The 60,114-nt window shown below is 39.6% G+C and overlaps 3 protein-coding genes across 3 annotated transcripts; 1 reads left to right on the top strand and 2 right to left on the bottom strand.

Moving 5' to 3' along the window:
- Window positions 1–2,065: 2,065 nt before the first annotated feature.
- On the bottom strand, window positions 2,066–8,461 carry LOC137274651 (inhibitor of growth protein 1-like). The gene is made up of 4 exons (XM_067807962.1): window positions 8,175–8,461; window positions 6,344–6,541; window positions 5,638–5,783; window positions 2,066–5,335 (listed from the first exon to the last, which is right to left on the bottom strand). Exons 1-4 carry the CDS (start codon window positions 8,314–8,316, stop codon window positions 5,060–5,062), a joined length of 762 nt encoding a protein of 253 aa, XP_067664063.1. The 5' UTR covers window positions 8,317–8,461; the 3' UTR covers window positions 2,066–5,059.
- Window positions 8,462–8,701: 240 nt separating this feature from the next.
- LOC137274656 (probable cysteine--tRNA ligase, mitochondrial) lies at window positions 8,702–36,976 on the top strand. The gene is made up of 13 exons (XM_067807973.1): window positions 8,702–9,305; window positions 11,157–11,325; window positions 11,751–11,928; window positions 12,591–12,668; window positions 14,398–14,527; window positions 18,490–18,623; window positions 28,795–28,929; window positions 29,586–29,724; window positions 31,024–31,147; window positions 32,271–32,369; window positions 33,286–33,403; window positions 33,676–33,788; window positions 33,917–36,976. The coding sequence occupies exons 1-13, from the start codon at window positions 9,079–9,081 to the stop codon at window positions 33,980–33,982; spliced, it is 1,710 nt and encodes a 569-aa protein (XP_067664074.1). The 5' UTR covers window positions 8,702–9,078; the 3' UTR covers window positions 33,983–36,976.
- A 2,145-nt stretch (window positions 36,977–39,121) lies between these two features.
- Window positions 39,122–59,849, bottom strand: LOC137274652 (cilia- and flagella-associated protein 97-like). The gene is made up of 2 exons (XM_067807963.1): window positions 58,457–59,849; window positions 39,122–44,212 (listed from the first exon to the last, which is right to left on the bottom strand). Exons 1-2 carry the CDS (start codon window positions 59,744–59,746, stop codon window positions 43,886–43,888), a joined length of 1,617 nt encoding a protein of 538 aa, XP_067664064.1. The 5' UTR covers window positions 59,747–59,849; the 3' UTR covers window positions 39,122–43,885.
- Between the last annotated feature and the right edge of the window lie 265 nt (window positions 59,850–60,114).

The following is a 60,114-nucleotide window of genomic DNA, read 5'->3' on the forward strand; positions in this document are numbered from 1 at the left end:
CCATGTTAATATCTTGAGTAGATTTGTGTAAAGAGTTGAAATAATGACACTACCATGCGGGTATTCAGCAATCTATTTAAGTTTGATGGTCTTTCTAAGTGGTTGTTGTAGACTGGAAAGATGCTGACTGTGGATATGCCTTGAACTGTACATTGTGTTTGTGAATGCTTCATCCATGCTTGTATGTTTTAGTGTGAGTGACTGATCTTGTAACTTTGATTTGCTTGATGGAAATATTAATTTACAGCAAATACTCTGCCCTGCTGGGAGACAATGAACCCATGCCTTGCACACAATAGTTAACATGTGACTTAAGAAATGTCATTATACATGCTTTAGAGTTTAACCTGGTTAAGTTCATCTCTGCCGTGAATGAATTGCTGACAATTTCCCTGTATATTATGGATCATCATGTGGAATAATATTGTCCTAAAATGAAAGAATGCAAAACATGTTTGGGAGGGACCATTAATAATTGATGGCTAAGCGTGGGTAGGAATAATGATGATTTTTATGGAGAAACAATGTACAGTGTGAATGACCCCTCTGAAATTTATGTACAAAGTTAGTGGTTCACCCTGCATGTTATTACATGCAGACAAAATTGCAGACCTCGCCCCTAGTACATGTGTGCAAAACTGATGACCCCCACCCCACCACCCATAGTGAAAATAAAAATAATCCTCACTCTCCCTAGCCATAAAATATGAACAGTCCTTTAGTGAAGAGAAAGAAAGTGTTACACTTCTATACAAAAGAAACTGACTCCATTGTATGTGCCTTGGAAATCCAGTAGAACAGACAAGAAAGGTATGACACTTCTTTCTTATAATGTGATGTTCCAGTTCTTGTACTGTTTGGCAAGAAATGGCGTGTCATAATAAAGAAGGTGTCATCCATAAAGTGTCATACCTTGTTTAACATTCATCAGCAGTGAAATTCAAACAGATAAGAACTGACAGTTTGCAAATTGTCTGCAGTACACAGAAGGGGTGGTCTTTCTGATGACCATGTAAAGTCCATGTCTATGTTAATCTTTAGGAACAGCACCAGATGTATCATGAGTAGGTGAATGTTCCCAGCAGGGACAGTGTAGGCGCTGTTTGCGGTGTCATACCACTGCCAACAAGGGTCATTTGTTAATACTTCTACAAGATTTTATTAATGGATGTGAAGAAATTGAAATTAAAATTGTTGTATTTTCTGAGATCAGTGTTTTGTGGTATTTCATAACTATTTCAGTCTTTTGTACATTTCTGCAAGTACACAAAGGAAATGTTGCTGTGGGATAGCAAAGTGTTTGAAGTGTTTGTGATATTGCTGGCATAAAACCATACTCACTCAGTGGTCAGTGAAGAAAGTTATGGCTACAGTGTTCTGGGATGCTAAGGGCATCATTCATGTTTACTACACGGAAAGTCAAAAGACAATCAATGGTGCTTACTACACTGATCTACTCCACAGATTGAGAGCATCTATGAAAGAAAATTCATTCAGAATGCATGACACATAGATCTGTTAAAACATACTTCAGTCTGAGAATGTCAGTCTCAACTGTTTTCATGGCAAATACTCAAGCTCACTCACAATTACCTTGTGAAACACAAGGATAGTTGTGATGAGAACAGCACAAGTGGTATGCATGTATCTTCAAGCACATTCAGAGTTGGTGCATAGGTCAAGGTCAACTTTGATCTTATCCTGGAACATTGTTTTGCCATTCATTTCCAGTTTCCTCTGCACTTTCCCTTGTACATACACAACACAGAGTAATTAATAATATAAGATAATGTCATCACTGACCAACAGACATGGAGGAAGGTTTCTGGGTCTGAAATCTCTTTGGACAGTAATTGTCAGAACACGACAACTTCATGGAGAAGAAAGCCAACACATTTCTGTGATGTTTACTACTTCCACAAGCATGAAAGATTAGCCCCAATACAAGAATACAAATCCATGATCGTGTGGTACTCACACAACAAATGGTTACATCCCCATGAATTGCTGAGACAACAGAGCCACCAATAACCATCTAAGCCCAACAAACAACACAATAGGCCAGTCATATTTAAAATGATTTATTTGTCTGTCTGTTGAGACAATGGCTGAACCACGTCCCACAGACCTCCACTAATGAATGTTGATTGTGTACCCTCCACTGTGACCGAGCTGGAGAGAATAGACTAATAAATAGACGACACACTAACATGGAGAGATGAGTGAATATGAGTGTAATGTACACAATGTACAATGGATGATGCTGCTGGACACACAAAGATGACGCCCTGTCAGCTGGCCGTATCTCGAGTCATTTCTGGCAAAGATGTTTCTGTTGTGGTAATGTTCATCATGTCTGCTTTCCATTTATTTTAACGAAGAAGAAAACCTTACTAGTCACTATTGCTGCTTCCGGAAACACACACTCTTCCTGTATCAGTCATCAGGCAACAAGGAGTAAAAACAATGATTAGACTGTATAGACATGAAACCAGTAAATTGGTGAAAACGCGTGAATGAATGAGTCAGTGAGCGAGCCTAGTCTTACACCGCTGTTGGCAATATTCCAGCTGTATCAAAGTGGGTGACTTCAGGAATGGGCTTCACACATTATAACCATATGGGGAATTGAACCTGTGTCTTCGGTGTGACAGGCTACCCAACTGCACCAATTGTTATTAAGAACACCTCTCTAAAGTGAATGGTTTTATTCAAACATTCATGAAGATCTACACCAGGAGGTGAGGTCTAAGAGGTGATACGAGGAATTATTAAGGTCCACAAGTTGTGAAACCACTCATTGAATCAACTCCACACAGACAGTGAGACAGTGGAATTGCATACTTTCAAAGGCTTTGCATTTGTGTTTCTGTGACAAGTACATGTAATCACAGATCAGAATGGTATTTTCATTTTGTGCAGCAGATGTAAACTGTAAAAAACCAAATCCTACTGCTCATTTAAAATCATCACTTTGTGAAGAAAATATGATTACAGAAAAGGTGTTCACAAAGAGAATCTGCTCATGATTTCTAAACGTCCACTGAAGCCATACTCACAGGTCATGTTACTCTGAACATCAGAGAGAGTTGTGTTCTTAATAAATACAAGAAGAACCTTTAAAGTAAAATGTTCTAACTTTGAGATAAAGAGATTCATTCTCTATTCATTATTTAACATCCTCAGAGCAATAAGAACCTGGCATTATGTAATCATGATTATCTTGGCAATACAATTTGCTCTGTAAACAACAATAGTTTGAGTCACAATCACCAATATGAATATCATTTCATACAAGCACTCTTTCATTGTTGACTTAAGTCAAAACTTCCAACACAATAGAAAATATAAAACATAGCAAACATACAAAATTTCAATGGAAGTACAAAGGCTCATAAAACATAACATGCATCATGACTACTGTGATCAACAAACTCCCCGTGAAGTTAACGGCGGGTCGCGTATGCCGAAACACCCCACAAATACTGGGATAGGAAATCACCTGGAACACTGACAAGCATGAAGAGTGATAAAATATAGCAATACCTCAAACGGTCAGAAATTCTACTTGATCTTCACATGCAATTAATACTGACAAAACTGTTCTGGATAGCAGGCTTTTGCTAATTTCCATCCCCTTAATTGTTAAGTTTATAACATATAGTAATCAAAACCTGCATGACTTCAATGTGATCAAATGCTGATACATACTTCTGTGACAGTGGGTGCCAGGGCACGCTAGCCACCACATTGTTGAGGACAGACATATTCAAGAGACATTTCATTCAATCAAATGATACATGATCAAATGTTAATGTTGATACTCGGCACGGAGATCACCAGCATACACACCAAAACTTCCTTCATCAACAAGACAACAAATACTTTGTGTAATGTAGTATCTATACATGCCATGACATCAACATAGAACATTGGTCAGTTTACATTTACCATGGTTACTCTTTACCTTGCCCCACATCCTACAAATATCACTGTGAGTGAGGAAGTAAGTAATTATTGCTAAAGGCTGCTTCAGACATATTCAGGCAACCATGGTGATGTATCACAATGAATCTGATGTAAGGTGAAATATGGGATAACCTAACTATTGAGAACATTGATGCTTAATTAACATGTCTGAAATATATGGATACTTTGAGTTGTGACAATTCACCAACTCTCATTAAGCATGAATGTAAGAATCTTTCCAGTTCGTGTGCCAGGGCAATTTTGACAACCCTGTGAACTTCAGAATCACATTTCAGCAGATCACCACACTGTGTTTCAGACAGTTTTGATTTGATTTAATACATCCTTCTTTTCACTGCTAAAAATAAACTTGACCGCTCATGAATAATGATTAGATCACTAGACACCTGTACAAGTTATTAGTAACCATGGTAACTTCAACTTCTTCATCAGGTTCACAGGTACTTCCAGTATTTGCTGAGCTGTCACTGCACTCTGCTGTTGAGACTTCCCCAGGGTGACAGTCTGGTGGGCTATCATCTACCATCGATCGGCATGTGCCAACTAATAAATCACTGTTAATAACCGACAACTATTTGATCCATGTTACCTATTTTGCCACATGTGGCAGAACATGTCTCAGTGTTTGACATTTTAAGAATCTCATTCCATGTATGAAAATGAATGAAAATACTTGATTTACTTCATCGTGTGGATGAATGTGTTCAACTTCAATATTTGTCTAACTTGTTTTATGAAATCATACATTTCTAAAGCATATACCCTGGATCTTAATTTCTGAAAATTCTTCGAAATAAAACTTAAACTGTGGGATAAAATCTTTCATATTGGCTTATCTGCTATTTTCTCAAAACATCAGACAATCTGCTTCACAAGGCCAGTCAGCAGTATTGGGTTGTCTGATCAACGTAACTGATTTGATACCAAGTCGATGATCAACTGCACTTTCCACACCATATACTCAACAATAAATGTACAATACAGGTAGTTTTCTTTGCAGAAATGACATGACAACAGGCCCTTGTACAAGACTTGTCTTTTGTGTAGCACCGAGATTGAAGGAAGTCCTCTACTTGTCAGGACGCTTCACTGTAGGTTTGTCTCCCCGACATTTAGGGCAATACCATTTTCCTTTTGGTTTTGTGGTAAGTCCAACACAGTTAAAGTGAAACCACTCAATCACACACTTGTCATTGTCACATCCTATCATCTCACCATAGGAGACTTGGTTGCATAAACAGTAAGTGGGCTCATCAGGGTCAATGGGGGGATCGATGGGGGAGTCTTCTCGCTCTTTCTTCACTTTTCTCTTCTTTTTCTTTTTGGGAACCTTTTCTTTCTCCTCCTGAAAACATCAAGACACAACTCCCAGTGAAACAAAGACTGCAGTGACAAATAGCAAAAGTCTACGAGGATGAGTCACAGGAATAATTGCTTAAAGATTAAGGAAAAGCGCAAAAAAAGTTAAACACAATACTTCAAAGAGTTTGATGTGCCAAATTACACACAAAAGGACAAAATGGCTGTTGTCAAAATATACATTGTGAATATCACCCTAATCATCTTAACTTAGTTGAAACTTATCCTTATTGACCAATACAAGAAATATTGAATCTTATTGCACACAGAAACAACAATAACTCATACCTTGACATCATCTTGACTGACATCATGATTCTTTTGTCGTCGTTGTCTCTTAGCGACTGGCTTTTCAGACCGCTCAGTATCTGCAGCTTTTGTTTCCTTCTTGGGAGGATCTTTTACAGGCTCCGGCTCCTTTGTGGATCCAGGATCTGCAACATCAGAAATTGTTTGCAACCATGTGATGGGTTTGTAACACCACATTAACAATCACTGCACTGATGATGTGGAATACATGAGAGCAGGTGACTAGCTTACTGAACGTAACACTGACATTCAGCTAAAACTCAGTACAATGAATCTCCACTAAAATACAGTACAGTGACTTTGAGCCAACCAGTCTTATGACCTTAATATAGAGAGCTCGGGGGGTAAACCCTCTCAAAAGGCACATCTATCCTCTACACCACAGAGAAGGCAGTGGGTTTGAGAAGCAACAGCAGTGAACCTATACTGATACAGTCACCACAGAACCCTAAACATGTGTTTCCTATTTCTGCCAATCCATATGACGACTTCACAGTTTATATTCAACTCAACAGCCTGTTCTCATATTTGCTTGGTATTTTTTCACCAAGATAAAAACATACTGCCTGTTTATTAAAGGCTCCAAATTTGACAAAGTATTTACCTGTCTCACCAAATACACTATGGTAACTTAGAAACCCAAATCTAGGCCACAGACATGAAGGATTAATGGCATACAACTCACCTAGATTCTCCCTGTCTTGTTCAAGCTGCCTGGCTCTGTTCTCAATGAAGTCAATGATAACAGACAGTAATACAAGTTTCTCATCTCCAATCTCCTGGCATCGAATCAGAGCTCGTTGGATGGCAAAAAATGCCTTCTTCTTCATTGGGCCCTGTTGCTTGTATACTTCTTGCTGATAGTCCATGTCTTGCATAATGTCTACAATGCACAAGTTATAACACATGTAAAAAGACTCTTTAACACTAAAACAATATTAGTTTTTAATGAGACTAGTGATGAACACCATATGTATTTTGGGTTCGTTTCATAATTAACCTACAGCAAACAAAGCCATATGGTGTATCGTCAAAAAATGAAATAAAACCAAATAAAATGTACTTCCGAGGGTGTTTTTTGACAGAAAAGGAAAGAAAAGAAGAATACAATGTCATCAGTGTCCCCCACAACTGTAAAATACTCTTCATGAAAATACTGACTAGTTATGACTATGTCAAATGTTTGGTTTGATGTGCATCAGTAATGTTGATATGGAGTGGTACTGCACATTGTGGGAAACGAATTATTGAAATGTTTTTAATTTCGGTTCTGGAAAAGAGTATCAACACCAATTTCAGTCAAAGTCAAATTTGTTGCTATGGATACACAAAAAAATCTTTTATTCCCTGTTCTTGACTCTGTTGAGCTGAAAGACATTGGGGAGGCGAAGAATGATCTGAAAAGTCATAAGTGACATGTAAAATGTTGAATTAAACATATTTTACATGAGTAATTATTTCATATGTTGTTGTAAATCCAAAAGCACATACCTATGAGGAAATGGGTGTGCACCTTTGATGGTGGCGATATTGTTTTCTATATTATACATATTTTTTAAATAGCCTGGAAAGTATCTTGCCAATCTTGGCAAGCATACAGGAAGACTGGTAATTTGACTCTGTTGCACAACCCTATTTGTGCTACTGTCTGTCTGTACTAGCGGTTTTCCCTGAATTCTTCATTAGCTTAAAAGACAGATGGTCTAGTCATAGTACAAAGTGTCATGGCGAAATCAAGCCCAACACATCAGATGTGAAAATGAGAAGAATCAGGGAAAGAAAAAGAACGTATGTCAGTGAGCTGGTACTTAGGATAACGCTGAACTCCCTTCCTTGGAAAACAATGGTCTCATGATGAAATAACATTTTAACATTAAGTGCTCTTCTCAAGTGTGAGAAAACTGAGTGTATATTCATAATTGATATTACTAATTATAAAATTCTGGTAACAGTTCTGTCTGTAATCCCTGTTTGAAATGTACTTATTTATTAGGATCATTTCTAGGGGTTAGGCTTTAGGTTCAGGACTTACAATTATGTCAGATTCAGGATTATGATAAGGTTTAGGGTAGGCTTCCTATAAAAACGATCTATTTCATTTCATATTTTAGAAAAAGAGTTACGTGTGGAAATCTTTCGAAAATCCTGTTCTGTTTCACTAAAAAGAAGTGATTTTGTTTCTTGTACACTTCCCTTAAAAAATTATTTGCATGTCTCTTAATCGAAAATGACATGTTACAAATCTGTGACATCTTGCAAGCAATGTTGGCGTAACTATAACTAGCAATTCAAAGATATAAAATATCAACTAAATAAAGTCGTACTTGAAAACGGTACACTATAAACATAGACCGGATCTTTTATCATGGGGTACAAATTTAGGCGACACAAACAAACGGTTCACATTTGTCACGTTTGGTTTTCAAACTATCATCATCGATGAGACCTCGGACTTCGGACTCATATTAAATCGGGTTCTGTGTAAATTAAGGAACTGGATGTGAATTAATTCTTACCTCTGCACTGTATATCTAACTCTCGCAGTTGGGAAACACTTCGTTGTAAATCGTTGGGCAGATTCTCCATCGTTTCCAAATAATTTTCGAGATACGTTCCAGAGCATAAGGCCTCTACGGCGGCTTGGTTGAGCATGTTCATACCTGGATAGATGTCACGTGAACTCACCGCAAAACTGAAATAAAAGTTAAAGTCTGGCAGCTTCAGTATGTTGAATCAAATCATAACAGTGTGACATGGAAATTTGACTGGGCCTACGCATCGAGTTTCCCTCCCGCTGGTGAATGAAACCGGTTGAGTGTAAATGATGCGAGCGAAATTAATATGAACGAAAAGAATAACCTCATCATCCTGAAAAATAGTCTCAAATCTGATGAAGAAATTAATGTGTTGAGATACTCGTCTACAAATACAGATGTCAGTGATTTAACATTTTATGAGAATGGGAAATAAAGCCGACTGTCTACCTAATATGTCAATCTCTTTCCGTTTCAGAACCTGTAGTTAAATATTCTATGAAATCGAGGACTTGCTTCCGGGAACTCGTTCGACCTTGACAGTGACACAGCTTGTGATGACAAACTTAAACACGTGTTTACTCAAATATCGGTGGTGGTATTGGCCTGTTGTTTTTTCACCTTGTTGGTAAAACTCAGATGACAACGATCGGACATGATTAAAATCAAGTTAATGTTGAAATGATATCTAAACATATACGGCATTGTTATTTGGGACCCCTACCCCCGCCACCCTCACTTCGTACAGCCAGATTTGAGGTCACAAATGATCATGAATATTCAAACAACTTATCGGAAACGTTGAAGTGTCCAGAGAGCTTGTTCATCCAAGTGAAAGATGCAGTAAATCATAAGTTGGGAATGCTGTTATGACATTTGGATCGAAATGGCGGCTAAATTGATTCCCAGATTTTCGCGAGCATGGCATCAGTACTTCAGTCATTTGCCATTTGCAAACGGAAATTGTGCATTCTTAAGCAGTGGCATTTCAACGTCCCAGCGTTATACAAACTGGGAGAAGCCACAGGGTTATGACACTGGAATTAAAGTGTGGAACACTTTAACAAAGACTAAGGAGCCGTTAATTCTGAGGAATGACAGAATGGGAACATGGTAATAACAGTAAAGCAGATATTATTCAGCTTGATTATAAAGTAGATTCAGATGACTTCCTTACTTAGAGGCATTTCTAAAAGTTGGAGAGTTAAATGTAGGCAGTACATCAGTAACCAAAACAACAAGACGATAACGGAGAAAAACAGTGATGTGATGACAAGGGATTACAAACAATTAAGGTTGATTGATAAGTGGAAATGGTTAAAAAGAGAGTAAGTAAACCTGCTATGTATTATTTGGAAGCCAAAGTGTGCCTCACCTATAAAATATTTGTCTATATTTTTCACTGCAAGTTATTATCAGAATTTAGAAATTGTAGTATGAGTCAAAATAATCGTCTACAAGATGTTTATATGAAATACACCTGAATGGTTTGGTGATGCATAATGGTATGGAAAAGTAAACAATTTCTCTTACACATCCTGTTATGTTTTTGTTGAGACTAGTGCTGTGCACCTCCTCAAATAAGACTTGCTGAGACAAGATGAGAAAGTCGATCAAGTAAAAATACACAATTCCTGCATCCTATGAATGCCTGGAAGTAAAACTGACTCAAAATCAGTTTTAAGTTGCCATTTTTCTCTTTGATAATAGATAAAGTGTCCTTAATCCTTAATGGATATTGACGCGCAAACAATTAAGGTTTGGCATGTCATCTCATCATTCACCAGTGTAAATCTTCTGAGTGGTGTGTGATAATAGGGATAATCACTAGAACAGGTTGAGTATTGTTATTATTGTTGTTTTTGTCCCACTTGATGACTCAGAATTGACAACTTTACGGATAACAACTTTAGTATGAGAGTTGGACATTTTGGTACAGATTCTTGTACTGTTGTGAGTTATATCTTTAATGTAAAGGATAGTAACTAAGTTGCTACAATGAACAGTTTGAGATATAAGTGCAAGGTAATGATTATTGAAACCTTCAGTTATATATGTCAGTCCCTGGATTGCCTGACCCAGGTCAGAATTAATCTACAGTAACCAGGGCTTGTCTTATGAGGCGACCAACATGATCAGGTGCTTTGGCTCACTGACTTGGTTGACACGTCATTGAATGTCACTTTGCATACATCAATGCTCATGCTGTTAATCAGTGGATTGTCTGGTTTGGACTAGCTTATTTACAGCGCCATTTAGCAGGAATATTGCTGAGTGTCTTGTGAAGATAAACTCACTCACATGATGACTTGAATGCTTACAGATAACCATTGACAAGCCTGAATATTGCTCATTGTGGTGTTAAACAAACAAACTTAGAAATATTGAGACTTGTTACCTTGCATGTTTACATGTGATACACCATATTTTGACAGTCCTGAAATTGAGAATCATGCATGTCATGAAGGAGGTTTGTTATTTTTGTGTCTGACATGATGCTTTGTAAAATTCCTGCCAATACAACAACCTGTAAATAGCCTAAACAAACCACTGATAAATATTCTGAGCAACATCGCATGCTATTAGGTCACAGTGTACTTGAGATGAGTCGAGACAACCAACCAGAAGTCTGTAACCATAGTAACAGTGCAGGGAATGATCTGTAGCTCACCTAACATAGGTTTTATTGACACATTGACAATCTGCTTGCTCAGCAATCAACATGTGCCTGATTCCTTGTTTGAGAATGTAGCTGTCAGTCAGACGTCTTTATGTACAGAATGTAGACCCACAGGCATACCAGGAAGTTACGATCTTGAATCTTTATCTCGGATTGTCCATCAGTAGAAGTGTGACTAGACACTTGTTCAGTGTCTTGCTCGCTCACTCACTCACTCACTCACTCATATGAGTGTTCTAATCTTGTGTATGAGGAGACTATGAAGCAGGAGGTATATGTTGCAGGTACATGTGTGGCCCAACAGTGTACGACTCAGCACATATCGGACATGCCAGCACATATATGAGATTCGACATCATACGAAGGATCATGGAAAACTTCTTTGACATTAATCTTATGGTCGTCCTGGGAATCACGGACATTGATGACAAAATCATCGACAGATCCAATGAGGTAATTCAGCCATGATTAAGTCCTTTTAACCATAAGCCTGGGGGTTCAGATGGGTTAGAAAACATTGCCTTGTTTCCCCAGGAATTTAGCTTAGTGGTGTTAATTCGAAAGTATTCTGTTTGGTCATAACATTCAAAAGGCGAAGGAAAAAAGTCTGTTTCTCACAGAGTAAGTCATTTCTTAACATGATGTGCTCTTACTTGACAGAACTAACTCTGCTTCTCTTCTCACACTTCTGATCACATGCTTAAGAATTGAATGTTTCAGAAAGATTCTTGGTGACTTGATCCTTCAATCTCATAAGAAGATACTGTTGTTCATAGTATCAATCACTTGTTTTGCTTGCCAGACTCCAGCTTTAGTCAGTTTGAACAGTTTGGTGTAGATGTTATGACAACATTGACAAAGTTGGGTGTTTCTTCCAGACTGGCATCCCTTTCTCACAGATCACCTGGCAACACAAGATTGAGTTCTTCGAGGATATGGAGGCGCTGAACATCCTCCCACCCAGCAGGTCAGCACAGGTCACCGAGTATGTTCCAGAGATCATCGACTTTGTGAATGAACTCATTAATAAGGGCTACGCCTACGCCGCGCCTAGTGGTGAGTTCCTTTAAGATCAACCTGTGAAGGTACCGGGGTGTTGTATTGGACTCAATCTATATTGATTGCTGTCCAGTGTCATAAGAAGTCCACTGTTGCTCTAGCAGTGTGGGTTCGAGTGTTGTCTTGTTGGTAGATGTGATTTCTGTGACGTTTAAAATGTTGTTTAATGTTGGGTCTTATAACATGATCAGTATAGCGAGCAGCAGTCATGCCGTTTCCTTTGTCCTGGACCATGTGTCTGGAACACCATTGGGACAACTTTCTGGTTCAGACTGATTGCACCCTATATCATGCTGCCTTGACCACCCACTGGTTTCAGTGGTCAGGAAGTCTGTAGCCATGGAAACTCTTGATGAGTGTACTGTGTAGAGACTACTGTATCATGTGTGATTGGTGAGTGAGTGAGAGAGTGAGGAGTGATAGTACAAGCAGCATCTGTGCTTAATTCAGTGTTTTGCTTTATTTAATCAGACATTGATTAGTCATACATCATTCATGAGAAGTTTGTTTGGCAGTGAAAAGACTGCAGATGTTTATAAGTGTTAAAACTTGATAACGATTAGACATTCACTTTCTGGAGTATAATTAATGCTGCTGTTGAATGAAATATGATAATCCAGTTACCTCTGATAAATAAGTGTTCTGTATTGATCCTGCAGGTAGTGTGTACTTCGATGTTGAGAAGTTTGGCCACTATGGGATACTGTGTGCACCTTCTGGGAGCCGTGAGCAGTCAGGTAAGTGTTGTCTGCTATGGGATACTGTGCGCACCTTCTGGGAGCCGTGAGCAGTCAGGTAAGTGTTGTCTGCTGTGGGATACTGTGTGCACCTTCAGGGACCCGTGAGCAGTCAGGTAAGTGTTGTCTGCTGTGGGATACTGTGTGCACCTTCTGGGAGCCGTGAGCAGTCAGGTAAGTGTTGTCTGCTGTGGGATACTGTGCGCACCTTCTGGGAGCCGTGAGCAGTCAGGTAAGTATTGTCTGCTGTGGGATACTGTGCACACCTTCTGGGAGCCGTGAGCAGTCTGGTAAGTGTTGTCTGCTATGGGATACTGTGCGCACCTTCTGGGAGCCGTGAGCAGTCAGGTAAGTGTTGTCTGCTATGGGATACTGTGCACACCTTCTGGGAGCCGTGAGCAGTCAGGTAAGTGTTGTCTGCTATGGGATACTGTGTGCACCTTCTGGGAGCCGTGAGCAGTCAGGTAAGTGTTGTCTGCTATGGGATACTGTGTGCACCTTCTGGGAGCCGTGAGCAGCCAGGTAAGTTTGGCCACTATGGGATACTGTGTGCCATGGCCTATGGCAGTCAGATGGTTAATTTGGTGATTTATCAAAACCAGCCTGAGCACAGCAGATGCAGGAGGATTACAAGGTGAGAATGGATATTGATTCCACATCCTGTCTTAATTACAATTAATGTCATGGGTAATTATTCTGTTTCACATCAGACGTTGAGGAATGATTCAGAAAGTTTGCTGAAAGGTTTGTTTCATAGTGAACACCTCTGGTCACTGGATCTCACCCAGGCTGTATGTGTTGCTTCAGTGAGGGAAGTGGTTCCAGTCAGAACAGCTGCCATTTAATCTCCATGATTAATACACGATCATACTTATCTAACAACAGCCGTGGTCCTAAGATCATTGATTCAAGGCCCAGATACCCTCCGTTCTTGGTGTGTTAGCACTGTCCTGATGATCGAGAGTTTCCAAACATTACAAACTTTAATTTTTCCTGGCTATATCAGTGTATGAAATCAGGCCCATCCGACCGACCGAGACTAGATTTCTGACGGACGGTCAAAATTTACAGCTGGCCAGTTAAATGGTCTGGTAAAAATTTCAGATACAATTTTAATTGGTTTTCTCTGAAAAGGACTGTTGTGAACAGACTGTTCAATAATAAATACATGTATCAGGTTCATTGAATTATTAATTATTCCCCGCGGAACATTTTGCAGGCGGTATTAAAATGCACCTCGTCCGTCTGTCTGTGTGTCTGTCCATCATTGTGTGCACATTTACCTTTTCCGGTAAAACTCTAAAACCATTCATATTTCTTCACCAAACCTGACACATAGATTGGTCTAGTTGTGTACTGGTGCCTTTGATAGTTTTGGAATTCTGAATAAAATATTTTGGGCATTTCCATGGCAACAAGCGTGATTTAGACTGAAATTGAAGGTACCGGTAATACTTGGAATATTGATGACTGTGTCTTCTTCTTGTAATTATAAACTGCGTTCAATTTGTTCTGACCTGGTTAAATCCATTTGGGGCTGATAACATTTTGAAGTTACTAGTCCTGTTGTTTAGCTGGTTTTTACTCATTTCGTACACTGCTTTCCTCTAATGTGAGGCTGACACACTGGAATGACTGAAATAGTGTTCAAACTGTAGAGAAACCCACTCACACTCCCAGCTCTGTGTCCTGTGTTTCCAGTGTTGGTAAAACTTTTGCATATTGACAGACGATCATGAGAAGAAGAACACAGCCGACTTCGTTCTGTGGAAGGCAGCTAAGCCCAATGAGCCTCACTGGGAGGCTCCATGGGGGAAGGGCCGACCTGGCTGGCATATCGAATGCTCTACAATGGCGAGGTAATGCTCAAAATGTCACACGTGTTGTCTTGTTTGATTCATAACCATGTAGTAGAAAGTATAGAGTTGTTTTATCAACATTGACATATTTTCTGTAATCCACCATACTATATTTCTGTGCATCTGTGTCTCCTCTAGTTGATTCATTCGATGCTCATGATGTTAGTCACTGGGTCAATTGAATCATGTAGCTGGAATATTGCCCAGTGTGACGTGTAAAATAGAAAGAAACTATTAAACTCTTTTCTCAGAGTTTGGTACAAACCTTTTTTATCCCCCTGGCGTGTAATGCGGGGGGATATAGTCGTTGCCTCATCCGTCCGTCCATCCTCCGTTCGTCCCTCCGTCTGTAATCATTTTGTTTCCGGAGCACAACTCAGAAACCGTTCAATATTTTTAGACCAAACATGATAGATGGTTGTGCCTATGGTTGTGCCTTTTGCTATTTACAGATTTTTGGCATTTATATTTTTTTTGCTTTTCCATGGAACGTTTTGGTGTTAGTCTTATGGTGGGGTGGGCTTCGTTTCCGGAGCAGAACTCAAAAACCGCTCAATATGTTTCTGCCAAACATGGTAGATATATCAGTCAGAACCTGAAGTGGTGACTTTTGCTATCTACAGGTTTTTGTGATTATTATTTTCTCGGTTTCCTTGAAAACGTTTCGGACATAGTCTAAAAAATGAGAGGTGTGTTTGGTTTCTGAAGCAGAACTCAAAAGCCATTCAAAATGTTTCGGCCAAACTTTGTAGATATATCAGTCGGAAGCTGAAGTGGTGCCTTTAGCTATGTACAGGTTTTTCTGATTTATTATTTTCTTGGTTTCCATGGAAACATTTCGGACATAGTCACAAAACAGAGGGATGGGCTTCGTTTCCGGAGCAGGACTCAAAAACTATTCAATATTTTTCTGCAAAACTTGGTAGATAAATCAACCTGAACCTATAGTGGTGCCTTTTGGTATTTACAGGTTTTTGTGATTTATTATTTTATCAGTTTCCATGGAAACGTTTCAGGCATAGCCTCAAAAGTGAGAGGTGTGTTTCGTTTCTGGAGCAGAACTCAAAAAACGTTCAATATTTTTCTGCAAAACTTGCTGGATATATCAGTCAGAACCTGAAATGGTGCCTTTTGCTATGTTCAGGATCTTGTGATGTATAAATTTTCTCAGTTTCCATGGAAGCGTTTTGTACTTAGTCTCAAAAGTGAGAGGTGTGTTTCGTTTCTGGAGCAGAACTCAAAAACTTCTTAATATCTATCAGTGTTACGTGGTAGATATGGGTGGCAGACCCCAAAGTGGTGCCTTTTGCTATGTACAGTTTTTTATGATGTATTATTTTCATGGTTGCATGAACACGTTGCTGACTTCCTTTCCGTTTCATTTTATATCTTTCAAAAGATCTTGGCAGATATACGAGACAGATGTTGAAATGGTGACCTTTCTCTGATTACAGATATATGGCATTTATACTTTTCATGAATTCCATGGAAACAATTCTGACTTGGTGCAAAAACACAATAAGTAACTGTCGGATGATTTGTCCTTTCCAATATGTTGGGGCCGGGGGGATATGTCATCTTCTCATGACTCTTGTATAAATTTGGAGATGGTGGGGTAGCATTGTTCTTAATGTGTTTGCTCATCACGCTGATAAATGTACCCATATGTTTGCGAACTATATGTCTCACAATAATATGATAATAAGTAAATCATGTTATAGATATATATCAGAATTTTACATAATGCTAAAACTATCAAATCTATGATTACACGATGCCATTTAGAAAGTGGTCAAATGCAACATATGTCATATTTGGGATTTCACTTTCTTAGTAAAGTACAAATTCTAGTACTTTTTTTCGGTTGAGTCCCATCCGGGATTCGAACCCGCACCCTCAGAGTCAGGCACCTAATCGCCAGCACACAAAGTCAGCCGCCTAGCCCGCTCAGCCACCGCGACTTCCACAAAAATGAAAGTCGGACAACTGGTAGTCTAGACTGCGTACTTTGTGTACCCCTCTGATGAGTGTAAATTGGCACGGCTCCCACGGCCGAAAGCTATGATTACACGATGCCATTTAGAAAGTGGTCAAATGCAACATATGTCATATTTGGGATTTCACTTTCTTAGTAAAGTACAAATTCTAGTACTTTTTTCGGTTGAGTCCCATCCGGGATTCGAACCCGCACCCTCAGAGTCAGGCACCTAATCGCCAGCACACAAAGTCAGCCGCCTAGCCCGCTCAGCCACCGCGACTTCCACAATAATGAAAGTCGGACAACTGGTAGTCTAGACTGCGTACTTTGTGTACCCCTCTGATGAGTGTAAATTGGCACGGCTCCCACGGCCGAAAGCTATGATTACACGATGCCATTTAGAAAGTGGTCAAATGCAACATATGTCATATTTGGGATTTCACTTTCTTAGTAAAGTACAAATTCTAGTACTTTTTTCGGTTGAGTCCCATCCGGGATTCGAACCCGCACCCTCAGAGTCAGGCACCTAATCGCCAGCACACAAAGTCAGCCGCCTAGCCCGCTCAGCCACCGCGACTTCCACAAAAATGAAAGTCGGACAACTGGTAGTCTAGACTGCGTACTTTGTGTACCCCTCTGATGAGTGTAAATTGGCACGGCTCCCACGGCCGAAAGCTATGATTACACGATGCCATTTAGAAAGTGGTCAAATGCAACATATGTCATATTTGGGATTTCACTTTCTTAGTAAAGTACAAATTCTAGTACTTTTTTCGGTTGAGTCCCATCCGGGATTCGAACCCGCACCCTCAGAGTCAGGCACCTAATCGCCAGCACACAAAGTCAGCCGCCTAGCCCGCTCAGCCACCGCGACTTCCACAAAAATGAAAGTCGGACAACTGGTAGTCTAGACTGCGTACTTTGTGTACCCCTCTGATGAGTGTAAATTGGCACGGCTCCCACGGCCGAAAGCTATGATTACACGATGCCATTTAGAAAGTGGTCAAATGCAACATATGTCATATTTGGGATTTCACTTTCTTAGTAAAGTACAAATTCTAGTACTTTTTTCGGTTGAGTCCCATCCGGGATTCGAACCCGCACCCTCAGAGTCAGGCACCTAATCGCCAGCACACAAAGTCAGCCGCCTAGCCCGCTCAGCCACCGCGACTTCCACAAAAATGAAAGTCGGACAACTGGTAGTCTAGACTGCGTACTTTGTGTACCCCTCTGATGAGTGTAAATTGGCACGGCTCCCACGGCCGAAAGCTATGATTACACGATGCCATTTAGAAAGTGGTCAAATGCAACATATGTCATATTTGGGATTTCACTTTCTTAGTAAAGTACAAATTCTAGTACTTTTTTCGGTTGAGTCCCATCCGGGATTCGAACCCGCACCCTCAGAGTCAGGCACCTAATCGCCAGCACACAAAGTCAGCCGCCTAGCCCGTGTGTGCTGGCGATTAGGTGCCTGACTCTGAGGGTGCGGGTTCGAATCCCGGATGGGACTCAACCGAAAAAAGTACTAGAATTTGTACTTTACTAAGAAAGTGAAATCCCAAACATGACATATGTTGCATTTGACCACTTTCTAAATGGCATCGTGTAATCATAGCTTTCGGCCGTGGGAGCCGTGCCAATTTACACTCATCAGAGGGGTACACAAAGTACGCAGTCTAGACTACCAGTTGTCCGACTTTCATTTTTGTGGAAGTCGCGGTGGCTGAGCGGGCTAGGCGGCTGACTTTGTGTGCTGGCGATTAGGTGCCTGACTCTGAGGGTGCGGGTTCGAATCCCGGATGGGACTCAACCGAAAAAAGTACTAGAATTTGTACTTTACTAAGAAAGTGAAATCCCAAATATGACATATGTTGTATCAAATCTATGTATCAAGAAATACAGGTATTGACTATGTGCATGATGCCGTATGGTCAGGAAGTAACTTTTGTAGATACATTGGCTTTCTTGTTTTTGATTGCAGTGAGATATTTGGCAACAAGATGGATATTCACTCTGGAGGGATAGACTTGATTTTTCCTCATCATGAAAATGAACTTGCTCAGTCCCATGCCTATCACAACTGTACTCAGTGGGTCAACTACTGGATACATACAGGTGGGTGTGACTGTACCCAGTGGGTCAACTACTGGATACACACAGGTGAGTGTGACTGTACCCAGTGGGTCAACTACTGGATACACACAGGTGAGTGTGACTGTACCCAGTGGGTCAACTACTGGATACACACAGGTGAGTGTAGCTGTACCCAGTGGGTCAACTACTGGATACACAGAGGTAGGTGTGGCTGTACCCAGTGGGCCAACTACTGGATACACACAGGTGGGTGAGGCTGTACCCAGTGGGCCAACTACTGGATGATGTCTTATGTGACAAGCGTGTCATGTCACCCAGTTGCGTAATGTTCATAATTTTTAAAATTATCCTGTCGCACGTTATGCATCTTTTTTCCTCACTTTGACCATGTGTATAAACGTGCTGTCAGCTAAATTGAATCAAATCTTCCTGGCCTCTGACCACCGGACCTCTGACCCAGCCATAGACACCTGTCAGTCATCTTGCTCGTGCAGCCGTCTCAACTGATCACGTGACGACTTGTACTTGTCATTCTCTTTCTTGTCACACCACAGTGTGGACATGTGTTGTCTCTGTGAAGATGTACGTTGGAATTGTGAATAAACATGGGTGGATCTAAAGAGAAGGTATCTAAATAGTGTAAACGTTGCAGTCAATGTAATAGAAACTTCTCAACGACAGACCCTCACAGCTTATTAGTGGATTGCATAGGCATTAGTGATAGGTCTAACAGATGTACAAATTGTGAAGGGTTAGACGGTCGTCTGATAGAGATCGTTAACGAGCATCAGATGGGCAATCTGCTTCTAAAAAGCCGAGGAAAGACCGACACAAATTAGTTGCTAGACGGTCATCTTCGAAATCAGCAGATGGAGCTTTTTTTGAATAAGGCCTTGGCCTCATACCTGAGTGAGAATTTGAGACGATTGTTTTGTCCTAGTAATTTGGAAGCCTCTTGGGACGTGGGCGCATCGTCGTCGCCACCACGTATGGTGGTTTTATCACAACCCCAACCTTCATTGTGTCCGACATCTATTCTGACGATACCGCAGTATTCATCGATTCACCCGACCGATCAGTTGACTCACGAACTCTCTAGTGCGATTCGGTCTACCACTCAAGAACACGATATGGTTGCAGCTTAGCCGATTGAGTCTGATTCGGCGGTTCACTTAAGTGGTAGGGGTGGAATCGATTTGGTGTTTTCCCATCCACTTCACGCGAATGCTTCAATTCACTTTGAAGTTATGTGCTCTCAACAACAACCTCTTTTAGATGCGGCACTCACTCAACCACTTATGGTCGATTCAGCGATTCACTCGAAAGCAGCGCTTCCACTACAACAGGGCAGTCTCGGTTCAGTGCAAATTGTTGATTGCCAACAATTTGCAACTACAGCGAAGCGTTTCGCTGGCAGACATGTTATCAACGTTCTTTATGAAGACGGGGGATTTGGTTCTATTACTTTTCCCCCAAGGCCATGTTTTATGCAGTTAGCAGCGTCACTTGACATGGCGTTTGCTAACCTGAGGAAGATAAAGGACGGTTTTAGCGCTCCCTGGTTCAGTCTAGCATCTATGCATGTGCACGGATTTTCATCTCTGATTGTTTTGCCATCTGTGGATGATGATATTTCGTTGTTGGGGTCTAAGCAGAGGTCTTATTCCCCGTCATGGTTGAGGATTGTGAGTTGGTTCATTTAGATGGAACCATTTGTAGGGTCATGGCTCCACTCAACATGGTGCTAACAATGACAGAGGGAGTGGCTACGGCTCTCATGCGTCGTCTCATCAGCAGGCGTATACCTGGGCAGCTATGGTCTTGGTACAGTTTAACATCATCCTGGATTTGATTGCACATTTTTTCTCCTACGTCACTGCTATGAGTTGGAGGGGACCTCTACAGCTATCTTCCTGGGAGGATAGGTTCCAAACAGATTTAATTCGCCAACCTTGGCCTGGCAGTTCACTTTTCAATGGGGCTATTAGAGAAGTGGCTAACAAGGTCAGTCAAGATGCGCATCTACAAGTTTTGGTTGAGCTCCTGAAGTATCAGAGATTACAGGTGGAGGAATCTATGTGACAGCTGTGGCCGGCCCGTTATGAACCCACCTACCCAGACTTGCGCTCAAGGACTGGATCCTCTTTTTGGGGGAGAGCAAGCAGAGGTCGTGCCAATCGTCAGCGTCTCTCCTCTGGTGCTCTGAGGCCATTAGGCATTTCCTCCAACAGGAAGTCAGATAAGCAGTGACTGCATGACATCAGAGCATGACTGGGTACTTGTGCCTCCAGTCTTGCCTATCCAGTCTTCACCAGTAGGCGAAAGACTTTATGCACCAAACTGGACCATTCTGGAAAACCTGTATGTGTTACCCACTCTGTCCAAAAGGTTTTGAACTCCCGGTTGTGAGGAATCCTCCCTTAACGCGGTTACCAGAACACAAAACATATCCAGTTCAGCAACTGGATGTCTTGCGAACCAGAATAGATACGTTACTCCTGAAACTTGCGATAGAGTGCCTGGGACCAGCTCCAGTCGATCCGGGATTTTATTCACTGATTTTTCTTGTCCCGAAGAAGGATTTGGACAAGTTGAGGCTAATTTTCAACATGAAGGTATTCAACAAGAGGTATCTACAGGCTCCACCTCACTTCCGAATGGTGTCAGAAGCTCTTTTAAGAACAATTATCAAACTGGGGGATTACATGGTCAGTCACGATCTGCAGGAGGCATATTGCACATCCCGATCTTCATCACAAGTTTCTTCGGTTTGTTTTCAAGGGCACCCAATATCAGTGGCAGGAATTTCTTCCGCGCCTGTCGCTGTTCACGCAGGTCACGAAGTCAATCACCAGCTTCCTGCATGGCAAGGGGATAGTCTTCGAAGCGTACATCGACAACTGCATTCAAGTCCAGGCCGATTCTGCTCTTCTCCTGCGTCACATGGAGTTCACGATGCAGCTACTTCACCAGGTAGGCTGGTTAGTGAATTGGCAGAAGTCGGAACTGATTCCTACTCAACGCCTTCAGTTCATCGGGGCAGTGTTCGACACTGAGGTCAACAAACAGTTTGTTCCGAGGGAGCTTTTCGGCAAGATGCAACGCTTAATTCCCCTTGCGTTAGCTCAATCCAGGACACTCCGCCAGTGGCAGGAACTATTGGGAGGACTCTCTCAAAATATCAGTTCGGGCCAATCATCTTGTCACGGTTAAGAATTTACTGTGACTAAAGGTGTAAGAAATCCCCTGAAAACCAGCAAAACAGAACAAAAACAAGTCTGAAACATTCAAATATTGTATTTTTAAGCAAAGAGCAAGTTATACAAAGTCACAAGTCAATTTCACAATACCAATTTCAAATACAATACAATTGAGACAAAATCTAAGGCAATGGGTCACAAAATACATAGCAAACTCACCAAAGTCTTAGTGGGAGAGGGAAACAGTTACTGTATATTACTGTGTATAATCCGATCCCGTAGATAAGCCGACCGTCTCACTTGACCCCCCAAATCAGTGTCAAAGTGGTATGTTTCGTGCATAAGCCGACCCCCTGCATCAGACATCGGCCAGTTACAGTCTTGGATGTAAAACGTAAGTATGCAGAGGGAGAATACTATCTAATAAAGATTATACTGACCATTATTCTGAAATTCTGTGTTTGTTTTCTGTTCTATATCCACAATAATACGTTAAACCCGACAGAATTAGAATTAGAATTTTTTTTCCCTATTTTATTGGAAAAAATTCTCTTACACGTGCATATCATATTATCAAGTTGTCAAAGAGCAAAGTAATGATATTTCAGGGAAATAATTAATAAATGTGAATAAGCAGAAGAATACAATCAACAACAGTATTCGTAAAAGTTGTTAAATGAACATTATAACTTACTATGTCCATCTTTCTTGAGCGATTGTGTGCCGTACTTCAAGTGACATCATGCACTAAGGTCTGTAATGTATGTACAGGTGGTGGTATGTTGTCTAACACGTTCAGAATAGCATGATTTTACTCGAAACTTTCATCTGAATCCAATGGATATGATTGATTGCTGTTATCTGATTGGCTCCCATAGGTCACTTGTTTGATTTTAACCATTCACGGTCCTTGTAGCAGATTTTTATCCAATGAGATTGCTTCTTACAAATCGGAAAATACTCTTGTCAAGGTTGATGTTGCCGCCTCACATGTTATTTGTACAGAATTTCGAAAACGGAGGTATTTGCCCCAGTTGTATCCCCTTACCTAGCAGAAAGCCATGGATATTGGGGAAAATAACTTAGCGGTATCACATCGGGGCTCTCAGCTGGGGGATATAATGACATGTTACAAATGAATGCCCCTACTCCAATAATCACTCACTTCTTGAAAGTGCATATGCAAACAACAAAACAATAGCAATCGAGCCCCCTATTGCTTGCATGGCATCTACGAAACAACAGGAAGCAGTCACCGTATGTGAAGTGATACAGCTGACCCGACTGGCACGTCCAGTGGTGACTGGACAGGATTATAACTTTTTTAAAGTTAATATTGTGTGTAAATAGGTAGGTATGGAACTTATTAATGACTTAGGGCAAAATAATTTGAAACAACGAAAACTGTATACTTCAGTTTGTATTTTGTTAATCATGTTCAACAAAGTGGCAGTAATCGTCATAAACTTCCTAGCACTTCCGGAAAGAATGCTGCCAAGATCCTAAAAGTGTTGACCATCTATTATACGAAATGTGACCCATCATAATTATTATTCAAAACACTAAACGTTGTGACCCAATAATAATTATTACTTAATTAATAACAGAAAATACAGAAAATAAACACTTGTAACACTCTCCCCCTTGAGGAAAAGAAAGTTTTGTAGAGACTTTCTATGACAATCATAGCAATAATAACACAATAACATGACATAATGTGAGTAATATGAGAAACTTCTTGCAGAATTACTAAGACAAAATGCAGATACATGCATACAGCATCATCAAGTCATCAAACATTTACACCCTGGAAAAGTGCATCAGCACAAACATTGTCTTTGCCTATAATGCGTTCACAAGACTGAACCCTTGCATGGTCAAACTCCACCTCATAAGTCTCTGATTCTTGTTCTTCATTTTGAGAAGAAAAGTCAAGGCATTGTGATCAGTTGGCGTGGTGGTACCAAGGTACACTTCAAAATGCTGTAAAGCTAGCAGAAGACCTAATGTTTCTTTTTCAGTGGTAGAATAATTTCTTTGGTGCTTGTCAAATTTCTTTGAAATATAACAAACTGGATGTACAGTTCCTGAATCATCCTCTTGAATCAGGACAGCACCTGCACCAACATTACTTGCATGAATTTGCAACTTGAATGCTTTCTCAAACGTTGGTGCCGGCAATACTGGAGAATTCATGAGTATGGCTTTGACCTTTTCAAATGCAGTCTGACAACTGCCATCCCACTGAAATTTTACCTTTTCCCCCAAAAGGTTGGTAAGTGGAGATACAACATCTGAGAAATTTTGTCAAACTTTCTGTAATAGCCAGCCATACCCAAGAATCTCATGTGTTTTCTCTTAGATTGAGGTACTGGAAAATGTACAGTTGCTTCAACTTTAGTATGAACTGGTTGTACCTGGCCATGCCCTACAACATGCCCTAAAAATTCCACTTGTGCCTTCCCGAATTCACACTTGGCGAGATTCACTGTTAACTTCGCCTCAGACAGTCTTTCGAAGTAAGCACGAGTCCTTTTCAGATGGTCATCCCACTCCATGTCATAATCGATGACATCATCCATGTAAGAATTGACATGATCAAGGCCTGATGCCACATTGTTGACGCTGGAGCGTTCTTCAGACCAAACGGCATCACCTTGTATTGATACAGTCCAGCTGGTAGCGAATGTCGATATTTTCTTTGCACAGTCTGTGAGTTGAATCTGCCAAAAGCCCTTCATTAAGTCAAACTTACTTATATACTTAGCTTGACCAATGCGATCAATGCAATCGTCCACTCTCGGAATAGGATACGAATCAGTTCGTGACAGCACATTGACTGCTTTCATGTCAGCACAGCAGCGCCAACCACCCCTACTCTTTGGCACAAGAACACATGGTGAACTCCAGGGACTGTCACTGGGTTCAATAATGTCATTGTCCAGCATATATTTCACCTCTTTCCGCAGAATTTCACACTTCACTGGATTCATCCGATAAGGGTATTGTTTTACAGGAACAGCATCACCTACATCTATATCATGGCTAACAACATCAGTTCGACCAGGCACATCAGAAAATAAGCGAGAGAACTCATGAATCAAATCTGACATTTGAACTTTCTGCTTTAGGGGATAAATGTGATAGTTTCTTATCAAGGTGAGCTAACATATCAGAATTTCTCAACTTTGGTGAAACATTATCACTAAGATCATCAAACTTCACATTGCTAACACAATCATCAATGTTGTCAACATTTTTACAATTGTCTTTAGTACAGTCAGTAACTGGGGAGAGTGTGGCAATACAACTGACATGTTTGGTTTCTAACCTGTTATGATATTTCTTAATCATGTTGGCATGACACAATCTCTTCTGTTTATGACGACCAGGCATCAGGATGACATCTCAGTGCCTAACCAGGAATGGGAAGCAAAACTAACACTTTCTCACCACAAGCAAAATTTCTGTCTTTTGACTTTCTGTCATAGTTCAGCTTCATTTTTTCTTGTGAAAGTTTCAAGTTATTTCTGGCCATCTCACTTCCTTTTGATAGTCTGTCCCAAAATGTGGACACATTGTCTAAGAGATTGATCTCAGGTCTGTCATTGAGCCATTGTTCTTTTAATTGTTTTAGTGGCCCACGCACACTGTGACCAAATACAAGTTCAATGGGGCTAAACCCTAAACTTTCCTGAACTGACTCTCTGACAGCAAACAACAACAAATGCACACCCTCATCCCAATCTTTCTGTCTCAAAACAATAAGTCTTCATCATATTCTTCAAAGTTTGCTGAAACCTTTCTAAATCTCCCTGAGACTCTCGATGATAAGCACTAGACTTAACTTGCTTAATACCTAACTGGTACATAGCTTGTTGAAACACCTTACACATAAAGTTTGAGCCCTGATCAGACTGAACAACATCTGGCAAACCAACTAAGGTGAAAAACTTGATCAAAGCCTTGACAATTACAGGAGCAACAATCCTATGAAGTGGAATTGCTTCAGGAAATCTGGTAGAAGCGCACATGATTGTGAGTAAATACTGATTACCAGACTTAGTCTTAGGTAGTGGACCAACACAATCAATAATAACTCTACTGAAAGCTTCTTCAAAAGCCAGTATAGGTTTCAAGGGAGTGGAAGGCATTTTCTGATATGGTTTTCCAACAATTTGGCATGCATGACAGGTCTTACATAATTTAGTCACATCTTGTCTCAAACTGGGCCAAAAGGAAATGTACCAAACTTCTCTCACAAGTTTTGCTTACACCCAAATGACCTGCCATTGGACTTTCATGTGCCAATGAAAGTACATGTTTCCGAAATAATTTCGGTACCACAGTTTGATGGTACAATTCCATTCATCCTCCGCAGGAACATCTGGCGACCTGAATTTCCTCATCAGAAAACCATCCAATAATAATTGGCCCAATAATAATTATTACTTAATTAATAACGAAATGTACAGAAAGTACACACTCGTAACAATATTCCAGGGGTCAAGAATGTCATCACAGACTCTCTGTCACGTCTGAAGTGGCCATCCCCAACGGAGTGGTAGTTGCACCCACAGGTGTTCAGGACTGTTTGCCTTCCATTGAGGAAGCTGACAGTAGACCTACTCGCCACCAGATTCAGCGATCAGCTGCACCTGTTCGTGTCTCCGATCCCAAACCCGTTGGCTTGGAAACAATATGCTCTCACAAATCCGTGGGACGGTCTCGATGCATACATGTTTCCACCAACGGTCCTTCTTCCACGTGTGCTTCTCAAACTGCATATGACTCGGCAGATGATACTGCTTTTGGTCGTGCCCTACTGGCCGGCAAGGAGTTGGTTCGTAGATCTTCTAGAGCTAGCCGAACCAGATCCAGTTCCACCTCCTGATCGATTCGACCTACTGGTTTATCCGCACTCCAATCAACTACATTGGTCTCTTCTAACGCTTCATTCACACATTTTTTGCACATTTACATTGGTCGTTAACTGCCAAGGGGTATTCTTCGTGTGTTGCGACTGCTATCTCAACAGAGCATCGTACTTCCATGAGATCTATCTACGATGACAAGTATAAGATTTTTAATCATACTGCAGAATGAAAGGCATAATGTCTCCCACTACGGCATCGCCTCGGGTGGTTGCAGAGTACCTTCAGTACCTTCAATCCTCTAGGAAGCTGAAGGGTTCCACACTGTCTAGTTACCTAGCAGCGCTTAACACAGTTATTGCGTCAGCGTCGGGTGTGAAGATATCTACTGTCCCTGAGCTTGATCATCTCACATCGAGTGAGAATGAGCCCCTGAATGAGGAGGATTTTGAGCATGTCACATTGAAGACCTTTTTCCTTTAAGCCTTGACTACAGCTGGCATATTTCTGAGTTACATGCTCCAGATGTTTCACAGGTACGCTTTGAGAGGTCTCGACATGCTACAGTGTCCCTTGGTTTGTGGTTGGACCTTCTTGCCAAGAACCAACTGCCAGGACAGCCGTATCGTACCTTCAGTATTCCTCCACTGTCATCCATATTGGGTCCAGAAGACACTGAAGATCTATCCTTGTGCCTAGTGCGGGCATTGAGGACCTATTTAGCTGCCTCTAAGGACCAGCGAAGGCTGCTTAAGAGACTGTTTATTCCACTTTCGACGACTTTCACTGCAGAAGTGTCTCATACAACTCTAGCCTTTTGGTTGAGGTCCACGATTCTATGGGTGTATAGTTTTGCGAGTCTTCCACCACCGTCATCGGCAAGGCCTCATGAGACGTGGGCGCTCGTTTCCACCATGGCACTCCACAGGAATTGTTTGCTTCAAGCCATAATGGAAGGATGTTTCTGGAAGTCTGATACAGTGTTTGCAGCTCACTACCTTTGGGATATATCGGTCACGGATATGGAGGGTCTCCATCAGTTTGGTCCTTTGGTCTTGTCACAGATGTCACAGATAAAGCAATTCCTCGTGTTCGGTTTTGCTATGTACATAATAAAGATATCGATGTTATCCATATCCAAGATCATTCTCACCTAGGGAACTAGGGCCTATTGCACTCTCATACTCATAGTTAGATAGACTGAAGGGCCAGTCTTGTGTGCAGGCAGAGATGATCAACACTCCACTTACTGACCTGTACTCTCTGAGCAATTACATCAGTGGAGCGTTAAATTTCTGATTACCCAATGGTTTTCGAAGCGTTCCGCTCCTAAGCCTTTGGTAAGTTGGGGAGGTATTGAATGTTAAACTTGTTGAGGAACCGGGCTACTCCTTCTTTCACGGCCGTCTGGGCGGGTGTATGTAGGGTGTAGTACTGAAGCAGGGACGTGCCAGATCACTGGGGTCACCTGATAAATCGTGGGGCGGCCAGGCCTACTTGCCAAACTGCGTCTGTTTGCTCTATCAAAAGTTGCGGCTGAAAACCACATTAATTTGGGAGAGCCCAGTCCCTAGAGTTTTTGTGCCATGTAGGCCAAGGGGTTTATTGAAGCAACCCATCACAAGTATGGAGTAGCATATTGGGAGTCGGTGCTTCTCCTGGCCCCCTTGTGGAATGCATACTCGCGTGTGGAGTGTGTCAGAGGGTATTGTGCGGCCCTCCTGCCAACTGTGGGATAATGCATAACGTGAGATGGGATAAGTTTAAAAATTTGGAAATTTTAACTATAAATTGTATATTTATATACTTATCCTATCTCACGCAATGGACACCGATCCAACCTGCCCCACTTTACATATTTACGGGTAGCTCCAAGATGAGAATGTCAAGTACAAGTCGTCACGTGATCAGCTGAGATGGCTGCACGAGCAAAATGATTGACAGGTGTCTATGGTGGGGGCAGAGGTCGGGTGGTCAGAGGCCAGGAAGATTTGATTCAACTGAGCTGGCAGCATGTTTCCACACATGGTCGAAGTGACCAAGAGAGATGCATAACGTGAGATAAGACAAGTGCATAAATATACAATTTATAATTAAAATTTCCAATTTCCTTTCCAGGACACCTGTTTTTGAAGGATGATAAAGAGAAAATGTCGAAGTCTCTAAAGAATGTGATAAGTATATCGGAACTGCTGGAGAAGTACACAGCCAACCAGTTCCGTATCCTCTGTCTCCTTACACCCTACCGGAACAGTGAGTCTCTGGGAAATACAATAATGCTCTTTCAAGAATTTCTTCTTTTGCATGTTTCCACCTTACATCTTAAAGAACTTTGTTGTTCTTGTTAATGAGGGGCAGTGAGGTAGCCAAGTCATTGGAGAATTCATTCATGACCCTGAAGGCCTGGGTTTGATTCCCCTATTGTGATATTGCTGGAATATTGCTAAATGCAGCATAAAACCAAACTCACATATTCTTATTAATGGCAGTAGGTAATTAGCAGACCTTGATATGTAAAACACTGCTCTATATATTAAGATTATTTTCCACATGTTTAGCTAACCTGACATTGGATTATGTTTTGGTCTTTTTGTTTACTATTGTCAGTTGCGCGTTGTCACAATTGTTATTCCTTTTCATGATAGTACCTCAGTTTCCTAAAGAAGCTGGAATCTGTTGCATCAGCTATGATGTCTGTATTTTGTGTTTTTTTGTGAACCTTTTAAATTTTGACCTAGCTCTATTTGGTTCAATGAACGGAGGAAACAAAACTTTGGCATGAATGTCCTTATGGAATACTATATTTCTTGAAAATTGTTGATATTTAGTGTTTTTACTTTTTGGTCCAAATCAGACCCTACTCCTGTTAGTGTATTACAAGTGTGGGTGTGGCGTGTTTGTCCCACCAGATATCGAGTATACGGATGAGAGGATGCAGAAGGCAGTGCAGCTCACCAAACAGATCCAGAGTTGTCTCCATCAGTGTGATGCATATGTCAGGGGTCAGCTCCTCACTCAGCCAATCAACGAGGCCAAACTACACGAGAGGTCAGTTTACAGTCTTTCTCTGAGACTATTTAATCTACCCCAAGTACATATCACTCATGTTTTTCCTGTTCATAAAACTCCATAAAGTTCTTGGATTCGAGAACACGGTAAGATGTTATAGTGCACAGTGCAGAGTTATCTCCCTTAGCACCAATCCCCAACATCAGTGATTCCTGCATGTTGTCAGCCTGAGTAAACTTAGCCTAACAAAACCAAGTAGGAGGTCGCGTCAGATAACCTTTGAGATTGACCAATCAGATCACAGTGTACCTAATTGCAAAAGTGAACATTCTTTTGAACTTTTACCCACACAAAGGTTTGTACCCGAACGATTCAGAATGATGTTATCGCTACAATTGCTTCCAGCGCATGCACATGGAGCATGCCACAACAGTGAATAAACAGTTGCTGAAAATAGAGTTTTTGGCAATATTCAGGGATGTCAGCTCGCGGAAGTATTAGTTAATGGTAACTATGTCGACAGAAACAAAAAAGCATATGTACTGCAGGTCAAATATTTGTGTTATATCCGGATTTTCGTTTTTGGGAAATGATTGTCAGTGACTGGTGTATTTTGTAAGTCCCACTAAAGCCTAACCAGTAGCCGTTGTCTGATTGGTAAAATCTGTTTAGCCATCTTGCATTTGATTGGATGGTCATAGGTTGCTCAAAGGCGACCTTCCACTAGGTTTTGTTAGAACCAGTGTAGGAGTGTAATGAATAACACTAGGGCTAAGTTTAGTTAGACTGCCATGTTCTTTCTTTGCCAAGTTAATTCTAGGGATATATTGGTTCCATGCCACCTGTCTGTCGTATAAGGAGACTTAATGGATGGTCTGGTTTGGTGTCTTGATTGGTGGATGATGTCGACCCCAGCTGTTATCATTTATCTCTGGTTGTTCTAGTTTCCAATGTTAAAGGCTGTTGACGTGTAACATAATATATTGGCGAGTTGTGTATTTAGCAATGTCTTTTGAGTACCTTGCAGGTATTTTGTTAAAACAGGACATAAAGATCATTATCATGACAGGCTTTGTAATGGGTTGCCACCTCTTTGTAGGTTGTCATGACACACCTCAACAGCCAGCAACTGATTCATCTGGTCTGTTTTGGCTGGCAATACTCCAACCCAGTTCCAGCATCATATATCATGTTTAAGTCACACAAATTAGTGGTTGTCAGACAGAGCACAGAGCTATAACAAGCAATTTATGTTGATTTTGTTGCTCCCTTCTTCTCTATGGTGTTTGTAGCACATAAGTCTTGGTCTCAAGTCTATTTGATACTGATCTGTGGCAGCTTATTTCGAGCTCGGCGGAACATTGAGGCAGCCATGGCAGATGACTTCAACACAGCCCTGGTGATGGAGAGTGTCATGGACTTGGTCAAACGTCTCAACATTGCCCTGGGCACCAAGGTGGAGGTAGGTTTATGTACTTGGTCAGCTCTCTCAACATTGCCCTGGGCACCAAGGTGGAGGTAGGTTTATGTACGTGGTCAGCTCTCTCAACATTGCGCTGGGCACCAAGGTGGAGGTAGGTTTATGTACCTGGTCAACTGTCTCGACATTGCCCTGGGCACCAAGGTGGAGGTAGGTTTATGTACGTGGTCAGCTCTCTCAACATTGCGCTGGGCACCAAGGTGGAGGTAGGTTTATGTACCTGGTCAGCTCTCTCAACATTGCCCTGTGCACCAAGGTGGAGGTAGGTTTATGTACGTGGTCAGCTCTCTTAACATTGCCCTGTGCACCAAGGTGGAGGTAGGTTTATGTACGTGGTCAGCTCTCTCAACATTGCGCTGGGCACCAAGGTGGAGGTAGGTTTATGTACGTGGTCAGCTCTCTCAACGTTGCCCTGTGCACCAAGGTGGAGGTAGGTTTATGTACGTGGTCAGCTGTCTCAACATTGCGCTGGGCACCAAGGTGGAGGTAGGTTTATGTACGTGGTCAAGTCTCTTAACATTGCCCTGGGCACCAAGGTTTAGGTACGTGCATTTAACTGGACAAATGTCTTAACATTGCCCTTGTCACTAAGGTTTAGGACGGTGCATTTACCTGGACAAATGTCTTAACATTGCCCTTGTCACCAAGGTGGAGGTAGGTGCAGCAGGTGGAACAGAAACACATTTGGAAAACTTAAGTTTTTCAGGATTTTCTGAACTGACCCCAATACATTTGCTACCCATGAAGATCTTCAGTAACCCATGTTTGTCGAAAGAGATGACTGATTAGATTGTGTGGTTGTGCTCACTGACTTGGTTGACACATGTCATCGTATCTCAGTAAGCATAGATTGAGGCTTGTGGTGTTGATCACAGGATTGTCTGGACCAGACTATTATTTTCAGACCGCAGCCATAGAGCTGGAATATTGCTCATGATGAGTACATTTGGTCCCAATATTTATCTGGACAATGCTTGGAGACTATCGCGTGCAACGAGAATATATTTTTAATATTTAACTGCTTTTGTATGGATTTTAATATTGTAATACAATACAGTTTTTCCTGTCAACAATATGTATGGGCTTATTGTGGGGTATGTTTCAGACACTGATGGGAGCGCGGAGTCCTGCAGTTGTCTCATACTGCAGCACGTATCTACAGAATGTCATGGCCAAGCTGGGAGTCAACCTCCATCTGGCAGAGGTGGGTCAGTCACATGTAGCCACTCATTTTAGTATCAGATGTCTTTAAATATTGTGTAATCTAAGGTAGTTTAACCTTGTTATACAGCAGTGCATTTCATGTATAGGAGAAAACACGCCTCCAAGGTTTTGGTAGACAATGTAAAACCGTAGATGGAAGGAAATCCCTGGGTTTACATTGTCTACCAAAACCGAGAAGTGTTTGCTCTAACATATATGCTGACAATGATGGGAAATTAGAATGTAGATGATCATTTAATGAAGCTACGTAACAGTGTCTGAAGCACATGTAAAATCAATTTAATGACAGTAACTATAAGTAGATAATTTAACGCCACCTCTTTCGTTGGCCCAGTGGCTGTGCGTTAGAGCATCTGCCTTACGGATGAGAGAACTGCTGTTCCAATCCCGCTTCAGAAAACCTTTGCGTTGTGAGTTTAATCTGGAATGATATTTTTCAGTTGATTTCAAACACTCATGTATCATTTGAATGTTAATGTTCTTATAAAGTTAGGAAAAGTAAAACCTGGGAAGCGTTCTTACTCTAAAAGTAAAATCTGGGAAGCAGTCTTACTAACGAAAAGTCAAACCTGTATCTCCATAACAAAAACCTCAAATGTGGTTGTTCTGGGAAAACAAGAGATGACATGATATATAGTGAGAAGCACACTTTAGGTTTATATGAAGGTACGAACTTCACGTATAGCCTTTTCCTCTGTATTAGTGCTCAAAGTGTATAAGGCTATGGCATAGTAAGGACTGTGTTAACATGAATTGGTATTTTGTTAACTCCTTTGAGGGAACTGTACTGACATTATGAAGTGGTGTAGTTACGTCATGGAGTACATGAAGTTTCCTCTAGCTGTACATTAGGTATCTGGATGTCTGTATGTTGGTTATCTGGACACTTGTTTCAGCCCCCAGGACAGGACCTGACAACCAGAAGGTTTCAGCACATCATGAACAGTGTTGTTGACTTTAGGGCCAAAGTTCGCAACTTTTCTATCGACCCTCCTCAAGAAATACTAGTCAAAGGTTCATATGATTATTTCTATGAATAATATTTTATTCTAAACTCGCTTTCGTAGGTGAACAACTTTTAGTCCATGGTATTTACAGTTATTTTTTTGTTGTAGTTTTCATACTAGGATCAAAAGAAAATACTTAACAACTGATACACCCCTTCAGTACATTAAAGTATACCATTTGATCTACCCACCCCAGTCCCAAGTAACACCCATTATTATCTAACAGACCCCAGTAATTTTCTGTTGTCACCCCAGTAATTTTCTCTTGTAACCTCGTAGATGCTGACCCAAGTCTGACTGAGAAGAAGGCCAGACGCAAAGTACTGTCACCATTGTTGCACGCATGTGACGTTGTGAGGGATGATCTCAAGGCTGCCAAAGTTCAGATCATGGTTAGTACTGTCATATATGAAACTTGTCTTGTTGCCTTTAAACTTTGATTTATGTCTTCAGACCTGAAACTACTAGTGTCAATATTTGGCCTGCAGTGAAAACAATAATGCCATGTTGATCGTTTCAGGATCATGGGAAAACATCGTCCTGGACTCTGACGTCTGATGATTCCGACGATGACAGTTCGGACTGAGGAAAGCTATTTGTGCATGTGAAGATCCCACAACGTGGATATTTGGCAGGTTTTTCCGGTGTTGTGGAGATTTGACTCCTTCCCTGAACATTATTCATCAAGCTATGTTTATATTGAAAGTTTTGATAACAATTTTAGCTAAGTGACAACTGTGAGGAGTGAGTGAGGAGATTCCTGGGGTGATCTGTGTGTTGGGTTGAAAAATACCGTAATGATAGAAACTGATTTAATGAAAAACTACCTCTACAAGAAGGAGTGGTCCAGCGTCCAGGCTTGGCTGACAGTCATTGTATCTCAGTTGCATTGACTGATGTTCACTAGATAGTATGGTCCAGACTTTAGTATTTACAGACCGCCTCCATATTGCTGAATATTGCTGAGTGCGGCATTAAACAACAACTGAACTAAAGCAAAATCAGCCTTTGTATCGTAAGGGAAGATAGTCTAATGCAAATAGTCACAGTCTGGAAACATGGTCAATATGGTCAGTATGCTCAGAGGATCCATTATTATGAAGGAACTAGCCTGTGACATCAGATCATATCTTGATCAAAATTTTCTGATTCCTTTGACCTCATAACATTCTTGAGTTGTCATGGTCTGTTGTTTGTCTGAAGTGCTTGTTACACTGAGACTATGGTTAGTGTACAAACTCCTCAGTTCAATACGATTGATGTGATTGGCAACGGTATTCTAGCATGCCTCTTCAGTTTCACACTTCCTGCGTTACTTGGAGCATTCAAATAATGAACTGTCACAATATTTAGTACGCTGTTACAAACTGACATACCTTCTATAAAAGATAGAAGTACATTTTATTGGTGCAAATTTGACTGTGATTAAGTTAAAAGAATGGTGTCTTTGCTCATTCATATTTCATTGAGTCACCTCTTCAGCCCTCTGTGTCTCCTTTGTATGACCATTGTGGTCCACATCTTGGGATATAAGTCGTCTACAGCTTGCAAACAATAATGATCTATTGTCCCATCACACCCTTGATTATCCAACATATAGTGTTCTGTCGATGTGGATTTACATGTAACATGTTGACAAAAGCACAAAGACACAGTGTACTATTGCCTGACAGTCAGAGAGCAGTGGTGTTTAAGTGTTTGTATTCACTCCACACTCAATCGATTTAATGGATGTTATTCTGTGAAAATCTAAAATTTGACATCTAGATACATTGATCAGTTTTGCTCGCTCTTCATCAATATCACTCTATTTAAGGCATATGTATGTTTATTGTGTTGAATGTGTTTATAAGTTTGCACTGATTGTTGCAGATCTTGCCGCAGTGTGAATGACTTAAGTGTTGACCTTTTTATTTATTAGTTAATGATAAACACAAGAGAGGCTACAGGGATTAAGCATTGGGAGTATCACAGACATTGTGTGGCCTGCGTATTGTAACCTTGCAGTGATATACATGTCGTATCATGTCAGATTGTGTTATTACATCCTTAGTCCAAAGTCTCCAATGATCTCAAAGTGGGATAGGTGGTCACATGGTTAGGGATACTGCAGTTTGATGGGTAGGATTGCATCCCCTTGCTTTGTGAGGATCTGTTTATCATGGGATTATTCCTATGGTAATGGGTTTAACCAAAATGGTTAACATTAAGACTTGTGTCATTTTGTGCTTGGTGTCAAGCGGAACCACAGCGATATGTTGGAAATATCAAAGTAGACTTCATATATACATGCTTCCTGTAATAACATGCAAATATTTATTGATATTACATCTGAAATTGTCAGCTTTACGCCTATAATCATTGATGCTTTTATTAACCTCAGAATGCTCAAAAGAAAAGCTTGCCTTCTACATCATTGCATAAAAAATTATCTTAGAGGACCCTTCAAAGTTATTATTTCTGTGCCAAGGACACAAGGTTTTGTTGGGATTTTCTAACAATATGGATTGGATGTTTGCAAGCAAGTTGGGGGAAAATAATTCTTTACTTCTAAATGTGGAATTTTCAGAAAATATCCTAATTTTGAGGTTCAATATGTACCTGCATTAAAATATGAAATGAGTACTAAACTGCTTTCTCTATTTGTCCAACAAATTACCAGTCACCACACCCAAGCCTTCACATTAGTTTTAACTGTTTTTACATAAACTGGGAAAAAATACATACAATCATTCAACCAAGCTGAAAATGGTAAGTGTTTTTGTATACTGCTCAGTAACATTTGACAGTTACCTCGAGTTCAGGACCTTCTGGCAGTATACTACACTTATTATTAATTATATTCCATTTTCAGTACTGTCCTTTTGGTTTATGCTTGTGTCATTTAATGACCTCCACTTGTAACAAAAATTAGTGGCCCCTTTTAGTTCATTTTAACAAGAGCTTACAGCAATTTTTATCAAGTATTTGAATACAATGAATATTGAGGGAAAGTAAATTTTGTCCTGCTTCCATTCTGTTCTGGGTGCACGTTTCTGTGTGAAGTATACTCCTGCCCAACATGTCTTCAGAGACCGTTGGCTGCCTGCATGTTGACGATGTGAGTTTCATCCCTGACTCAACCATGCATGCATGCATGCACATCATGCATAATCATTACGTCACTGGTTTGTTTACACTACTTCTAACACTTGTGAATATATCAGGCATACCATGGGTACATCAGGGGTATATCATGCATAACTCTAAAATGTCCGTGCAGGAGCAGGCCATCGCTTGATTCATTGGTCAGATTATGGACTATGCCACAGAAAGGCTGTAAACATAACCAGTGGATGAATGTATTCCTGGGCAGAGGAGGAATATAGTTTATGCATACCAGTGAAGTACTGGCTCTGAACATGTGTTCTGACGTCCAGCTGTGAGATGGCACCTGATGGGCGTGGTGTTAGTTGTGCAGTGCTATATGTATTTTTCTAGCTGATCTGGATTTAGTCCTATTTTGCGAGAGAAATCTAAATATTTGTATTTTATTGTATTGGAGTAATATATTACAGCAATAAAACAGACCCTGTCATTATGCCCTGTTTTGTTGTCATGATATGCAGAATGTTGCTCTTGTCAAGGGAGGCAACAGGTGTCCTGCTTTTGGTAATGTGTTTGATGTTAAAACAGTAAGTGTGAGACTTATCTGTAGCATTTAACATTTGAACTCACAAAGAAATATTGTGACTCTTGAATCTTGTACTGCCAATTTGAGAGAGCCTGTTGCAATTGAATACTCTTATTTTTACTCTACCTTTCACATGAACCCTTACTGTACAATATTGGAAAGTTAAGATATTGTATTGAGTTCTGTTTTGATGAGGTGTGTGTTGTGTGAATCAACAACCCTGAAAGTGATACAAAGATTGATCAGAAACTTCATCTGCTTTCTTCCATCTTTGATAATACATCAACATGTACAAGAAAATCAGTTGCCTTTTCATGGACTTTTTTCTTCATTTCATAATTTTTTAACAAGAAGCATGGGTTGCTGAAGACCTATAATTCTCTTCCCACAGAGGCTACTTGTCATATCTTCCTATGTACCTCTGTTCTAATACGGAGATATTTCCCAGTTCTCAAAAAAATCTCCCAGCAAAAAACAATTACGGCACGAATTATCTCCCATCTCTCTATCCAATTAGAACATGTGTGTCATTGGCTTAGATCCAAGTTGACCAACACAAGCGAATATTGTGCCACAAATATCTTTCCTCAGACATCCACTTGTGTTCGTGTGACTCACAAGGCATTTCAATGGAGACACCACTGAACTGCCATTTCAGTTTTGTCTGCAAGAAACATTTGTGCATCTCCCTGGGGAAGAGGAAGAGTATACGGAAATATCCAAGGTCTTATGAATGATCACTCTTGAAACAATGTCGCTCACTGCACAACTAAATCTGATTGCAGGCAATCAGGAGTCCAGAACCCTTACACTATGAAAGCGCTGTATTAGAACAGAAGTTCATAGGAGGATATGACAAGTAACCTCTGTGGGAAGAGAATGTTGACCAATTAAAACCTTTATCGATCTTTATTTCATTAAATAGTGAAAGAAGGTACAAATTTTTCCATCCATTACCTGTTCTAGAGTACAGCAAGGTGGATGAAAGTTTGATAACAATTGATCTGTTATGGCCTAAGGCATTTGGCGACACCAGTTGATTACTTACTTTACAGTACATACAGGTGTAATTCTTGTCTTTGCTATATTTATTGATTGTTGTTATTGATGAATAGAGCAGTACTATTTCAGCAGGTGATGTTTTGACACAGAAATCCATACATTCTTTGCCCATTGGTTGTGTAAAGCTTGAATATTGCTGAGTGCAAATGTTAACAAGAAACAAGCACTCCATGGCATTCAGCCAGACACACTTTACTGTTGTCTTCTCATGACACTACAGGAAACCACCATTGCGTAAACAACAGTACATGCACATGTTCTTGTCATTGGTTTGTTGTTAAATGCTGCCCTTCACAGTTTTCAAACTATAAGATGGCAGTCTGTAAACATGGATTGATTGTTGCTCAGGCCGTCCGTTACTTGACTGACTGGTCCAGATTTGATTAGTTACACACAAACATAAATGTAGTATAATATTCTCAACCTTCTGTAATGTGTACACTGATCTGCACAGTATGTTTAGGGCAAGGGATTTCTGGGTCAGTATATGTCTCTAGTAAGCGGGGATATTGGTCATGTGAATTGGAATCTGTTGTCTGTGTCAGAGCATGTGCATCCTCAATGCAGGTGCTAGAACTTGCTGTGAAGTCTTGTGTCTTCTAAAGACTGGTCCTCATGGCTTGTTAGTGCACCAATCACCAGTGGTCCCTTTGTTATACCCATGTTTGTGAATGTCAACACATGACACTCACTGTGCCAATGGATTATGCTGCTTTTAGCAATATTCCAGCAATATCACAGCGGGGTACACATTGACCTACTTTGGGGACTGGTCTTCAGCATGATGAGCACACACTTAAACCATTGGGCTACGCCCCCAACCCTGAGCCAGTAGGTGTAACTACTGGACCCAGTGCGTTGTCATGGTAGTTCATGTTTCTCACAAGATCTGACTAAAGGAAACATGAGGTCAGGCTCAATAACTTCGTAGATCCATGTTCAGAGTATCTAATCTGACCCCGCTGGCTGACTGAAGACAAACACACCCTGTACTGTCCTGGTTTATTCTGCCACACACATTACAGGCACTGTCCTAGATACACGTAAGATGAACGGTTGACTCACATGGAGTAAGGCACAGGCTAACAGACATGGTGCTCTGGGCTTCAACACCTACCGGACTACCAAAATGTGACATCAAGCCACACGAGCTCTCATCGATTTAACAATACCTTGCATTGGTCTGACAGTTGCTAACTATCAGGTCCCACTTAGACACTACTTCACAACCTTGAGACAAGGGAAGAGTAGAGGAGGTAATATACATAAAAATATATAAGATAACAAGACAACAGGTCCCAACAAGCTACAAACAAATAGCATTGGAAACAGGGTGTTTCAGTACAAGTGGTACTTACTGAAGGTAACTGATAATTGGCCTGTCAACAGCTAATTGTCTACCTGATGTTTTAACACACTATAAAGCTCTGGAATAACAATGTTTTTTTTCTACATGTATAATATGTGCTTGCCCAAACTTATTTTATCTGGAGAGAGAGAAATGCTATCTGAGTATGACACCACTGGATGTTGCCACAGAGATCCACTTCTTTCGAGACATTCAACACATGGTACTTCCAGCTTCATGACTGACATTACAAAGATGTATATATATTTACACATGCTATTTACATCACTGACAGTTTACAGTATAACAATAGCAGGAGAAACTCTCTAGATGATACAAACTGAGGTAAGCTGACAAAAGAAATTGCAAGTATACCACCATGAGGCAAAGTTCTCTGTTTATACACAAAGTAAAAACACTAAAGATAAATATAGATCTGCTTGCTCTACAAATGTCAACCCTGACTAAAACTACCAGGACCCCAGCTTGTAATGAGCCACGGAATACAACCCATACAGCTGTACTAATCAGGCCAAGCTGAACTGTATTTACTGTTATTACTTCCATAGTTTGAAAAATATACATACATATAAATAAATAAATATGAAAACTACACTATAGTGTGAATTTTTTTTTTTAAAAAAAAAACAAAACCATGTATGCATCAGACATTTGTGATGCATTTTCTAACAATTTTCTGCAGGATATCAACTCAGTTTAACAAGACATTACCGATACTTACAATTCTTGTTATATGTACTGCATGGAACCTAAGCCTGCTAGACTTCATAAAACAATGTATTGTTATCTTTATGGGTGAAATAAATGGGAAGGTGAATCAGTCCATGTTATAGGTTGATGTCATGATGACCCTTTGTGTTCTAACATCAGACGCCAACATGATGTACACACGCTTTAAATTCAAGGTCATGACAATTGATCCCTTGCATGTCATGCCATGTGAAAAGAGCTCCTTCAAACTGATCTTCAATAGATAAAATGCTTGTGTTTACACATGCATAGAACATTTTCCACTTTACCAAAACCTTTCAATAAATTATTCATGTGCACATGTACAATACAATAACACATACATGACAGTCTTGCCTTCAGTATGGATCATTCATTTTCAATATATCTAAAACACCTCACAAACTGGCCGATTAAGTATTGTGTATTGTAAATGCAATATGTTAAATTCAAATGAATTTTGCTTGTAGGGCATTATGTATGTTCTCTCAAATTTTACACAAGTTGTACTGTTGGCCGCATGGAATATATAACGATGACGATGATGATTATCATCTGTTTGTAAGATTACCTTTTGTTTTACATGTCACCTGAACAGCTCTACAGTTTAAGGCATATCTTTCAGTAAACCAGTAAGTTAATGGTGTTGCTATTGCTGTAATGAACAGTGTTACATCACAAACCTCTGCTACAGACAAGAAACAGATTAAAATTGCTTAAATCAGACATGTAGAAAACATATTTCAGTTTCAGGTTTACAATAAATCATTCTGAAATATATATAAAGTGAGGCAAATAGATATTTTCATGTTTTCAACTGTTTAATTAAAAACTGCTTACACAGTGAAAATGCTGTGAAGAATTACTGTCTTGCTTCAACCTGAACGTTATTCCATATCCACACAACAATGTTGTTGATCAGTAACCACTCTGGTAACCAATACAAGGTGACAGAAGCAAGTACAACTTGGGCCGTGGACATCATTCAAACATCTGCAGCTGTGTGAAGGGAATGGGTCATTGGAATTGAAAAGCTTCTCTTGAGGCTGGTACTCAATCATATCAATGTGACTGTGTAGTGTGACATAATGTTTCACAATACCTGGAGAGAATGCATAATCAATAGCCAATCAGTGATATTGATCACCTGATATATACCTTCATTAACGAGGGTGGAGAGTGTTGGCTTCCTGGGGCTTATCAGACACCGGTTGTCACGCCTCAGTGAACCTTTTGTGATTTCATCTCGACTGTTTAGTTCAAGAAATGGCATATAAATAATGAAAATATTGTTAAGCATCACTATTTTGACTTCACTTTTGAAAAAGTGGAACTTCAACCCTTACTAAACTTGTGACCAAAATGAGGATAGATTATACTTACTTGGAGTACAGTAAACATTCACTATTCCTACTGGCTGATGATCACTTACATGATGGTAGTCTATGAAGGAAATACGGTCAATAGCAATAATGTCACTACAAAGCAACAGCAATACAATGAAAATATATCCTGTCCTTTCAAAGCAGATCTGCAAATCTTCAGAACAAACCTATTGTACATGTCTTAGTTCAATACAACCAATGAGAAATAGCTGCTTTATAATGTCAATCTTGTAGGTAAGATGTAACAAAATGTTTTTATTGAATATTTGCTTCGATCAATACTGACTTTTATTAGTCCATAAAAACAGATATTGACCCTTAAAGGTTTCTCTGTTGTACTGGTTAAGCCCTCCTTGACTAAGACCTACTGACAAAGCCCCCCCCATGTGCAGCCTCACCAATGCCACAATGCCACGAACTTATTCCCCGATACTGACTCCTGGAAATAACACTATTGATCAGGTGATTAACACTTGAGATGAAATATGGAGAATATATTCAGAATGCCCTGTAATGGTGAAACTCTGGCCACCATGCACGATGCGCTAATGATACTGAAGTAGACAGGGCATTACATCCACCGTACATCCTCCATTTCTTGATAATGAATTACTGGACCAAGTGTTTCCAGATAATGAAATGATCCATACATGGTAGGCCTAAACAGCACTAGTCATGTCTATATGTATACAACACATGATCTCAGTCTCGCAAACTAACACTCCCAACAGCCATATGTCGTCTGTCGTCTGTTTTGTGTTTTCTGCGTGGAGGTGACAAATTTCAAAGCTAGTAATATATTTTTTGCAGTGACTTCCTTCTCTTTAATTACTTGGTATAAAGTTACTGTTTTAAGACGTAATCAGTGGCAAAAACATGCAATGCTTTCAATATAAAGGAAAGGAAATTGACTGCATTAAAACCATATACTGCATTCCACATCTGTCAACAACATCTTAGTATACTAAGGTAGCTGTAGTAACTCTCCATTGGGTACCATCCAGCAGGGCAAGCAGAATTCCACTAGGATAGCTGTGCTAATTTCTAATTTGCTTTGACCTATATTAACAAATGTACTTTGCACAAGTGAGTGTTTAGATTCAGTAACCATGGGAACAACAACACATGTATGGCATCGGTATATACCTTGATGAAGGATAAGAAAATATCAAAATTTTTGAGACAAATGTTCCAAGAAATCAATTATAATTTTTCTTATTCTTATATTCCACATGTAAACTTGACAGAGGAAAATAACAACATAGTGAAAATACACTTGATGTGTGGCCTGAGGTCATGTAGATGTACTTCCTGAACCATGTTACTGGCATTCAGTCCATCATTATGTCTGGGGACAATGAAGTCTATAATTAGTACACAGCCATTGCTTAAATGTTTGTTCCACAGTTGTGGACAACAAATATCAAAGAAATGTTTTCTGACATTGCAATCCTAGAATTCAACCTGATTTCAATCTGGACGGATATGAAACAAGGATATGAAAATATCAGTGAAACTATTCAACAATGAAGCAGAGGGTTAAAGTCTGCACCAAAGATGAAATTATAATTACAGCTATTATTACCATTAGAAACACTATTTACAAAAAACACAGGTAAAAAATGACACATATTATGTCTGTGACCTCCCAGGATTACAGGAACCTTGTATAATATGAGGGGAGATATTAATAACTGGTAACATAACTAAGTACATCCCACGATGAAGCAACTCCTTTCATCCTGTCCCACCCACATGACCTTACTCTATCAAGCCAGCTGACCGCTACAACAAGAATGACTAATTTTAATTATGATAACAAAAGAATAAATATGTTCCTAAAACATACCCTTGTAAACCCCTTGAAACTTCTAATAGGAGATGACAAACTGGTTTCATATTTTGTAGCTATATAGAGTGGTAAGAGGGTGTTTGTTTGTTCCACAAATTTACCTCCATGTCAACTAGCACACATTTCATATGTTAAAGATGACCATATGTAACATTAACAGATGATAATACAGACAAGCTACAAACAAAATGTCCTGCATCTTACATCTGATAATTTATGATCTACTTGCCTTCACATGAATGTAAAAAACATACAGCACAAAAGTCATGGTCATGGGGCTCTTGTCATACTCCTAATCTTACCAGAATAAGACAAAATAAGGTCCCCAAATTAAATAAAATATTCTGGGTTGCTTAACTACATTCTTTAGAAAATAACTGAGAGCCATACTAGATGTAAATGATCTAAATGTGACCACTTCACCATCGGTCTGACCATTCTGGACGAGCATCAATTATTCTTTTAGCACTTTGAGTTAAACGACCTGATCTTTTAGAAGATGCAGATCGCACAGTAGATGCAGCAGAGGCCGTGGTTGATGCACTGGTCACACTGCACATGCTCCGTGACCTCTGACTCATAGTCGATCCTGCTGATCCTGGTCGTGACCTGCGACCAGACTTGAGTAGGTTGTCTCCTGCAGCAATGGGGACTCCATACAGCATGGTGCGTTGGTAGTGATTGATCTGATCATCGCGAGACATTCCTCGCGTTGGCTTCACCTTTTGGAGACGGCGCAAAAATTGCTGAAATCAAAACATTTCAAGTTCAGTTCAGATAGTTACATTATATGCTGATATCCATATCATTGATAATTTCTTTATGTGATTTAACTCGGCTTTGAAGACTGCAATATTCCAGCATCATTACGATTTGTGAAGGGTCAAGCTTGAATCAAATCTGCTGCAGTGACAGAAAGCAAGAGCAACAATTTACAACACAGGGTCACAACGACCCACTATGACCCTAAATACACAGCGTAACACATTTACTGTGATCATGGTCATAAGTGACAAACACAGCTTAGAGGTGATATTGCCCCACTGAAAAATGAAAGTGTTTGCATTTACACACTTAGAAGACTGATACAGGACAGTAGACAATATCATAAAACCCGATAGTAACTAGGCAATACAGCTTGTAATTTACACTACTGACAATCAGTGTATAGCCCTATGGATGGATACAAATAGAACTTGATCATTGTTCTAGACTCATGCTGACAAAGCATCTTTCACTAGACTGAATTAATGGGTTTGCATGGTCCTGTTACTGCCTGCAACATTTACCACATTAGACAAATCTCAAACAAGCTGTGCAGCAACCATGTCCTATGTCATTTAAATCAAACTGAAAAAAAAAGAACACACATCAGAAACACAAGTTCAGTCTGTGCGATAAAACTGTTGTTGACACAGGCTGCCTTACCACAATGGAAGGTTTCACACACTGAGTATCTAACCTGGTGACATTCTAACTCATTGCTGGAAGCAGAGAAACCACTGCCATGAGATCTGTAATGATGTGTTTTCAGTGTCACTCTTCAGACCTATTGAAAACATATAGCCAAATCCCATGAGGACATGAGAAAATGTGCTGAGCTTTAGTATGATAATGAGGATAATAAGAAACGATTTATTTTGGTAAAACCTGACATGGTAATCATGTAAATCAATGCTGGCCCCAATCCAATTATGCTGATGGGTGTTCTTTTATTAGTTGCAGAATAAGCTTCAGCTGTGGGTTTCACACATTGTACCCAAGTATGGAACACTGGATTTCATCATCAGGCCACCCAGCACCCCATGTATTGACTGTTTAAGTACATCGAAGTACAAGAAGTCACAGTATATTCTGTACCTAGTCACAACTCCTAAGAAACCATTGTGTGGACAGATGTAAACAGATGATGACATCAGATACTAATCAATTCTTCCACTAGCTTCAGTAGTGGGAAACTCATTAGCAAATACTACTATCAGCACAACCCTTCCTTTGTACTGACTCACTTAATCAACTCTGCAATGGTTGCACTGAGGTTTCCATTTCAAGTATAACAGGCTTTTATACTAGCAGCATTCATGACCATTGTCACAACCACAGTGTTCCTAACATCATAACCTCACTGTTCCAAACATTATCATAATATCATTTCAAATGTTACCACCATGAAATCACTGTTAGAAAGATCCCAATCACCATCTGTTCCAAACATCACCATCACGACCTCCCTGTTCCAAACATCACCATCACCACCTCCCTGTTCCAAACATCACCATCACGACCTCCCTGTTCCAAACATCACCATCACCTCCCTGTTCCAAACATCACCATCACCACCTCCCTGTTCCAAACATCACCATCACCACCTCCCTGTTCTTAACATCACCATCACAACCTCCCTGTTCCAAACATCACCATCACAGCCACCCTGTTCCAAACATCACCATCATGACTACCCTGTTCCAAAAACTGCCATCATGACCGCCCTGTTCCAAACATCACCATCACGACCACCCTGTTCCAAACATCACCATCACGACCACCCTGTTCCAAACATTGCCATCATGACCTCCCTGTTCCAAACATATTCAACAAACAAGTGATAAAATGAAAAGAAAATCAGAGGACACTTGCTTGACATTGTCTCTCTGCAAAAGAAGACCTCTTCAAAAGATTTTCACTTGTTCCAGCTTAACATTCCCCATCCAGCCTATGGACAAGTTGTTGAATAATCACTGACTCAAAATGATATTTTGGGGACACTGAAGGACACAGTTCTAGTCAGGTATGTTCAACACCAATGCAAAGGTAGAATAGGTAGAATATTCACTGATCGATTCTGTGTTTGCAGAAGGGTTTTTATCAATGCCTCTGGGTGCTTGCAAGCCACACACAGCAGCTAATATGAGATTAATCCGGGTGGACTGGCTTCTTTGTATAATGGTGGTTGTTCACAAGCACAGTGACACAAGTGAGGACAACTATGGCTGTAACACTGTTGAACAAGCTTTACATGAGGGCACAACAGAAGAACAGAAACACAAGTGAAAGGCCTTGGAAGCATTGTAACATGAATACTAAATATGTCTTTTTTTCGTCTCAGTCTCAGTTCCAAGTCTTGTAATGGGTTGATATTCAGTGAATGTCATTTCATTGACTTCAACATAAGTTCAGAGTAGTCAGTGTTAGCTAACATTCTGACAAATTAAATTATGTCTCATTGATAATGGCGTTCTGATGATGAAAGTAATCGAAAATCGACTGAAAGAAGGATTAAAAATAATTATCAATTGTAAAATACATATTTTCGATTAATCAGAATTTTGTTGTTTTAGTATAACACAACTGAATGAAGTAAACTATTAAATTTGACGAATCTTCACCAACATGCACCCAACAGCATAAATCTTTGTATAAATAACAGAATAACGGCATTGACATGAATTAGAAAAAAACTAGAGAAAAACCTTTAAAATTGATGACTACATTCAACATGTGTGTACTTCGATAATTATTGATAATTGTTCACCATAAGTTCACCAATAATCCATAGCAAATATGGTTTCTGATTCCCAACACTATTTATCAATAACCTTTATCCAACATACTTATAGTATATATCACAAACCACAATTTAAATCAATAGTAACCATTCCTAAATAAACAAACCAACACGTTTATGAACTGAGAGTAAGGAACTACATTCTCTAAAACAAATATGCAGCTTCACAGCAACCAGCACCTTGCATGTTCCCCTTTTGGGAACATGAAACCAAGCATACAAATGACTTAAACAAAGCATACTTCAGTAAGTACTATGAAATCATTATGTATGCATATCCCACATGGTACTGTAAGCTTAATAATGACAGTTTCCAGGCCTTCAAAGCAACTCATAAGTACTTCAACCTTGGCTTGGGTCACTACTTAGACGTTTTAAGCCCCATGTTTGAAGCAAGGGTTTAACTATTTCAGGACGAGCTGTAGAACTTGCTCTACTGGTTGCGTTCGTAGATACACAAGATTTTGAAATTTGATTGATTGAATGAATTTATACATGGTATCAAATCCTGTTTCTGACAGGCAGCAACATGATAACAACGTGGCAAAACAAACACTTGTTTTCAACCGTGGCTGTAGTTGGTAACAAGCCTCAAGGTAAAGGCATGTGTTTCAGCTCAACAGATATGAGTGAGTATCTGAGTGGGTAGTTCAGTAACAAAGGAGTCACATAAGTTAGTAGATATTTTGTTGAAATATTATGACCTGTACATTATAAATAATTCATTTTTAACATTAACATACATTTGATTTAGAAATGATGTTGGGAGCACATTTTTCTAACTGTAGGTAAAATAGAAGTGACAACAAGAACAATATTAAAAAGAAAAATTGAAAAATGTGAAAATGTCTGAAATCTTTAAGGTACCGTTCTACTGTTATAACTGCACAGGGTTGCACATGAAATAATGGGTTGGTTGGATCACCTCAAACACATGTACAGAGAGTGGCCTAAGTAGCCAGCTTTCATGGCGTAGAATCTATCCTATATGACAATCCAGTGGTGACATGTCATTTCCAAATAACATGAGAGATGAGCTGGTCATGCAGCAGTTTCCAACAAACCATTGTGACCATGGCTACAATGAAAAACAAACACAAAACAAAACTGAGTTGAAGGGAGTCCTTGAGGTTTAACGTAACTCGAGTCTTAATATCAGGGATGAACATCGTGCAGTTTAACTTTAATGTCTTATCCGACCTTGACTTCCATACTGTTATTTGTTTCAGGGTCCCAAAAGTCCATCAGCACTGGACTCCAAAAAACACAAGTGTAAACGAGAGTCATCAGAAGATGACATATCCCCCTGGCCCCAACATGTTTGAAAGGACAAATCATCTGACAGTTACTCATTGTTTTTTTAGGCTAAGTTTGAATTGTTTCCATGGAATTCATAAAAATTATAAATGCCATATATCTGTAATCAGCAAAGTCAAAATTTCAAGATCTGTTTCATATATCTGTTGAAAGATATGAAATGGTTTTCGAGTTGTGCTCTGGGAACAAAGCCCATCCCTCCATTTTGAGACTAAGTCCGAAACGTTTCCATGGAAAACAAGAAAATAATACATCACAACAACCTGTACCTAGCAAAAGGCACCACTTTGGGGTCTGCAACACATATCTGCCAAGTTTTACCAACAGATATTAAGAAGTTTTTCAGTTCTGCTCCAGGAATGAAACACACCTCTCATTTTGAGAGCAAGTTAAAAACGTTTCCATGGAGACCAAGAAAATAATAAATCACAAAAACCTGTAAATACCAAAAGGCACCACTATAGGTTCAGATTAATATATCCATAAAGTATTGAAGAAAAATATTGAATGGTTTTTGAGTTCTGCCCAGGAAACGAAGCCCATCCCTCCATTTTGAGACTAAGTCCAAAACGTTTCCATGGAAACCAAGAAAATGATAAATCACAAAAACCTGTATATAGCAAAAGGCACCACTTTGGGGTCTGCCACACATATCTACCAAGTTTGGCACTAAATTATTGAACCATTTTTGAGTTCTGCTCCGGAAACGAAGCCCACCCCACCATAAGACTAACACCAAAATGCTCCATGGAAAAACAAAAAAAAATATAAATGCCAAAAATCTGTAAACAGCAAAAGGCACAACCATAGGCTGAGATTATTATATCTATAAAGTTTGGTCTAAAAATATTGAACGGTTTCTGAGTTATGCTCAGGAAACAAAATGATTACGGATGGACGGATGAGCCGTTGACTATATCCCCCGCATTACATGCCGTGGGGGGAGGATAAAAAATGAAGAGGACAAAAATGAAGATAAAGTATGATCTCTTTAACTACCAGATCATGGTCAAAGTTAAGAAATCACAACTTTTTCACTGTTGGTTTTATCAAAACCAGATGGAAATGTATCAAGTCTTAAGTCTCTACCTACAATTTTGAACTTTTGGACCCCAACTCCATACATGTCCTCAAAATCAACAACAAAAGAACACAAAGAAATCAAGTTCCAGTGCTGACAGCAATGGGTTGTTTTCAGGTACAGTAATACTGGAGATATGTTGGTGAATGATAGGAGATGACACACACAAATTCAGGCTCAATTTGCAACTGAAATGCCATTAGGTACCTCAGTCAGCATACAATACTGTTTCCTTTGCTGGTTGTCAGTCCAGTAGTCAGTGGAAACTCATTAACAGAGACTAAACTTGGTATATTATTTAAGACAAAATAAAAAACAAGACAAAATTACTTAAAGTCAGTTGTAGAAAGGATGGCGTAACTGGCACAGCCTGTCCCATGTGACAACAAAAAGTATGGTAGTCTGAATGATTAAAACCAATACATTCAGTTGTAACTATGGTAGCATGCACACAAACCTTTACTCTTTGTAACCCATTGTTACACAATCACTAAGTGGGTTACAGAGAAATGCATAAATAAAGTAATGCTTCACAAATACATGATTCTTTCTGTGTTATTGTAGTAGGCGTTCTCGTGTAACTGTCAGAGCCCTCAGAACCCAACACAAGGCACGTCATCATATGACAATCTCATAATGCGATATATGTCAGGATATGATATATCATGATGAATTCCCTGTCCATGAAATATCTTTGACATATAGTCTGGTTCATAATTATTGAGAATTTTTCTTCTTACTTTGAGCTATCCTAACACCTCAACTGATTCACTGATACTTAAAACTAAGTAATGGTATAAGGGAGGTAACTCATCTTGGCCTACTGAGTATAGTACAATTAGAGTTACCTCCCCTGAATTTGTAGCAGACGTCATTTTCCTCAGCACTGTCAACAATGTCTGCTGAAGATAAAAGAAGGTTGATTTTTGAGTTGTGTAATCAAGGAATTGATGATGTAAATACATTGGCAGAGAGAACAGGAACTCCTCTTTCTACTGTGTATAGGATTAGGAAGAATTTTAAAGAGGGAAAGGATTTTGGGCACCAGAAAGGAGCAGGGAGACCCAGAAAATTGGACTTCTCAGATCGCGTCCGGCTGGGAATTTTAGCGTCTAAAAAGCAAAGGGCAAGCATCTCCAACATCAGGTATGAAATGATAGAAAGGGGATCAACAGTTGTATCAAAATCTACAGTTAGAAGAAATTTGATTGATCTTGGATGGGAGAAAAAGACTGGAATTCCTTCTCCTCTCATGAAACAAGAACATAAAGACAGGCGTGTTGAGTGGTGTTTGGCACATGAAAACTTTGACTGGGAAAATGTGATTTTTACTGATGAAAGCTCAATATGGGTATATCCCAATAATGTGAAAATGTGGACAAAGTCTGCGTCAGCACCGTTGTATCGACGACCTAAATACAGCCCAAAGTTTCATGTATGGGGAGGGATATCCTTATTAGGAACGACCCCGCTGTGTGTGTTTGAGGGAAATCTGACAAGTCAACGCTACACTAACATATTAGATAATTTTCTCCTTCCAAGTGCACATGTGTTTTATGGAAATGACTGGATTTTGCAGCAAGATAATGTTCCTAAACACACCGCAAAACATGCCAAGCAGTGGTTTCAGGAGAAAAATGTGACTGCATTACCATTTCCTGCATATAGTCCTGACTTAAATCCCATTGAGAACATTTGGGGGATGATGAAGGAATGTGTGAATCAAAAGGGGTTGACAAAAATTGAAGACATGAAGAGAGAAGTGGTCCGATACTGGGACAGCATAACTCACGAAACACTAACCTCTCTGATAGGAAGTATGCCTACCTGTCTTAGACTGTGCCGTGAAGCTCAAGGAGACTTGATAAAATATTAAATTGTTACCTACACAACATGAAAAGGTCAGTTCACTTTCACAATACATTCAATTTTATCTGATTTGTTCTCGTTTAATAATATGAAATGCTTTAGCTATTCTCAATAATTTTGAACCATACTGTAATTACATTAAATATGAATCAAAGTGTCCATATGTGAAATGCCATCGGATCAACATATGAAACAATACAAGCAAGTGTGATTCTTGTATTGTACAGAAAAGATGCCAACCCCCAATAGTATATTTCAAGGATAAAAATTAGTAAGTTTGACCATAGGATTATTAGACAACTAAACACTTAAGATATAACAGATTCTGAGAAAGATAATATGACATTGATCAACAGTGATGCCTTAATTTTTACTGTAACCAAAATTTATGGATAACCTTGATTTGTGGATCAAAAGAGTAATTATCATGCTAGCTCGTATATTAAACCTTGACTGACGTCATGATGGGGTACTTTTGAAGTACATACAACTCCACGCATCATTGACAAAAATGTTCTAGATCTCTTCATTACATGTATACACTAAATTTAATTATCCAGCACTGAGATACATAGCACAAGATCACGAATGCCACCATTACCAATTATTGTTCCAAAAAATATCAAGTAAAAAAAATATAAAAGATACCATTAGCTACAGCCTTCTCACTTCTTGGTGTCTGCTTTCCCTGGTGTCAATGCTTATTGCAATGGACTGTCGTACATAGTGGCATGAAGTCACCAACTATGTAATCCACGAATCAAGGTGATGTCACATTTTGTGGGCACAAGAATGGGTGATGATTGCACATGGTTTTGGTAAACAATGATGTTTCAATCACTGAGAGGAATATTAGTCATTTTCAATTTGTTGAATCACTGAATAATCAGTGCGCATACAGAATGAAATCCCTCATTTACAACATGATTTTTGCCACAGTTCTCCTATATCCACAAATAAAGGTTATGTGAGAGCACATTTCCTCTTGTCTTCTCTCTTGGGCGAAAATCTATCTAATCGTTGAAAATATATTTTTTGACTATATATCCGAATTTTGATTAACTTTCTTCAAATTTTGTGGAATTTCTAGTGCGGTCCTACTGGCGTAGTTTGAGGCTAAAATTTGTAGCAACTACGATAAAGTAGTAGAGGTTGGAATCTGTAATGTAGTCTGAGAATAGTGTCAACACGGTGAGTGAGTGAGTGAGTGAGTGCTTATGTCTGTGTCAGCAATATCACTGAGAGACACCAACAATGGGCTTCACATGTTGTATCCATGAGGAATCAAACCAAGCATTTTAAGCATGACGAGTGAATGTTTACACCAGTATCTACCCTACCGCTTGTATGTAAATTTAAAGACTTTTTTCATTGCTGATAGTAAAGACGCAATATATATAGGCCATATTGTGTCTCATAAGCCTTCAGGGCAGATACTGTACTTCATACAGTCTAATTTGTAACAAACACCTGATACTTTTCTTAATTTTCTAAACCTCAACTGTAGTAATGCACCCAAAGGGATTTCTGCACTAACCAATTAACAAGGCATTATCTCACCCAACTCCACCTCAGTTGCCAGCTCTATTACAACAGGAGATTATTATGCCTCATTAGGCCTTGAGAGTGTGCTGCCCTGCACAAGTACACAGCTGATACACAGGGAGAACTCTTTTCCAAGACCTGCATCACTATGTCACATAATCTAAGCTGGGTATTACGAGGATCAGCACCTTATCAATCCTGATGAATGTAATTAAGAGTTTATTGGTTCCACCCTGACTTAACTAAGGACTCGATTATTACAGGTGGAGACCATCTCTTAATTACACCATACCTTTGTTTATGGGTTTTCTATTGTCTATTTCTGGCTTTCTACAGATAATGTACTTGTCTCATAAAGTAGTATTTTGGTAATTCAAATGCATAATTCATGCATACTGACTGGCCATGTGACATAGAATCATACAATCCACCACTGGCCCACTCAAGTTGTCTGTCACTGAAATGCATATATCATTCTATAAATTCTAAGGTTAGTTTCCAAATAAACATCTTAAGAAATATAGCAATAAATGTTTTAATGTTGCCTCCCTTTGGTCTGAATCAATGAAAAGATCTGATGTAGATTTCGTAACATGTTTATGATTAAATCTGAGAGTTAGTGTATTGATCTGTTGATGGATTTCACATTAATTTCTGATGTGGGGAACTTAATATGAAGTGAATTTTGCAGCAATGACCTGATAAAATTCATACTTGATTAAGTGAATGCATAAAAGTTACAAATTGAGGGTACATGCTAGCGCAGAATATAACACTTTTATAAAGTAAACAGTACCTCAGTTGTTAAAAAGTTGTGTATCCATAGGAGCTTGTTCATCACACTGATCTCTAAACAGCATGCAAAGAAGTCAGTAAAAGTACTGAAAAGCCATCCTTGATGACAAATATTAGGGGAAAACAAGAATCCACAGTTGAAATATGACTGTCATCTAAAATGTGCAGAGGATATTTCTCAAATTCAGCAATAGCAATGAAGTAATCAAGTATGCCTTATTAAGAGTCATAAAGAGGTCCAACTGTCATTTGTCTCTAGCGATATCGTTTAAGCTGAGGATATCCTTTATTTACTGCTGCAGAATCTGAACGTGGGAGGACTAGGTTGATGAAAACATTTCAAGCTGGCTGCAGCTGGTAAAGGGAAGAGGTTATAATTGTGACTGATGATTCCATATTCTCACCAGTCAGACACTGAAATTACCAGTTAGCACTATCTTGCTGACTTCTAGCATTTTCTTCACTAAATCTTGACAACACCAAACCGAAAAAAAGCCAATAGCTCTGCACAATATTTTTCAAAACGACATTGGTTTCATACTTGCTCTCTTTTTCTCCAAATAATACATATTACACTGTTTAAAAACCTATATAAGAGAATAGAATAGTTGAGAACTTGTGTGAGGTAGCACATTTTTGTGAGTTTGATTATGAAAATAATGTTTGACTAATAATTGCTTTGAACAATCTGTGATTACTGAGCACCTCTGGTATATCAGTTGTACACAGATGAATGCTAACTTATGTTGATCATCAATATTTCCTTAAAGCAGGGAATCTGGCCACACATGGGAAGACAATGTCACTCTCCAGTCCTTCCCAGTCAGCCATTGACAGGCATGTTTGGGCTCTGTTAATATTATTATGTCCCCAGTTCTATTTGGGGTCCTAATGGGGACCCTTTGAGTGCACCAATATTGGCGTTATTGCCTGACTGGATACTGACCCACAATAGCCATGAAGGGACTGGATTACTGTCTGTGTCATTTTACCCAGTTTACAGACAAGTGTACATGTGCCAGGAAATTACATGCATAGAATCCACAGAATAGAAGAACCAGCGTCATTGTGAGTTGAGGTCATATATGTGTGGGAATACATGCAACATGTAACGTGATACTCTCCATACAGTCAGTGCTCAATACAGGCAGTGATCAGGATCCAGGATGAGAGGAAGTTTCAACAATAGGCCTGGCAGGGATAGACAGGAACTATCAACAAGTAGCAGTGTTCTTTCATGTTGGCTGCTGTCTATTCTTTCAAGGTTGGGTCTTGCAAGTGTCATGTCAAGTCTTGCTAATGCAGAAAGGCAGCCACACATTATCACTGGTTTTTATTTTGAAATTTGGCAGAACATTTGGCTTCTGGGCTTCTCTTTGCAATATTTTATCAATATCAAAGTTCAAAGTGACATTGTATAAATTGTACTCATGTAAGTGATCAAACTCTGACTGCTGGCATGACAAGTGAACACTTGCAACACTGGCTGCGATTCTACCCTTCAAATTACAGCTTCTCATGCATGCATGTTATTATATTACCAGGGTAACATAAATGTAAGAAGTATATCTCTGTTCATTCTTATGACATGTGAAAGGTTTTTATGCATCAACAAACCAAGGATCTAAGAAATAATCAGTTCAAATCTAAATTAGACCAAGCAGACCAAACTGAAGGACTAGACATGGAATGAATGGAACCAAGCAGCTCCAGCACTGCCACCTGGGTCAGACAAGATCCCTTCAATACCAACTGTCATACCCATCAACCAAACACCACTGAAAAAAGTTACTTGGCCTTGGATCATGTGAATTATAACTCCAGTCACTGATGAGTGGTCAGCAGACAGATATTGTGAAAGAAGCTCAACAACCAACTTGTTCCTGTTACCATGATCACCCAGTGCTGATCCTCAAATCACACATTAAACAAACATGACCTACTATGCAAATCAACCAAGCAACAACTAAATATACATGTTCTGACTGTCACACTCTTCCAGTGAACACAATACTAGCACAGCATACACAACAGACTGTAGGTAAACAACATGTTCATCTTTCTACTTCACTTCCCACAGGAATAAAACCTTTCCAATAAAACATTGAAGATCCATAGTGATAAGCAATTAATGATGTTTGTGTGGGTCCCTGGGCCAGTGCCATCCCCATACAACATGTCCACACCTCCCCAAACTGAGGTCACCTTGCACCTTCACTTCAGACAGGGTATACAGCAATTTGTGGCCATCTCATTCATTAAACATGACTGCACTAGTCATGCTAGCTTTCAGCTGACAGCCATTATTCATGACTACAATGTGCTTCTTACCAATTCCAATACTGACCCATGGAATGGTAAGTGAATTTAGTTTGATGCTGCTCTTACCAACATCCCATCAATATCACAGAGGGCCCACGGATTAGTGTTAAAAACTGCAATATGCAGCACTATTCCAACAATTTGTTGGTAAACCGAAGAACCAAGTGATGGTGTGAGTATAGTTTTATGCTGTTATTAGCAGTATTCTAGCAATATCACAGCAGGGAACACCAGAAATTTGCTTTACACCAAGCGATGGATACTAAACAAGATCACATCATCATACTTCCAGGCAGGTGACCATGCATGACCATCCAGTCTGTTAACTTGATTATGGTAGCATGCTGATCAAAAAGCATGTACAACAAACACAAGTTCCTTTGGACCAGACATAAACAGATTGTCACGGAAAGCATGTTACTTGGCCAGTAAGACCAACAATCTGATATATCATCAAGAGATTTCTACACTCGTGCCATAAATGATCCCCATGGAGTTGAGGCTGAAAATACTATGTGCCGTTGTGATGGATATCCAATGATCTTGGGGAAAAACCAAGTGTCCTTGAGCAGTTGAACCAACTGGATATTGGCATATTTATGCAAAGATATCAAGATAATTGTAAATTCATTACGTCTCCCCATGGTACTCTTACCTAAGACAAAAACCTAGTTGCAGACAATGGATAGTACTAGTAGGTGGCTGAAGCTCAACTGGTTAAGTGACATGAATCCCCAGACACTATCAAGCTGTCATGAATTATAGATTGCCTTCCCTCAAGATTAGAACAACAGTACATAATGATGGATGCTAGCAAGCATCCCTGACTTCAAGATGAAACATACACCTTGTCTGTTACAACTTAACATATTTTTCATTGTGTTATTTTGAATTCGATAATGTTTTTTTCTTACCCAATGCATCAAGAATTTGGTAAAATGCAAACATGACTGAAAGACAGTCAGGATGAAGACATGCTATGCCACATCTTAAAGTTCACATCTTGAAAGTGTCCTGTATTTGGCTTATTTAACAACACAATGCACATAAATAAATCAAATAAGTTCTTCAAATAACATGTTTCTTTAGATCTACACGAAGCCAACAAAATCAGGAAACACAAGTACATATCTGTGCTGTGCTATGTCTTTTTGGAGTCATCGTTTTAAACATTACTTAAACAAGTTGTTCCTCACATTTTCCTGTTTCTACTAAATTCTAGCATCGATTCACTGGCGAAGAAACAAAACCCTGTAAGAATTTTGGAATGGTTGGAATGCTTGAGCATGTGATTTTAGTACAGTCTAGCCTCTTCATTATGCTAGCCATGTCCGGACAGCCTGTCAATAATGGAGCTCAGCCTGGCTGCAAAGGTTAACAGTAGGAGCACTGATCCATGCTGTTTAAGACAATACCCATTGTAACTGACAGAGATCTCTATGGAGCAAAAGGTCAATTGTGGAAAATCTCCTCCATAATCTGAACAATTGGATTTTCAGAAGATATTACTGGATATTTCTATATTAGTACATAGTGTAAGCATGCATAAGTAATGGGAATTTTTACCAACGGTAAAATTTGAATGGGATATTTTCTATTTCAATGTGTAAAAATCCCCAAATCCCTGCTCAAAGTGATTCCTGGTAACTGGCACACAGCAAAAGGCCTTGAAACAACATTTCTTTCTGTTTGCAACATGTTACAGCTTCGGTCTATTAAAATACATGCAGTGCTTGAGATTTAACAAAATCATGAGTTGCCTGTCCTGTCTCATATCAAGAGTAAAGGATGCTGGGGTAGTAGAGGACATGATAGTAGTATGGCCACAAATTCTGCTGAGAGGATTACATGACTAATTAAGCTCACTAAAGGGTTTAAATAAAGGGTTGTGCTTGTTAATTGAGCATGGTGCAGATTTAAAGACAACAGGGCTTAACTTCAGATTTCAATGTACCCAATGTTGAAAAACCATGCATGCATGCATGCACACACACTTTTAGCATAATGACAGAGATGTAAAGACCCTCATTTTGGGTATATTTCATTTTCCATATCTCACTTAAAAATATTTGTAAATATTCATGAACAATGAACTAATTTAACAAAGGGTCATGGCTCACTTACGTAATATGCAAGTGAATCTGAACAGGAAGAACTGCTGAAGACATTTCATAAAAAGTATGATTTACAAAATAATTTGGGGTTTTCATAAATTAACAAGAATTTCGCATATGTGATTGATTAGAATGAAATTGAAGAAACATTGTTCAATTTCTTAGATGACGATGCTTCTAGTGGTCACGCTGTAATTTAAAAAAAGTAACATAGAAATCATTACAAGTGACAATTTATATTTGATATTGACCTGACATGTCTTTCCTTTCATTAAAGGACTTTCCTGTTCAAATACAAGGAAAAACTGACTTTATGTCCTTAAATATTGCAAATGTTGTTCACAAATGATAAAACACTAGACAAAAAAAATATCATTCTCACCAAGTTGTCGGATTCAATTTTTTTCTGTTGTCTCTGACGGTTAATGGCTGAAGCTGTTAATCTTCTAACTGGAGTAGGGTCTGCTCGTTTCACTTGATGTGGTTCTCTCTGTTCTGCTACATGCTTCATTATTTCACGCAACAACCTCTGATTTTCCTTTTCAATTAATTTAGTTCTGTCATCAGAAAAGGTATAATTGCTCCGGTCATGTGCCTTTGGAGAAGCAAACATGACACGTCTTGTATTGTCCTTCACACGTTTCTTTTTCTCCAATTCTGAAACAGCTTTCATCAAAATGTTTAGATCCAGTGTTTCAGCCTCACCTGGAGTTAAAGAATAACCAGCATTCTCCAGATTTGGTGGTATGCCACGGTATTGCACAGTCTTTTTATGAGATCCATTTCGGAGATCAGACTTCTTCTTGTGAGGACTGCTCCTTGGTGATGTCAACGGAGAAACGTCTGTCATATCACTTTCCGAATCAGAATCTGACCTGTCACTATCATGATTTTCATACCTTGATTTATTCTTATGGCTTGAATCACTGTTTCTGAAAGTGTTATTTCTATCACTAGCACTCCATGCCTGATGCTTAGAATCACTCTGCCTTTTACTTGGATGTGCTGAAAATGGTCTCACCCTTGCTTCTCGTGGTCTTTCTTCAACCTTATGAACAGGATTTTGTGAAATGTCTTTATACTTTCTCTCTTGTTTATTTCTTGGAGTAGGGCTGGGACTTCTATCTGAAAAGTCTGAAGTACTCTCACTATCACTTTCAGTATCGGAAAGACTTTCTGATCGTGATCTTGCTTTTCTTTTGTCTCTGTCACCACGTGAATGTTCCTTACTTGTCTTTTCAGACCTGCTGTATCGCTGGTCTGGGCTTGTGGACGGGGAACGACTCCTACTTAATGATCTTGAACGATTTCTTCCTCTACCCCCAGATCTAACACTTGACACATCACTAAATGAGGAATCGCTTTCCGAATCTGTGTGATCAGAATCAGATGAATATTCCTCCTCATCCTCTTGGTTCATGAAGTTGGAGGAAGACACCTTATCTTCTCGAGGACCAGCAGTCCTTAAGCTTGATGTTCGATTATGTTCGTTTTCTTGAATATCTTCCAGTGAGTCTAGTTTAGGAGACTTCGGTGCAGGTGGTGGTTTTGAGCTTATTTTCTCCGAAGTCTTCTTGTCTCTTGGAGATTGTGATCTGTCCTTGCCCGGTGAATCGAAAAAATCAAAATCAACATCGCCCTTTAATTCTTCTAAATCCTGGTCCATATCCATATCAACGTGTGATGCAGCAAGATCAAAACAGCATGGTAAAGTCCGCCCTGACGTATCCGACTCAGCACTTCATGTCAACCCGCTTGTTTTGTAGCAACTATTCAGTGCATTGTGTAAACACATTTCCTAGCAACTATTCTTACTTGTATGTGAAAGCGTTTAATACTCATTGATCTTTTTCAAACTGTACCTTTTTAAGTGGTTTTATTATATTTTGTTATTCTGTTTTAATGTTTAAAATACATTTAATAGTTGGCTGAGATAAGGTGTATGGTATATAAAATGGTTCAAGACTCGATTTATATAATTAGTCGTACGTACTATGTATAATGATAAATCTCGCACACGAAGGGAACCTGCGAGAAGTT

The sequence above is a fragment of the Haliotis asinina genome, chromosome 2 (assembly GCF_037392515.1).
Source record: "Haliotis asinina isolate JCU_RB_2024 chromosome 2, JCU_Hal_asi_v2, whole genome shotgun sequence".
NCBI classification, from domain to species: Eukaryota; Metazoa; Mollusca; class Gastropoda; order Lepetellida; family Haliotidae; genus Haliotis; species Haliotis asinina.

What these genes read in the sequence shown, in the direction of transcription:
- LOC137274656 (XM_067807973.1), top strand. Translation starts at nt 9,079, where the DNA reads ATGGCGGCTAAATTGATTCCCAGATTTTCGCGAGCATGGCATCAGTAC. An exon ending in AATGACAGAATGGGAACATG is followed by an intron (nt 9,306 to 11,156) that starts GTAATAACAGTA and finishes TATATGTTGCAG; the next exon opens with GTACATGTGTGGCCCAACAG. An exon ending in CAACTACTGGATACATACAG is followed by an intron (nt 18,624 to 28,794) that starts GTGGGTGTGACT and finishes TTTCCTTTCCAG; the next exon opens with GACACCTGTTTTTGAAGGAT.
- LOC137274651 (XM_067807962.1), bottom strand. Translation starts at nt 8,316, where the DNA reads ATGAACATGCTCAACCAAGCCGCCGTAGAGGCCTTATGCTCTGGAACG. An exon ending in GTTAGATATACAGTGCAGAG is followed by an intron (nt 6,542 to 8,174) that starts GTAAGAATTAAT and finishes TGTGCATTGTAG; the next exon opens with ACATTATGCAAGACATGGAC. An exon ending in TCAGTCAAGATGATGTCAAG is followed by an intron (nt 5,336 to 5,637) that starts GTATGAGTTATT and finishes TGATGTTTTCAG; the next exon opens with GAGGAGAAAGAAAAGGTTCC.
- LOC137274652 (XM_067807963.1), bottom strand. Translation starts at nt 59,746, where the DNA reads ATGGATATGGACCAGGATTTAGAAGAATTAAAGGGCGATGTTGATTTT. An exon ending in AAATTGAATCCGACAACTTG is followed by an intron (nt 44,213 to 58,456) that starts GTGAGAATGATA and finishes TTTTGATTTCAG; the next exon opens with CAATTTTTGCGCCGTCTCCA.